Genomic DNA, 72089 nt, shown 5'->3' with positions numbered 1-72089 from the left:
TGCATGCATATCAATTAAATTTATATTCCAATATTTTTCATTGTGCAAAGGAAACCATACACAAGTATCACAAAGCTTTTTTTCATTATAAAAAATCATATTAACACACCAAGCACATACCCCAAAACTAGATTAGATTAGAAAATATTAATGTCAGACAAAATAGGAGCAAACCCAGTAAAAGTTGTATCAAGAGCACTACTGAGAAATAATACATGATATGATCAACACAGTTCAATTAAGGCTGATTATACCAAACTATTTCATCTCCAACTTTAATATGGTTTTCCACAAGCAAAATAATAAAACTCTAAAATTATATTTTTCACTTAATGAGTCCATGGTAGAGAATTTTAAAGTGGGGAATTCATTTATATCACAACTTAGTAGCTAATCCTTAATTTTCTGTTTAGCAATATTGGTATGGACTTAAGCTAATAATTGCAAGACTAACAAAAGTCTTTTAATTTGCACTACAGGAGGAAGGATACCAAGAGATTACAATATAGAATCTGTTCCTTACATAGTGAAACTGTAATTAAGTTTATTTCTGTCAGGCTTATTAATTTATGTTTAATGTTCATATACATTACATTTCCCACATTTCTTTTTAAAATTATCATCAAGAAAGAAAAAGGTAACAACTCATATATATGTATGTTTACATATACATGCACACACACACACATATATGATTTGCTGTGGTAATATGATAGGGTTTGAAGTATGTTATTGAAAAATTATGACGAGTGTATAGAAACAGTAAGAGATGTTGAAAAATAAGATCATTCCCCATTTCTCCATCCCAATACTTGTGAAAAGTCAACTCTTAATTCTAGTGTCCATGTAATGGGAAAAAGTAGAAAAATAGGGAAAACATAGATATCCATAAACTGAGAACAGGAAATATATCTCTGAGATTACTTGTGTTCTATTCTTAAGAATTTATTTACCATATATGAGATAAATACCCTACTATGAACCTCTTGTTTCCACTTGGTAATTCTACTGTTATTACTAAAAATGGTTTTATTGTTACATGTGAAATTTAGGTCCATTTTTAATTCATTTGCAAAACCCTGTTAAAGATCCAAGCTTATATCACGTAATATAGTACTAACTACAAATTATATTAGATGTTTTACAAAACAGATTTAACATGGTTTTGATACATTACAACTTAGTTTTTCTGCAAGGAAATAGGCTCATGTTACTGTGGGTCAGCAGGTATAATGAAGTAGCAACATGAACACATGAATAGCAGCACTTATGCCGTATAAAATGTATATCATCTGTTCTTGAACCTCATTCCCACACCCCACAGACAATAAATGCATTTCCTCACTAGATGGTTATCAATTTTATGTCCCATGGTCTTCTCTCAATGACAATGGGTTCCTTCCAGCAAGTTTTACTACATAAATGGAAGAAACACAGTAACAAATAAGCCTCTCTAGAAATGAAGCAAGTACATTAAGCACATATCTGAGAACACTGGGAGGGCAGGTAGGAAGCAGGAGTGTTGTGACCAGGACTGATAATTCTCCTCTAGCTATTCTACTTGTCATGAGAGTGGTTCATAGCCAGCCTCCACTACAACAGAACCAATGGTTCCTCTTTGGTAGGCAAATAACATAGATATTCATGATCAAGATAGAAAGTTGTATTGAATTATAATCTGAGAATTAAGGAAATAAACATTTTCAAAAAAACCCAATCTTTTACCACACTTATGCCTTCAACTGGGTGGATGGAATCAATCCTGTGTTTCTGAGAATATAATAATTGATCCATATACACTAAAAACCTCCTTCCCATTGTTTTTGAAGATCTTACTTAGTTTTTGGAGAGCAAAACAGTAAGCCAAATGCAGCTGTGTCCAGGTGTTCAGGATATTGGCCAAACACATCATGATTCTACTTATATATGTACATGCACACCAGTCAACCATAAATCCCTTGATATCTGCACTAATGAACTGAATATTTAAAGAAAAAATGATGTGTGCTGTATATCCCAAGGGGATATTATACAACATCAGAGACATAGGTACTGGTGTGGGGATCAACAAATTCTGTCCTAGAAGGAAAACAGGGAAACTTTACATTCTTAATGCCTTTATAATGCACAAATAAGACAATAATTTCACGTGCATGTATCTATATTGGTGTGCTTGTGTGTGAAGTAATGCATATAGGAGAATGAGAATGACACAGGCAATTTTAATGAAAATCAGAAATTTTATTATTTATTGAAGATTTTTGTTTCTTTCCCTGTAAAGGCCCTTGAAGACACGAGGTAAAAACACTTACAATGTTTCAGAAAGTTTCAATCACTCTCATAAACATTCGTGTGTTCATCTATTTGTATTTTTTCTTTCAAGTGATGTTGATGAATATTATGGCATTATAGAAATCCATAAAAAACTCATTATGTATTTTTTATGTATTATGTACATCATACATATTATGTACATCATACATGTATGCTTATTATGTATACATATTACATCAGGAATATTTTGTACCCAAATTTTGAGATAATAATCATGGTGATGGTAGCAAAAATATAAAACAATAACTTTCTACTTTTATAAGATTTTCATTAATAATAAAAATCAGTGCCTTTATGTTTTTATTGACTTGAAAAATAAAAAGGAGTTTAGAAGTAGATAAATAGAACTCATATTCTACAATATAGAGGTAATGTGATACATTTCTTAATAGTCACTTGCTACATGTGTTTTTTTTAAAAGTTCAGATAATACTATATTAAAACATAAATTCTGCCATTTTCATTTGACATTATATAATAATCACATTTAAAATAAGATTATTCAGTAATATTATCATTAAATAAAAATTATCTATGTATTTACACAATTTCTTTAACCATTTTTTGTTTTTAGACATGGATTCTCTTGTTTTACAGGAAATGGTATAATAAATACATAGTGGAGAACACTTTAGCACTGTTTTTTCCACTTTATCTTTTTTCATAGGTGAAATTAGCATACCATATAATTAACCACTTAAGCCATTTTAAAAATGTACAGTTCAGTGGCTTTTTGTACATTCACAATGCTTTCCAACCATGAGTATTATATAATCCCTGAATATTTATTTCCATTACCTCAATAGGAAACTCCACAATTGGTAGTCACTCCATATTGATGTGTTCCTCCTGCCCCTGGCAGCAACTAATTTGCTTTCTGATTCAGTAGATTTACTTATTTTGGACATTCCATATAAATAGAATCATGAAACATGTAGCTTTTGTGTCTGGCTTTTTTTGTGTAGCATGTATTTTCAAAGTTCATCTGTATAATAGTGTATATCAGCACTTCATCCTTCCTATGGATGAATAATAATCCCTTATATTAATATGCCTCAGTCTGTTTATGCATTCAACAGCTAATGAAAATTTGGTTTTTTTCCATTTTTTTGTCAAAAAATTCTACTATGAACACTTGTGTACAAGTTTTTGTTGTAACATCTGCTTCTAAGAGTTTTGGGTATATACTTAGGAGCTGAATTGCCAAGTCACTTGGAAATTTTGTTCAATGCTCTGAGTAACTGTCATTCTGTTTCCACATCTATGTATGATTTTACATTCCTACCAGCAATGCATGAGGATTCTAATGTTTCCACAAAATCTCCAAAACTAGTTACTTTAAATATATATATAGGCAGTTTGGGGAATATGGTGGTATCTTACAGCTTTGATTTGAATTTGTTGAATGACTAATGAGGTTGAGCATGTCTTTATGTACCTGTTGGCCATGCATCCCTTCTTTATAGAAATATCTATTCAAGTCCATTTAAAAGATATGAAATACATTAGAAAGCAAATAAACAAATGGCAGGAGTAAGTCCTATGTTATCATAACTACATCAATATACTTGGATTAGACTCTACGATGAAGAAGAAAAGCTTGGTAAATAAATGTTCTAGCCAGGGCAACTAGGTAAGAGAATGAAATGCATATTCTACTTGTCTTCCCTTGGGTTCCTTGAAACAATCAGTCTCATTGTGTTATGATGAAAAGTTTACTTAATAGTTAAGATTTCAAATACCATTTTCATTGCTTCTTTTTGAAGTTTCATTTTTTTGCCACAGATTTCTTTTACTAACTAAAAAGTTGCCACAGTGTTCATGTTCTTTAGTTCTTCTGCTATTTACAATGATTGGAGAATATACTGGATAAATAGGTGGGCAGTTACACAAGTGAGCCCTTTCTGCACATTATTTGCTTTTGATGTCCAGTTTAAGAACCTTATGTAAGCCCTGCCTGAGTTCCTTGTTCTTGAGAGCACACACCATGGGGTTCAGGGCAGGAGGAATGACATTGTGCAGTATTTTGAGTATAACTGGGAAGAGGGGAACTATCATTGTTGCACTATGGGTGTTGGAAATGACGATGATTATGTAGAAGAATAGGATTAGGATGAGGTACGGAGTTCAGGTATTTAGGAACTGGATGCAGCTTCTGCTGAGCTCAGCTTCAGCACAGAGTAAAGTATCAAGGAATATGATATAATAATCATGCCAAGGTCACTTCCCATGAGGGTCCAGCCCAGAATTAGCTGGTAGATGCTGTTGGTTTTCCTGTCATCACAGGATAGGCTGGTGACTCCAAGAGTAGTGCACAGACAGTGCTCAATTTGGTTCTGTGAGCAGTAGTGTCTCTGAGCAGCCAACACGGGCACTGGGACAGTAGTTAGGGTATTTCTGAGTGCCATGAACACAGTTGCTTTGACCACAAAAGATTCAGTAATTACTGATGAGGTTGACAAATGACTACATATCTATCTATAACCATGCAGACGAAGATACCTGACTCCATGCCCATACAATGTATGACATACATCTGAGCAAAGCACTCTGGGAGAGAGATAGCCTTAGCATTGAACCATAAAATGGCCAGAATCTTGGGCATAATGGTGGTGGCCAGGCCCATGTCTACCACAGCCAGGACCCCCAGGAAATAGTACATAAGCTGGTGCGGTGCTGCCTCTTGTTTGATGGTGAGCAGGATTAGGATGTTGGCACCAAGAGCTGGGATTCACCATTTATGCCTGGGAACCCCACCAGGAGGAACTGGAAGACCTGGACCTTAGATCCATTGGAATGTCTGAGATCCTGGAACACCTTCCTCTAAGAGGAAAAATATTCAATGTTAATATTCATCAAGTATTTTTCCAATTGCGAGGATTAAACAGTTTATGTGTCCATGGTTCTTGTATTATTTATGAGGAGGTGAGAACTACTGATAGATAAGCATGTAACAAATGTAAAGGAATGGGGCTGGAGAGAGAGTCATGTCAAAACAATAAAGGGTTAGAAGAGAATAATGGATATTTTACCAAAGCCAAAATAAAGTATAAAATATAATCATGGTATTGGAAAACAGAAAACAAAGAGTGCATATATCTGTAACTGCAATAATTATTATAGTGTATACTTGCCAATTGAAAAAGAGTTCTCAGATCACAATTTTTAAAACTCTGTACTATTTCTAAGACACAAAATACAAAGCTGGAAAACAAATGTATATAATGAGTCAGATATTCTTACATAAAACAATTTGACAATATCAATATTAGATATTTTTAAAGGATTACTGAAGTTAAAAACAAATTATACAGTGATATAAGGAAAAATTACCAGGAAGATATGTTTGTGACTTGCCTAAATCCAAACTTGTAAACTTAACCTGAGAGAAATTCAACTAGAAAATGACAAATTCAAGGTTATGGTAAGAAATTTCAAGATATTTTTCTTTAAATGAATATGAAACAAAAATTGGTAATGATATAGATTTGACAGCACTATTAACAATTTGTACCCAAAGGATTAAATATAAACCTACATGCAAAAAGTAGACCATTTTACACACACAGGTATGTGTATCAGCTATGTTCCAGGTCATAAGTGAGAAATAACAAAGAATTAATGTCACAGAGGCCAAAGAGACAAAAAGACAAGAGAAATGCATAGATAGCAATTGTAGGAAGCAATAAATAAAATATGAAATAATTGAAATCACAGAAAGAACAAAGAAACAATAAGAAAATTAAAACTTTAGAATATGGTTAAAATATTTAATATATCTATAACTTTGGAGGCATGTATTACAAACAAAAAAGTGTTAATGAAGTAGTAGACTAATCAATTAATATAAAGCATTATAATAACTGACTTCAGAGTAAACAAAGAAAACAGAATAAAACATAAGGAAATGAAGTAATGGAATTGGCAAAAGGTAATAAGAAATCCCCCCAAAATAAAAGACATCTTTTAAAGAAACTCATAAAATACGCACAACCTAAGAAAGTATTCAGTGGGAAACAAAAATAAAAAATTGAGACACGGCATTTGGAAACATTATTTTGAAATATTAAAGAATATGGTAAATTACTTAGGACTCAAAATTGAACATTTAGGAAACTAACAATGTTTTGAAGAGTATGTAACTTTTCATAACTAACTAAACAGGTAAATAAACTGAAACAGAAGTTGGAAATGTATTAAAAACTGAAAAATTTGCCAGAGAATTTAAGATATAAGTCTTAAATTACATCTTAAAATACAGTTTACTTCTTAAAAGATACAATTACTACCTTACATGTATTATTCAAAGATTTATAAAAAGGAAAACTTTCCAACTGCTAAATTATTTTAAAGTGGAAAATGCATTTCAAGAAGAAATGTTTAAGACTATTTTGATTATAAATTTCAACTATTAGGAAATCTAATTATGCAGCCTATAAAAATAGATTTATCATGAATGACCAAGTATAATTTAGCATTAAAAATATATTGATTGTAATTCACTGTGTTAAAATGTTAAGTAAAAATATACATGTATGGGGGCAGGAATATACAAGATATCTCTGTATCTTCTGCACATTTTTTTTTCTTGAGGCAAAACCAGTATAGCATAAAATGTATTATCTTAACCATTTTTGAGTGTGTAGCTCAGTGACATTAAATACATTCACAGTGTTGTGCAACTATCACTACTATCCATCCCCATAACTCTTTTAATCTTATAAAACTGAAACTCTGTAACTATTAAGCAATAACTCTCCATTCTCTCCTCCCCCCACCCCCAGGTAACCATCATTGCACTGTATCTCTTTATGATTTTGACTACTAGGTTTCTCATATAATATAAGATTTGTCTTTTTGTGGCTGGCCTACTTCACTTAGCATAAGATACTCAAGGTCCATCCATGCTGCTGCATATGGCAGAATTTCCTCCCTTTTTAAGGCTGAATAATATTCCACTACCCATATGCTTATATACATCTACCCCACATTTTGCTTATCCACTCATTGGTTGATGGCCACTTGGGTTACTTTCAGGTTTTATTAGTGTGAGTAATGCTGCTATAAATGTGGATGTACAAGTATGCCTTTGAGATCCTGTTTTCACTTTTGGGGATTATACACCCAGACATGGAATTGCTGGATCATATGATAATTCTGTATTTTTATTTTTTAAGGAAGCACCTTATGCTTAATTTTGTGTTGAACCTAATTGCTCTAAAAAATAACATTTATTAAAACATTTTTTAAACTAAAGGAAAATCAATATAGGTCAGATAGGTCAGAGAAATATTTGATTTTATCTATTTATGATTTTTAAAAAATTAATTTAAACCAGGCCAAAAAAAGGAACTTTTGTAATATGGTAAATTTTTATGTAACAAATTTAAAGATTGTTGATTTAGTGAAGAAGACAGGGGTGCCCATTCTCTCAATTTCTATTCAACAGTGTTCTGAGGATCCAAAGGCTAACAGATTAGGAAGGAACAATATGTGGCTCACGTTGCAGAAAATAAAACCATTTAAAGTAAGAAATTAGGAAACTTAAGACAAACCTATAAAACATGAAAGTTATTTGGAAGAAAGCTGTGTTATATGTTTTTGCAGTAGACTATATTTATTTATCCACTTATTTGTGCTAAATATAAACATATCTTGCCAGATGTTTGAAAGAAACTAAGTGTCCTTTCAATTATGGTTTTCTATTGAAAGCCACCATATGAATGTATCATTTTTATAGTTCAGCAAAAATTCAAATATTCAAATATAGCTCTATGTGGTCCTATGAACTTAAAAAATTATATATGCCTCTAGGATTCTCTATTCTAATCTATAAAATAAGACAATTTTTATTTCTAGCTCCTGTGGTTGGGTTAAGAATTAAGTTCTATTAGAATCCTTGCAGTATAGGAGAAGAATTAATATTTATGTGATCAATTTAAGTGAGGTCCTCAATGGCTGTTTCCTTACTCTGACAGTGGCCATCAAGGCCTGATACCATAAAACTGCTTACTAGGACTCAGAAAGCTAAGAAAAATGTATGAATATGTACAGAAAGTCAAAGGGGCAGGAGAACAATCACATCCAATACAGCCAGCTAAATCTTGGGCTTGGAAAATTTTGTGAAGAATTATAAAGACACAAAGTATCTAATAAAAGAAAATTGACAAAACAATGAATATGATTCTACAGAACATTGGTGTTAATTTACTTTACTAGGTTTTTTTTTTACATATTAGGGCATAGTGGTTATGGAAATTATATTCTTTTGTAATATCAAAATATTTTGTAAGATTTCCCAATGTTAGATTATTTTGACACACAGTATATTTCATGATTTCTCTGGAGTCATTGGGAGTCAAGATGGAGATGCTTCTGTCACAAATGAGTCCTTGTCTTCTATAAGGCATCCCCAAATCTCTGCAAAATATTAAAAGACTGGCTCAGGCCCCAACTATATGTTTACTGTGGGGGTGCTATACTCAACTTGTATTAGGTGATGAACTTCAGTATACCTAGAGCTGGTTTATAGCTATTGCAGGCAGACTCCAGCATTTTGTGGCCAGTGGAGAAAAACTCAGGGACCTGCTTTGTGAAAAGAAAACCAATTACCTAGAGCTGTAAATCCCAAATCAACGTGAAGTCAATCAAACCCAGAGGGTGGGTGTCAGTACTGAAATCACGTCATTTAGCTAACATCCTGATTTGGGTTTGATGGAGCTAGCTTTTATTATTTACAGGTATAAAGGTTCTTAAGTGTCTAAGTTTCAAGATAGCTTTCTTTTTAAAGAAAGCCTTTTGGAAGTTTTTAAGGAAAAGCAGAATATAAAATCTTTCCCCCCTATTTTTTTTAAGTTTTGCATATACAGAAATTGCAGGGGGATTTTTCTCTCAATTTGTGTCTCTAGGACTTGTCCAGTTGTAAGAGAGGACCCTCTGAAAATAACTGGGTTGCTGAGCTCTAGATATCAAATAATACTGACTGATAAACCACCAGAAAAATAGAGACTTGGAGTTCTTGCATTGTGTTGTATTTAGCTTAGGTAGTCTGAGCTCTATTACATCAAGGGAGGAAAAACTGTACTCTCAGCTCTCTGAGAGGTTGCAGAGTAGCTTGATTCTCTTAGGCATAGTCTTCAAGAAGATTTCAATGAACCAGCTCAGTTCTACTCTCCCTGACCTACCTCACACAGACATACACACATCAGAAAAATACATGATTTTATAATATTCCATATTGATACATATGCATATTTTAATATCACAGAGTGTACACAACATGCCTTCCAAGTTATTTCCCACAATTGAGAATTTTCCTTTATGCAAGTTGCATTCAGGACTACTTATTTCATTAAAAAAATTGAAAACAGTTATATAATACTTCTTATATACCATAAATTATTCTGTTATATATTAAAAATTAATCTTTATAATAACCTCTATGGAGTTAGGTACCATTATTTTCTATTTATAAATGAGGAAGCTGATACATATAAATGTTAAGAAACTTGTCTAACTTCACATTTAATATGTGGTGAAACTGAACTTGGAATTCATGAGCTATTTCCCATTCATCCTCTGCTTCCAGCCATCTGGTATTCATTCCTTCTATTGTAGTTATTTCAGTTAATGTATTTTTCCATTCTGAGTGGCTCTTTGTCATATGGTCTATCTCTTTGTTGAATTTCTCACTGAGGTCATCAATTCTTTTCCCAAGTTTAGTGAATATCTTTATGACTGTTACTTTGGATTTTTCATCATTAAGATTGTTGATCTCTGTTTCATTCAGCCCTTTTTCTGGTGTGTTATCTCATTCTTTTGTTTTGAACATATTCCTCTGCCTCCTCATTTTCTCTGAGTTTCTGTGTTTCTTACTTTGCATTAGATCAGCTATGCCTCCTGGTCTTGAAAGTAATGGCTTACGAATTGGACATCCTGTGGTGCCCAGAAGCTCAATGCTCTTGGGTCACCAGTGCCTAGCTCTCTTTTGCAGCTGAGCCACAGTTGTAGTTGATGGACTGTGGGCAGGGCCTGTCTTTCTGCCTGTCTGCAGGCAATTGCTTATCCCCATAGTTTATCTTTGTATGCGCACTCTGTGTGATGTGAGGCACTTTTGCTGGGATTCATTGTGGGTGGGGCTGTCTTATGCCTGCCGGTTAGTAATGGCAGATGGCTGCTGTACTGACTGGGCTTGGCAGGGCAGACACACCATGGATTACTGGGAGTGAGCCAGTGGGGCAGGCGGAGTGTTCAGAGTTAGCTCCTGCAAGCCCCTGACAAGCTGGGCTGAGGGAGGGCTGGGAAAGGGCTGACTGCCTTTCCTTTCTCCTCCAGAGAGAGCTCCCTCTGACCTCTACCCATCTGGCTGAATTCCTGCTGCTGATAAATCTTTCAAACTGCCAATTTTGTGTTTGGTCTCAGCAGGACCAACAGAACATGACTGTCCTCCACAAGCAACAGGGCTCTCAGCCCCCTCAAAGTGCTCCAATTCTACCTGGCGTTCAGCCCCATTAACCACCGAAGCCCAGTGCAATGTGGACTCATATTCCACATGCAGATTTTCAGGACCAAGTGTACTGGATTCCTGAGTGCTCATCCTCTCCCCACTTTTCTCCCTCCCCACTTGTGGGCTGGAATGGCTGAAGGGCTTGGCTCCTGACAGATCTTGGCTGTTCCCCTTCGCCCTCCTCAGTCTGCTCCTGTTTGTCACCAGCTGTGGTGATCTGTTCTGCAGGCTTCACGTCATTTACAGGATTAGGTGCCTTTGCTGTTGTTTCCTCAGTGTGTATGTGGGAGGAGGTTTTTACCTTGCTGTCCTAATCCATCATGCTTCACCACACATCCCATTTCTTTTACAAAATAAGAATGAATTTGGACTCTTACCTTATACCACATATAAAAGTTAATAATGGATCAAAACCCTAAATATAAAATAATATGCTATGTATTATACATAGTATTATTAGTATATTATATAATAATTATGCTACTATATAATATACTGATATATATATGAGTTATATATGTATATAATAATATATATTATAATTAATATAAATATACACCTAAATATATATATATAAGAGCTAAAACTATAAAACACAGAAAAACATGGGGGTAAATGTTCATGACCCTAGATTTGGCAGTGGTTTCTGAGATATTAAGCCAATTGCTTGAACACCAAAGGAACAGAGAAATAAATTAGACTTCATCAAAATATTTTTTAAAAAGACAACTATTATAGACTCCTGGGCACTTTCAAGAAAGAGAAAAGATAATTCAGAAAATAGCTGAAAACATTCACAAATCATATATCTGAAAATAGTCTATAATGCAGAATATATATAATATATGACACCCCCACCAAAAAAAAACCTTTAGAATAACTACAGAAACCATTTAAGGAGTTTGAGTATACCAGGCAAGCCCAAAGCCAAGAATAGCTGCACTGAAATGAGGTAAGGAAAGTTGTCTTATTTCACTTACATCAGCCCCCTCCCCAAGCTCGCACACCTTACTGCAACTGGGAAGAAAAGTCCAACTGGCAGCTTTTTTCTTTGGTAGCGAAAGACAACAATGAAATGTGCATCCAATGTTCCAGTTTCTCAAGGGTCTGTCAGAGAGACTGGTTTCTGCCTCCCCTGACTCAGAGACCTGACAGAACCAGCATATTTACGTCCACTGTTCTGGTTTTCTAGGGGGCTGCCCAGGGACTGTTTTTTCTTTCCTGACTTGGAACAATGACAGACCTAGTGCACTTTGGGTGTTTGGAGGCTGCTGAAAATAAAAGAATGCTTAGCGGTTTATTGTAGTGCCTGAGTACTTCTCATAAGTAGACTAACATTGGAAGGCAAGATATTAAAATCTCTTGAAAAAGAAACCAGTGAACCTCTCTAATTAGGAGAGTACCGCTGAAGCCCAAGAAGATGCATCCCCATAAAAGGTTTGAGAGATCCCCAGCATTTTTAGCCAGGCTGATATGTGAAGGTCTTTCCCTATTCAAAGACAGTTCATAAAGACTGAGAGAGGTAGTTGTTTTTTCAAGTGCACACATCACAAGAATAATAATAACTGCAGCATAAGAAAAACTAAAATAAATATTCAAACACTGACCCTAAAGAAATGGAGATCTGTGAATTACCTGACAAAGTATTCAAAATAGTCATCTTAAAGAAGTTCAAAGCACTACAAGACAATACAGATAATCAAACAAAATCAGGAAAAAGGTTCATGAACAACATGAAAATATCAACAGATAGAAACTGTTTAGAAAAAAATAAAAATTCTGGCTGAAGAATAAAAAACTCACTAGAAAGAATAAACAACAGATTTGATCAAGCAGAAGAAAGAAACAATAAACCTGAAGAAAGTTCATTTGCTATTATGGAGTCAGGTTACAACAGTATCCATACAGTATGGTACTGACATAAAGAGACATACAGAACAATGTAACTGAATAGAGACTCCATAAATAAACCTTCATGTATATTGTCAAATGATGTTTGACATATGTCGACACTATGCAACACGATTTGTTAAATATTCTCTTTAACAAATGGTGATGGGAAAACTGGACACATTATGAAAGAGAATGAAGTTGGACTCTTACATTATACTTTATACAAAAACTTACTCAAAGTGGATTAAAGATCTAAACATAAGACCTGAAAATTTTTAAATCCTAGAAAAAAACATAAGGAAAATCCTCATTAATTTCATTTGTAAATGATTTCTTGGATATAACACCAGTAACACAGGCAAAAAAGCAAAAAAAAAAAAAAAACAGACAAATGAAACTACATTAAACTTAAGAACTTCTGTGCAGCAAGGAAACAAACAGCAGAGGGAAAAGGAAATCTGTGAAATGTGACAGCAAATCATATATCTGATAAGGAACAATATCCAGAATATATAAAGAAGTCTTTCGACTCAACAGAAAAAAAATAATCTAATTACAAATAGGTAAAGGACTTGGATAGACATTTCCCCTAAGAAGTTATGTAAATAGCCAACAAGCACATGAAAAGATGGTCAAGCTTACTAGTCATCAGGAAAATGCAAATCAAAACCACAATGAATATCACCTCACACATGTTATGATGGCCACTATCAAAAAAAAAAAAAAAAAGGAAAGAAAGAAAAAAGAACCAATGTTGGTGAAGATGTGGAAAACTGGAACATTTATGCTTTCTTAGTAAGAATGTAAAATGGTACAACTTCTACACAAAAGACTATAATTTCCTCAAAAAATTAACAACAGAATTACCGTATAACTCAGCAATCACACTTCTTGGTATATGTATCCAAAAGAAAGGAAAACATATTCTGGAAGAGATATTTGCACACCCATGTTCACTGCAGCATTATTCATAATAGCCAGTAAGTAGAAGCAGCATAAATCTCCATAGACAGTTGAATGGATAAAAAATACAAGGCATATACATACAATAGAATGTTATTCAGCCTCAGAAAAGAAAGAAATCATGTCATATACTACAACATAGATGAATCTTGAGGAAATTGTGCTGTGAAATTAACCAGTAACAGTCAGTCACACTGCATGGTTCTGCTTATATGAAGTATCTAAAGTAGTTGAACTCACAGGAGTAAAAAGTGTAATGATTCAAGGTGATAAGAGGAAAGGGAAGTGACGAACTGTTGATCAGTAGGTATAGTTTCAACTTTGTAAAATGAAAATGTTCTAGAGATCTACTGCACAACAATGTGAATACATTAAGCTCTGCTGAACTGTACGCTTAAAAATCATTAATATGGTAAAGTTTACATTGTGTATTTCTACCACAATTAAAACAATTTTAAAAAGTGGTCAAACTCTTAGAAAATACAATAGTGGTTACCAGTGATGGGGAAGAGAATGGAAAGGGCAGTTGTTCAATGGATATAGAGTGCTAGTATTGCAAGATGAAAAAGTTCTAGAGATATGTTACACAACAATGTGTATATATTTAACACTAATGGACTGTACACTTAAAAATGGTTAAAGTGGTTATTATGTGTTTTTAACCATAATAATAAAATAAGAATGGGTGTTGCTTTTTGTCATAAATTGGTAGGGTAACATAATTCTTTTTCTTTAACCTGTCAGTCTGGTATTTACACTGGTTGATCATTGAGTACTGAAGCAGCCTTGCACCTTAAGAATTAACCTCACTTGACCATGGTGTGTAATTTTTAACATTTATTGTATAATTTTATTTGTCATTTTTAAAGCATTTTTATGTCTATATTCATAAATGATATTGTTTTGTAGAATTTGTTGTTCTGTCTTTCTCTAGTTTGTGTATTGGAGTAACACTAGGTTTATAAAAATGATTGTGAAATATTCCCTTGTCTTATTTCTTGTCAGATATTGCACAGAATTGGTGTCAATTCTTCTTTAAATATTTGATAGAGTTCTCTAATGAAACTGCCAGGCCCTGCAGATTACTTTTTTTTAGTAGAAATTCATTTTCCCTAATAGTTCCAAAGTTATTCAAATTACATCTTTAATATTAAGTAAGTTGTAGTCACTTATTTTCTGAGGAATTGGTTCATTTTATCTTAGTTGTTTAATTTATTTGTTTAGAGTTGTTCATAGTTTTTCCTTATTCTTTAATGTCTCCACAGTCCAACATGATATCCCATTTCACTCTTGGTATTAACTGTTTCTTCTCTTTTCCTTGTCAAAATTGCTAGAGATTTGTCAATTTTCTTTTCAAGTACCAAGCTGGATGCTTTGTTGGTTTTCTCTTTATTTTTCTGTTTTCAATTTCATGATTTCTTTTCTCATCTTTATTATTTCATTCCTTCTACCTGCTTTGGAAAATATTCTTAGTCTTTTTTATAGATTCTTGAGGTGGGAGCATAGATTATTGCTTGGAGAACTTTTCCTTTTTCCTAACTTATGTAGTTACTACTCTAACATATTCTTTCAACAATACTTTAGTGTGTTCCAGAAATTTTGATAATGAATTTACTTTTATTCAATCAATGTATTTTTTAAATTACCCTTGAGGCTTTCTCTTTGACTTATGGATTATTTGAAGTGTCTTGCTTAGTTTTCAGGTGTTTGCAGATTTTCTTGTTATCTTTTGTTATTGCTTTATTGTTTGATCCTGTGTAGTTGGAAAATACATAGTATATGCATTCAATTCTTTTTAAATGTTTTTTGGCTCAGAATAGGTCTTTCTTGGTATATATTCCCTGGGCACTTGAAAAATATGTGTTTTGATATTGGTGGGTAGATTATTCAATCATTGTCCATGAGATTCTGTTGATTGGTGATATAGTTGAATTTTTCTATATCCTTGTGATTTCCTATGCAGCTTACCTTTATTTCATTCATAGTTGACCTTAATATTTCTTCAACATAAGCTTAGAACCACAGTAGAGTTATAAATTTTTCTTCAATAGCCAAAACATATTTTATAAAACTAAAGATGAAAAAAATTTATTGTTTTTATCCATTTCTTTTTTGCTTACTCTATTCTTCTTTCCATATTCCAAGGTTTCTTCAGTTATATAATTACTATTTGGATAATTTTCTTTGGACATTCAGTTGTTTTCTAGAGGAGAGAAAAATCAGATGACTAACTTACTATCAAACTACAATCCAGAGGCTGAAATCTCATTATACTATTGACCTCATAGGGTATTTGCTAAATTTTCCATCAGCAAAATGATATTGAGAAAATAAAGAAATTTTGGTAATGATGAGAAAAATACAGCATATATTTTCCTGAAGGAACTATCAACTGTCTTTCAATTAGATATTCAAATCACCATTTGAAAAAAAGACACACTGGAATCTGGCAGCAAATTTATCTCTTTCTGATTTATTCATTTCTTTTGATAATTTACTCAACTTATCATTATCTTTTGTCCATGGAAATTTGAGTTAATGATGAGACTAATCCTCCACAGGGATGAAGATGTGAAAGCTCATAGGGTGTGAGGGGCCGTTCCAGTGATTTGGGAATTCCAAAGACATTTAATGTCCCACTCAGCTTCTTCCCTTTCCATGACCAAAATTGTACTCTTAAAATGTATCATTAGACTCTGATTAAAGAGTCAATGATTTCCTTCTTTCCTTCTTCCATCTCTTCCACTAAAATATCCCATCCGTGCTCCGTGGGATTTGGTACCCATAGAGCCTGGAAAGGATCCTTACGATGCAGTCTCATATCTGCTTAGTTTTCACCCCATAGACAACAGGGTTCATAATAGGAGGCAAGAGCAGGTAGATATTGGCTACGATGATGTGGCAAGATGGAGGAATTGTATGGCTCCCAAAGTGATTTAAAAAGAAACAAAATAAGGCAGGACTGTAGGAGAAAACAATAGCACAGATGGACAGTACAGGTGGGCAGTGCAGGTGCTGAAGGCCTTCTGCCGAGTGCCTGCTGAGGATAAGTTGACCACCGCCCGGAGTATCATGGTGTAGGAGACTGTGATGCACAGGATGTCAAAGCCCCCGATCAGGAAGACAGCCGTCAGACCATAGATAACATTGGCCTTGATATTTCCACAGGATAATTTGGCTACAGATAGCTGGTCACAGTAGGTGTGGGGAATTATATTTCCTCTGCAGTAGAGCAGGTGCTTAGTAAGGAAAATCAAGGGTATGATGAGCAACACTGCTCTCAGGAAAGTTGCAAGCCCAGCCTTTGCAATGACAGGGCGGGGGAGGATAGCTGAGTAGTGCAGAGGATAACATATGGCCATGTAGCAGTCCAGGGCCATAAGCATGAGCACCCCAGACTCCATCTCTGTGGAGGTATGAACCAGGAACATCTGGATTAGGCATTCTTCAAATTTGATTTCTTTGAGATGAAAACACAAGATGCAGAGAGATTTAGGGATTGTACTAGAGCACATGACAAGGTAAGTAAAGGAGAGCATAGCCAAAAAATAATTCATTCAACAAACATGAATAAGGCTGGTGTCACATCTGTTTGGTTCAGAATTATCATGATTAAGTATGTATGATCAATAAGAAGCTTGTAGCATTTTATTTTTATTTTTATTTTCTTTAGTTTTTTGACCCTCCTAGGTTTGGAAAAATAGAAGAAAAAAAAAAACTCAGCTGTAATTTCTTTTTTTCTCAGTCTCTTCTCCCTGTTAAATACTGTATTTTAATATCCAAATTTTAAGAACGAAAATGCTGGGAGATGTTTGTTTAAGTGTGGTTTAAACCAAATACACAGTGTTTGTTAATTTATTGGTTTATTAATCCATTCAACAAACATATATTTAGTACTCACTATGTGCCAGGTTCTCTGATAAATACTATCTACATTATTTTAAGACAAAAGGCCATAGATACAATATTCATAAATTTATAATCAGGTGTAATTATATTATGATCTTTCTGATTGATATTTATATATTTATATCTTATCTAAATGTTCATTATCATACAGGTTTCCCTTTGGGTGTTTTCTTAAAGTAAATCTCAACTGACATGATTAGGACCTCTTTATTATTGTACTTACTCTTCATAGTAGTTCATATTTATGCTTACTATGTACCAGGTACAGTTCTAAGAATTTTATAAATATTAACTCATTTAATCCTCACTACAAGCCAATAAGTATTTTTATTAGCCTGCATTTTATAAGTGAATAAATGGAGGCCATATGTAGATGAGGCTTCCTTATGTATGAATTTCAAAGGAATTGTCAATCCCCTAGCTGCAGATAGATATTAAGACCCTATTTTTTTAATCCTTCTCAGATGAACTCTTCCTTCTGCTTTTTTTCATGTATTTGTCTTTATGGCTCTGGATTTAAGAACATTTTTAAACTTCTATACTTTCAAATTTAATGGTAATGATATGATGGTAGAGGTATATGTGTACATGTATGTCTTTTATTGGATAGGCATTTATTGGGCTTTTGTGTCTGGAAATCCATGACACAATGTCATTCAATGTTGGGAATTTTCTTGTATGAACTTTTAGTAATTTCTTCCCAACTGTTATTTTACTCCAGTTACTTTTAGTCAGCTATTGGATCTCTGGGGCTTACTCTTTTCATTTTAAAAATTATATTGCATCTCTATTTTTTGATCCACTTTATAGAAAAACTCCTGAACTCTACCTCCCAAATATCATGGCTTTTTTTTGTTGTTGTCTAATATTAAAATTTCCAAGATCACATTTTTCTCTGAATCTTGTGAATCTGGCAATAATATATGTACATATGCTATACATATGTTTCTTATATTTCTATAGCATCTAAGTTTCAATTATTTATTTTTTATATCTTTCTTTTTTCTTTTACTTTGAAATAGTTTCTCAAATATCCAGTAATCCTGTACTATTATTCGCACCTAAGAAAGAGTTACAGAATCAGCTACAGAAAGCTGATTCAAAACTCTACGTGATGAATGAATCTTATCCATTGGTAGAATTTCTCAAAGTGTTCAAGTAGGGACCTCAACTTCATTGGAGACATTTTTAGTTAACAGCATTGATAAGCTTTTCTCCCTCAGGGATTTTCAGTTTTTCCAGAAAAGTACTCATTCATCTGTATACTGGCGGGTTATATATGGGCTGCCAGTGTTCTTGGAGTTAGGTAGTGGAAAAGTACAGAGGATCTTATACTTAAATAAAAATATTGGATTCAATCCTCCTGTTTTTTATGAATCTTCACCCTTGGCCTTCATCACACCTGATACATATGCATTCATATTATGAAAGTGGATTCCTGGAATACACCACCAGTCATCATAAGAGGACAGTTCACATTGTTTAGAACAGTGGTTGAATCAGAGCAAGTTGTTACTTATCCAGTTTTTCTACCTACAAGCCTGTTTCATCTTTATGTATTTGCACCAAAGGAAGACAGATTAAATTCTGCAAAAGACAACATTTTTGGAAATAGTAAAGGCAGCATAGGTTGAACATGTTCATAACAGTGGTCTTCAAAGATCTCTTCTTAACACCATTACAAAAATCTTAAAGTCATATAGAAGCAGATAGAAATGACAACTAATTAAATTTTGATCAGGAAAAGTTTCTAAAAGAAATGGACAATTGTTCTTTTTTTTGAATGGGCAATTGTTCTTTTTTTCTTTTTGAGTGGACAATTGTTCTTAAACCTGGAGCACTTAGGTTACTGACAGGCCAAAATGGGCAGGGCTGTGTTCTCTCTTGTTGCTGATTACTGTTTCCTACTTAAATCATACTGATATTATTAGGCCTCATAATTTTGCAATTTTCTTTCCTTTTTGCATCCCCACAAAATAGCCTCTAGTATAACATTTCAGGAAAATTCAGTTCTCTCTTAGACAGATTAGATAGCCAACCTCTAAAGCCTCTTAATATATTGTTAATTAGTCAAGTATCAAGCTTATAGTTAAGGAATAGATTTTTTGGTAGAATCAACTTCTTTTTCTATTTTAACATCATGGCATTATAAATTATGGTATTATTATACTCTTAACATCATCAGCAATTTAATAAAACCCTTATATTAAGACAGATTGTAAAAAACCCTTATATTGAGTGCAGGGGGGCGGAGCCAACATGGCGGCGTGAGTAGGACAGTGGGAATCTCCTCCCAAAAACATATATACTTTTGAAAATACAACAAACACAACTAGCCCTAAAAGAGAGACCAGAAGACGCAGGACAGTGGCCAGACTGCAACTACACCAGCGAGAACCCAGCGACTGGTGAAAGGGGTAAGGTAAAGGCCCCGGCCCTGCGGGAACCGAGCGCCCCTCCCCCCAGCTCCCGGCGGGAGAACAATAGGCAGAGCGGGAGGGAGACGGAGCCCAGGACTGCCGAACACCCAGCCCCAGCCATCCGGGCCAGAGCGCAGACACAGTATATGCCCAGGGGGCCCTGGATACTGGGAGAACAGGGGGTAAGACCTCAGAGCGGGTGCTGAAGCTGATGCCCCTGTGACAAAGAAAAGCGGGGGCTTTTTGAAAGTCTTAAAGGGACAGGGACTTAACAGCTTGACGGAAACAACCCAGGTCACAGTACAGCAGCTGGAAATTACAGGGAAAACCGGGTGCACTAACCCCCTGGGGAACAGCTCTGAGACCCCTCACGGAGGCAAACAGTCAAGCAGCCCCCCCATCCATCACCCCACCGGGCGCTGCGAAAGCAGAGAAGCAGCCTGATACAAATTCCGCCCACAGAAAGGGAAATTTCTCCCTCCCAGCCAGGCAAGACACAAAGACCCACTCTACACGCAATTACCCAACACAAGCCACTAGGGGTCGCAGTTGCCCCAGTAAAGAAAGGCCAGTAGTAAGTGAAAATTTTGGCCCTCCCAGCTGACAGTCAATAGCACCTGTCAACATGAAAAGGCAAAAAAATATGATCCAGACAAGACTAACCCAGACAGCTTCGGCATCTGCTACATCTTCCCCTGAGAAGGAATCTGGGGAGATAGATTTAGCCAGTCTACCTGAAAAAGAATTCAAAACAAAAGTCATAACCATGCTGATGGACTTGCAGAGAAATATGCAAGAACTAAGGAAGGAGAATTCAGAAATAAAACAAGCTCTGGAAGGACTTCAAAACAGAATGGACGAGATGCAAGAGACCATTAATGGACTAGAAAACAGAGAACAGGAACGCAGAGAAGCTGATGCAGAGAGAGATAAAAGGATCTCCAGGAATGAAAGAATTTTAAGAGAGCTGAGTGATCAATATAAAAGAAATAATATAAGAATCATAGGCATTCCAGAAGAAGTAGAGAGAGAAAAGGGGATAGAAAATGTCTTTGAAGAAATAATTGCTGAAAATTTCCCCAAACTAGGGGAAGAAATGGCCTCTCAGACCACAGAGGTACACAGAACTCCCATGACAAGGGATCCAAGGAGGGCAACACCAAGACACATAATAATTAAAATGGCAAAGATCAAAGACAAGGACAAAGTATTACAAGCAGCCAGAGAGAAAAAAAAGGTTACCTACAAAGGAAAACCCATCAGGCTATCATCAGACTTCTCAACAGAAACCCTACAGGCCAGAAGAGAATGGCATGATATACTTAATGCAATGAAACAGAAGGGCCTCGAACCAAGACTACTGTATCCAGCACGAATATCATTTAAATATGAAGGAAGGATTAAACAACTCCCAGACAAGCAAAAGTTGAGGGAATTTGCCTCCCACAAACCACCTCTACAGGGCATCCTACAGGGACTGCTCTAGATGGGAGCACTCCTAAAAAGAGCACACAACAAAACACCCAACATATGAAGAAGGGAGGAGGAGGAATAAGAAGGGAGAGAAGTAAAGAATCATCAGATTGTGTTTATAATAGCTCAACAAGCGAGTTAAGTTAGACAGTAAGACAGTAAAGAAGCTAACCCTAAACCTTTGGTAACCACAAACTTAAAGCCTGCAATGGCAATAAATTCATACCTTTCAATAATCACCCTAAATGTAAATGGACTGAATGCACCAATCAAAAGACACAGAGTAATAGAATGGATAAAAAAGCAAGATCCATCCATATGCTGCTTACAAGAGACTCACCTCAAACCCAAAGACGCGCACAGACTTAAAGTCAAGGGATGGAAAAAGATATTTCAAGCAAACAACAGAGAGAAGAAAGCAGGTGTTGCAATTCTGGTATCAGACAAAACAGACTTCAAAATAAAGAAAGTAACAAAAGACAAAGAAGGACATTACATAATGATAAAGGGCTCAGTCCATCAAGAGGATATAACCATTATAAATATATATGCACACAATACAGGAGCACCAACATACCTGAAACAAATATTAACAGAACTAAAGGAGGAAATAGAATGCAATGCATTCATTCTAGGAGACTTCAACACACCACTCACTCCAAAGGACAGATCCACCAGACAGAAAATAAGTAAGGACACAGAGGCACTGAACAACACACTAGAACAGATGGACCTAATAGACATCTACAGAACTCTACATCCAAAAGCAAAAGGATACACGTTCTTCTCAAGTGCACATGGAACATTCTCCAGAATAGACCACATACTAGGACACAAAAAGAGCCTCAGTAAATTCCAAAAGATTGGAATCCTACCAACCAACTTTTCAGACCACAAAGGCATTAAACTAGAAATAAACTGTTCAAAGAAAGCAAAAAGGCTCACAAACACATGGAGGCTAAACAACACGCTCCTAAATAATCAATGGATCAATGACCAAATCAAAATGGAGATCCAGCATTATATGGAAACAAATGACAACAACAACACTAAGCCCCAACTTCTGTGGGACGCAGCAAAAGCAGTCTTAAGAGGAAAGTATATAGCACTCCAAGCATATTTAAAAAAGGAAGAGCAATCCCAAATGAACGGTCTAATGTCACAACTATCAAAATTGGAAAAAGAAGAACAAATGAGGCCTAAGGTCAGCAGAAGGAGGGACATAATAAAGATCAGAGAAGAAATAAATAAAATTGAGAAGAATAAAACAATAGCAAAAATCAATGAAACCAAGAGCTGGTTCTTCGAGAAAATAAACAAAATAGATAAGCCTCTAGCCAGACTTATTAAGAGGAAAAGAGAGTCAACACAAATCAACAGTATCAGAAATGAGAAAGGAAAAATCACAACAGATCCCGCAGAAATACAAAGAATTATTAGAGACTACTATGAAAACCTATATGCTAACAAGCTGGGAATCCTAGGAGAAATGGACAACTTCCTAGAAAAATACAACCTTCCAAGACTGACCCAAAAAGAAACAGAAAATCTAAACAGACCAATTACCAGCAACGAAATTGAAGCGGTAATCAAAAAACTACCAAAGAACAAAACCCCCGGGACAGATGGATTTACCTCGGAATTTTATCAGACATACAGGGAAGACATAATACCCATTCTCCTTAAAGTTTTCCAAGAAATAGAAGAGGAGGGGATACTCCCAAACTCATTCTATGAAGCTAACATCACCCTAATACCAAAACCAGGCAAAGACACCACCAAAAAAGAAAACTATAGACCAATATCCCTGATGAACGTAGACGCAAAAATACTCAACAAAATTTTAGCAAACCGAATTCAAAAATACATCAAAACCATCGTACACCATGACCAAGTGGGATTCATCCCAGGGATGCAAGGATGGCACAACATTCGAAAGTCCATCAATATCATCCACCACATCAACAAAAAGAAAGACAAAAACCACATGGTCATCTCCATAGATGCTGAAAAAGCATTTGACAAAGTTCAACATCCATTCATGATAAAAACTCTCAGCAAAATGGGAATAGAGGGCAAGTACCTCAACATAATAAAGGCCATCTATGAAAAACCCACAGCCAACATTATATTGAACAGCGAGAAGCTGAAAGCATTTCCGCTGAGATCGGGAACTAGACAGGGATGCCCACTCTCCCCACTGTTATTTAACATTGTACTAGAGGTCCTAGCCACGGCAATCAGACAAAACAAAAAAATACAAGGAATCCAGATTGGCAAAGAAGAAGTCAAACTGTCACTATTTGCAGATGACATGATACTGTACATAAAAAACCCTAAAGACTCCACCCCAGAACTACTAGAACTGATATCGGAATACAGCAAAGTTGCAGGATACAAAATCAACACACAGAAATCTGTGGCTTTCCTATATACCAACAATGAACCAACAGAAAGAGAAATCAGGAAAACAACTCCATTCACAATTGCATCAAAAAAAATAAAATACCTAGGAATAAACCTAACCAAAGAAGTGAAAGACTTATATTCTGAAAACTACAAGTCACTCTTAAAAGAAATTAAAGGGGACACTAACAGATGGAAACGCATCCCATGCTCATGGCTAGGAAGAATTAATATCGTCAAAATGGCCATCCTGCCCAAAGCAATATACAGATTTGATGCAATCCCTATGAAACTACCAGCAACATTCTTCAATGAACTGGATCAAATAATTCAAAAATTCATATGGAACCACCAAAGACCCCGAATAGCCAAAGCAATCCTGAGAAAGAAGAATAAAGTAGGGGGGATCTCACTCCCCAACTTCAAGCTCTATTATAAAGCCATAGTAATCAAGACAATTTGGTACTGGCACAAGAACAGAGCCACAGACCAATGGAACAGACTAGAGAATCCAGACATTAACTCAGACATATATGGTCAATTAATATTTGATAAAGGAGCCATGGACATACAATGGCGAAATGACAGTCTCTTCAACAGATGGTGCTGGCAAAACTGGACAGCTACATGTAGGAGAATGAAACTGGACCATCGTCTAACCCCATATACAAAAGTAAACTCAAAATGGATCAAAGACCTGAATGTAAGTCATGAAACCATTAAACTCTTGGAAGAAAACATAGGCACAAACCTCTTAGACATAAACATGAGTGACCTCTTCTTGAACATATCTCCCCGGGCAAGGAAAACAACAGCAAAAATGAACAAGTGGGACTATATTAAGCTGAAAAGCTTCTGTACCGCAAAAGACACCATCAATAGAACAAAAAGAAACCCTACAGTATGGGAGAATATCTTTGAAAATGACACATCCGATAAAGGCTTGACGTCCAGAATATATAAAGAGCTCACACGCCTCAACAAACAAAAAACAAATAACCCAATTAAAAAATGGGCAAAGGAACTGAACAGACGGTTCTCCAAAAAAGAAATACAGATGGCCAACAGACACATGAAAAGATGCTCCACATCGCTAATTATCAGAGAAATGCAAATTAAAACTACAATGAGGTATCACCTCACACCAGTAAGGATGGCTGCCATCCAAAAGACAAACAACAACAAATGTTGGCGAGGCTGTGGAGAAAGGGGAACCCTCCTACACTGCTGGTGGGAATATAAACTTGTTCAACCATTGTGGAAAGCAGTATGGAGGTACATCAAAATGCTCAAAACAGACTTACCATTTGACCCAGGAATTGCACTCCTAGGAATTTACCCTAAGAATGCAGCAATCAAGTATGAGAAAGATCAGTGCACCCCTATGTTTATCGCAGCACTATTTACAATAGCCAAGAATCGGAAGCAACCTAAATGTCCATCGATAGATGAATGGATAAAGAAGATGTGGTACATATACACAATGGAATACTACTCAGCCATAAGAAAAGGGCAAATCCAACCATTTGCAGCAACATGGATGGAGCTGGAGGGTATTTTGCTCAGTGAAACAAGCCAAGCAGAGAAAGAGAAATACCAAATGATTTCACTCATCTGTGGAATATAAGAACAAAGGAAAAACTGAAGGAACAAAACAGCAGCAGAATCACAGAACTCAAGAATGGACTAACAGGTACCAAAGGGAAAGGGACTGGGGAGGATGGGTGGGTAGGGAGGGATAAGGGGGGGAGAAGTAGGGGGGTATTAAGATTAGCATCCATAGCGGGGTGGGAGAAAGGGGAGGGCTGTACAACACAGAGAAGACAAGTAGTGATTCTACAACAGGTTGCTACGCTGATGGACAGTGACTGTAAAGGAGTATATAGGGGGGACCTGGTATAGGGGAGAGCCTAGTAAACAAAGCATTCGTAAGTATTCGTCATGTAAGTGTAGATTAATGATTAAAAAAAAAAAATGCAGTTCCTATGTGGTGACCTCTAATGAGTTCTACACAATGATATAAAGGACATATAAAAGTGTAGGCAAAGGGTCTGTTTGTGTTTATACAGAGGATCAAAGCCTAATTTGGCTGCCCCGAAAATGAACTAAGAAACGATATGAAAGAGAACTTCCAACATCAGCACTCTCGGGAAGACTCATGCCAGAAGATGATCATCAAAATACCCCAACAAAGATCCACGCACTGCTACAGCTGTAGATGCACTCATCCCACCAGCTCCTGGACTTGCCATGGGAATGAAGGAGATATCTAAGCTGGCCTGTGCATACAGTAAAACAACAAATTTGACTGGATCTATACTGTTGGAACTCAACCAAGAATTAGGAGAAGTGCAAATTGTAGCGCTCCAAAATCTTACAACTACAGACTATTTACTGTTAAAATAACATATGGGATGTGAACAGTGCCCAGGAATGGGTTGTTTTAATTTGTCTGATTTTTCTCAAACTATTCAAATTCAGTTAGATAGTAACCATCATATCATTGATAAGTTTTCACAAATGCCTAGGGTGCCTAACTGGTTTTCTTGGTTTCACTGGAGATGGCTGGTAATTACAGGTATGCTTTGGTTATGTAACTATACTCCTATTATGTTAATGTGTGTGCCCAATTTAAGTAGTAGCTTAAAATATATACATGCTGAAGTTACTCTACAAGAAGATATGTCAAAGAAATAATCAATCTTCCCATGTTTTCTCCCGCCTGCTACTTCTATAGCTTTTCTTCTTCCTTCCTAATTACAACGAATTCTTAAATAGAATTCGTGCCTCATATCAAATTTACCGAGTATCATAACTCCTCCAAGTGGTAAAGATACCTCAAGACAAATGCTGGGCATAGAAGCCACAGGGCATAAATATGCAAAGAAATAAAAAGCTAACCATTTCAAACAATAAGGCTTCTCTCTCACTTACCAACTTAACATTTCCCTGTATGGCCCCGGAAGATGACTGGTTAGCCAGAGACGGGTAAGATTCCTCAAGGGAGGAACAACCTAAGACAGGCACAGTCGCAGGGGGGTCATCAGGTGAGAAATTGGGGATCAACAGAGGTGAGGCTTAGAACCTCACCCCCCCTGTTCTGAGAGAAATCTTCTGCATATGTGCATGTTTTATTGCCCTTGTCTAGCTTGGATTAACACATAGTCTACAGGCACACACCTGATCATCTACATTTGCTCTCTTACAACACTAAACTATGTTTTCTACCTTTATCTTGTATCTACCTACCACTTCAGCATCTTATTAAAAATAATAAAGAGAGGAATGTGGTATCCACATATAAATCAAGTATAAAAATCAAATGTGTATTCATATTTGAACTGTTTATAGTTCATAATGCATGAGCAAAACCAAAAGTTTCTGTGATGACTGCCCTTGTACTGTTCACCATGTAACTTATTCACTATGTAAGAATTTGTTCTCCACGTAAGAACTTGTTCGTTATGCTTCAGAAGATTGGAGACTGACGAAAATTAGGCTTGGGGTGGATTAATGATTGTGCATTGAGCATTGACTCCCCTATACGGAATTTTATTGTTGTTAACAACCATTTGATCAATAAATATGAGAGATGCCCTAACAACAACAACCAAGAAAAAGTACACACTTCCAATTGTAAAATAAATAAGCAACCGGGATGTAATGTATAGCATAAGGAATATAGTCAAAATATTGTAACAACTTGGTATGGTGATAGCTGGTACTTAGAATTATCATGTATATAAATGTTGAATCACTGTGTTGTACACCTGAAACTAATGTAATGTAATACTGTGTGTCAACTACCCTTCAATAAAAAATAATTATCTAAAAAAAAAAAAAAAAAACCCTTATATTAAGACAGATTGTATTTTTACCTACAGCGTATAGCAAGGTATCAATAAATATTTTTGAATGGAGAACCGATTAAATGAAATAGTAAAGCATAGTTTTTACTTGACTTTAAGCATTATTAAATTAAATGCTGTAGTCTAAATATTATTACTTGGAAAGCACAGGGGAACAACCAGAAGAAAAAAACATAACATCTACATAAATCACCGGAATTCACAAATTTCATAAAGAAATTATAAAATAGAGAAAACAAAGGAAATCCCAAGAAAGCAGAAAAAATAATGTACTAAGCAAAATAAATATATTGGTTTGAAAAATAAGGATCAGTTACTCAAACTACACAACAAATTGGTCTTAATTCAGAATGACTTTTTAAAAGCATCCATATTTTTAAAAAGAGGTATGTCTGAAGAAAAAAGACCACACTCGAAGTATGCACACAATTTTTTTATAAACAGAAAACATACTAAAAATTTGTGAGAAAATATTAATTTCAGACAACATAGAAACAAAACAAAGAAAATGTTGGATCACCATCACTTTTGGGAAAAATAAAAGGAAGACTTGACACAGTGTAATTAATGTTGATAAACCAAACTGTTTCATCTGTAGGTTCAGCAACATTTCTCCACAACCAAAACTTTAGAGAATAGTGAGATAATACTTTTGGACTGCATTAGTGCAGAGTAGAAGTTTTAAAAATGGGGCAATCACTCAAATTATATCTCCGCTTATTAGCAGATACTCAATTTCTTATTTTAGCGTCATTGGTGGGGCCTTCAACTAATAATGGAAAGCTAACAAAAGCCTTACAAATTGCGTTTTGGTAAAAAAGAACATTATGGGTTTACAGTATAAGAATTTTGTTTGCATGAATACCAAAATTTCCATCAGGTTTCTATTGGTCAGGTTTATAAATATGTACTTTATCTTTGAATACACATAATATTTTTTTAGATTTCTTTCACAGATATCATTATAAGAAAGAAAAAAGTTATACAATCATATATATGTATATATGTGCATGTATGTTTATCCATATATATGATTACCATTAAAATAAAATAGACATTGAAGTTTATTTTTGATAAATATTTGGCTAGTGTATAACAAATTGTCATAAAGTGTTGAATAAAATTAATCACTACTCATTTCTCCTTCTTAATACATTCAAATAGCCAACTCTTAACTCTGTATCCATGTAACAGAAGCAAGTAGATCAATTAGGGAAGTATAGGTATCCATGTTTTGAAATACGCAATACATTTCTGGTATACTTGTGCTATATTCTGAAGACTGTTTTCCTATACATGAGATAAAGAACTTGTTTATATCCTTTGAGTTTTCTTTTATAGTTATATCTTTAGTTTTAATACAGACTTTCTTGTTACAAAATAATCTTAGGTCCCATTTTCAGTACATCTGCAAAATATTCAGTGATCCATACTTCTAAGAAGGTAATACAGTATTAAGCACAAAATAAATACGAATTTTCCAGAACAAATTTAAAATTATTCTAATACATTATAATTTAATTTTTCTCACAAAGAAAGTTAACTAATACTATGTTGTGGGTGTGGGCAGTTGTCTTGGAATAGTAACATTAGCAAATGAATGTGAACATTTATAAAGTGCAATTTTGATATCATATGTTATCTATTGTCATTCCAAAACCCCATAGACAGTAAGTGTTTTGTTTTCTCACTAGACTGTCCTCAGTTTTTAAAACCCATGGTCTTCTCTTCATATGACAATGTGTCCCTCCAGGCAAGCATTATCTAAAATGAATGAAATACAGTCTTGACTAAGTCTCCCTAGAAATGATCCAAGTACATTAGACTCATTCAGAGGAAAAATGTGAGGGCAGGTAAGAAGCTAGAGTATTCGACCAAGACCAGGAGCCCTGCTCTAGCTGTTCCAGTTCTTCTCGTTGTGAGGCTGATTCCTAGCCGACCTCCACTACAACAGAACCAAGCATTCCTACTCAGTAGAAAAACAACATAGATGTTCATTATCATAATGGAAAGTTGCACTGAATTGTACTCTGAGAATTGGAGAATTAAACAGTTTCTAACCTCCCACAACACTTTTGCCTTCAAACATGGTAAATAGAATCTGATCTCTGTTTTTGAGAATATTGTAATTCCTATGCATTTAAAACAGCTCTCTACTTTATCATTCTGCTTTAAGAAAAATCCTGCCAGTAGTCTCACATTGGTGTGTCCTTTAATAACTTAGTTACTGGATAGCAAAACAGCGAGCTCAATGCAACATGATGCAGGTGTTCAGGATCTTGGTCGAAAAACATCACAATTCTACAATATATGTACATGCACAGCCCTCAATTTCTAAATCCTGAGATATCTGGACTATTGAACTGGGTGTTTAAGAAAAATGTATATATCCCAAGGGGATGCTTTGAAACATTAGAGACTACAAGCACTTGGGTAGAATTAAGTTAAACCAGTGAGAGATGGAAAAAATGGAAGCTTTCCATTCTCACTGCTGTATGATGATACTTAGTGAATTATTTCATATGCATGTATCTATATGTGTGTGATTGTGTGTGAGCATGTATTAATGGAGAAGAGTTAAAATGACCACAAATTAATTTTAATGAAAGGAAGTGATTTTTATATTTATTGCAGAGTATTGTTTCTTTCTAGGTAAGGCTTGTAGGACACATGGTGAAAGCACTTAAGTACAGAGTATTTTAGACATTCACACATTCATCCATTTCTTCTATTATTCGTTTCTTTTTCATTAAATACTTCTAATTAAATACTGTATTAAGTACTTACTACTCCCAAAGTCAAAGTAGGAACTATGAGAATAGGATCAAATTAGATGAAACTGAAAACTTTATGCTAGGTCAAAGGATCCAGAGACAAATAGACATGTGATGTATTATTCCATTTGTATAAAATATTAAAAATAAGCAGATCCATAGAACAGAAAGCTAGAAGGAGTTAGAGGAAGGAGCTGCTTAAAATGTATAAGCTTTTGATCTCCTTAAAAGATGGCGGTGTGAGAGGAGAGACAGAGGCTTCCTCTTAAAACTGGATACAATTGGAAAATACAGTTGGTGAAACTAGTCCTGAGAGAGCAACAGGAAAGAGGATGGCGCCAGACTGAACACACCTGGAGAAAAGAGCAGACCTCAGCGAACGGGGTAACGTACCAGAGCTGTGGCTCCACGGGACCCGAGCCCCTCCCCCACCCCAGCTCACTGCGAGAGGAAGAGAAACTGAGCAGGGAGGGAGTGGAAGGCTTGGGACTGCTGAATACCTAGCTCCGGAGATCTGCACTGGGAGCACAAACCTACATTTATTTCATGGTGCTTTCATCATACTCTTCTGATTACAGGGTTGGAAAGCTGGGACAGGTGGAGTTCCTGGAGAGACTGGGATTCTGGCCATTTGTGGAAAGCAGGGATCCATATCCAGCTACTCTGGGACAAAAGTTTATACCTGTGTGCTCGGCCCACTGGCTCAGGCAGTGGAGACAGGCACAGCAGCAGGGAGATGGGGAACAGCTCTTTTCTCCCCCCAGGCACGAATACTACTCCCTGCGACCCCCAACATTGCTTCAGGGGCTGAGCAGCTCCAGAATACAGCTTCTGGACACTAGAGGGCGCCATACACAAATATAAAACGCCAAAGGAACCTGGTCCAGAGTAAAATTAATATAACCCCAGAGAGAGATTTAAATAACATGGACCTTACGACTCTTCCTGAAAGGGAGTTCAAAATAAATAAAAATCATCAACATGCTAATGGAGGTACAGAAAGATATCCAAGAACTCAGGAATGAACACAGGTCGGAGATCCAATCATTGAAGAGCACGATGGAGGGTATTAAAAGCAGGTTGGATACGGTGGAGGAGAAGATAAATGAAATAGAAACTAGAGAAGAAGAATACAAAGAAGCTGAGGCACAGGGAGAAAAAAGCATCTCCAAGAATGAAAGGATATTGAGAGAACTGTGTGACCAATCCAAATGGAACAATGTTCACATTATAGGGATACCAGAAGAAGAGAGAGAGAGAGGGATAGAAAGTGTCTTGGAGGAGGTAGTTGCTGAAAACTTCCCCAATCTGGGGAAGGAGAAAGTCTCTCAGGCCATGGGGATCCACAGATCTCCCAACACAAGGGACCCAAGGAAGACAACACCAAGACACATAGTAATTAAAATGGGAAAGATGAAGGATAAGGACAGACTGTTAAAAGCAGCCAGAGATACAAATAAGGTCACATACAAAGGAAAGCCCATCAGGCTAACATCAGACTTCTCAACAGAAACCTTACAGGCCAGAAAGGAGTGGCATGATGTATTAAATACCATGAAGCAGATGGGCCTGGAACCAAGATTACTTTATCCAGCAAGATTATCATTTAAATTTGAAGGAGGGCTTAAACAATTTCCAGATAAGTAAAAGCTGAGAGAATTTACCTCCCACAAACCATCTCTACAGTCTATTTTGGAGGAAATGCTATAGATGGAAGTGTTCCTAAGATTAAATAGCTGTCACCAGAGGTAATAAAACCACAGTAAAGAAAGTAGAACAGCTAATTACCAAGCAAATGTAAAATTAAATAAACTATCCCCAAAATCAATCAAGGGATAGACAAAAAGTACAGAATATGATACCTAATATATGAAGAATGGAGGAGGAAGAAAAAGGAGGAGAAACAGAAAAGAAGCTTTAGATTGTGTTTGTAACAGCATACTAAGTGAGTTAAGTTAGACTCCCAGATAGTAAGGAAATTAACCTTGAACCCTTGGTAACCAAGAATCTACAGCCTGCAATGGCAATAAGAACATACCTATTGATAATCACCCTAAATGTAAATGCACTGAATGCACCAATCAAAAGACATACAGTCACTGAATGGATAAAAAAACAAGAGCCATCTATATGCTGCTTACAAGAGATTCACCTCAAACCCAAAGACATGCACAGAATAAAACTCAAGGGATGGAAAAAGATATTTCATGCAAACAACAGGGAGAGAAAAGCAGGTGTTGCAGTACTAGTATCAGACAAAAGAGACTTCAAAACAAAGAAAGTAACAAGAGATAAAGAAGGACATTACATAATGATAATGGGCTTGGTCCAACAAGAGGATATAACCATTATAAAATATATATGCACCCAACACAGGAGCACCAGCATATGTGAAACAAATATTAACAGAACTAAAGGAGGAAATAGAATGCAATATATTCATTTTAGGAGACTTCAACACACCATTCACTCCAAAGGACAGATCCACCAGACAGAAAATAAGTAAGGACACAGAGGCACTGAATAACACAATAGAACAGATGGACCTAATAGAAATCTATAGAACTCTACATTCAAAAGCAACAGCATACACATTCTTCTCAAGTGCACATGGAACATTCTCCAGAATAGACCACATACTAGGCCACAAAAAGAGCCTCAGTAAATTCAAAAAGATTTAAATTCTACCAACCAACTTTTCAGACCACAAAGGTATAAAACTAGAAATAAATTGTACAAAGAAAACAAAAAGGCCCACAAACACATGGAGGCTTAACAACACGCTCCTAAATAATCAATGGATCAATGACCAAATTAAAATAGAGATCAAGCACTGTATGGAAACAAATGACAACAAAACAAAACAAAGCCCCAACTTCTGTGGGACGCAGTGAAAGCAGTCTTAAGAGGAAAGTAAAAAGCAAACCAGGCGTATTTAAAGAAGGAAAAACAAACCCAAATGAATAGTCTAACATCACAATTATAGAAATTGGAAAAAGAAGAACAAATGAGGCCTAAAGTCAGCAGAAGGAGGGACATAATAAAGATCAGAGAAGAAATAAATAAAATTGAGAAGAATAAAACAATAGCAAAAATCAATGAAACCAAGAGCTGGTTCTTTGAGAAAATAAACAAAATAGATAAGCCTCTAGCCAGACTTATTAAGAGAAAAAGAGAATCAACACACATCAACCGAATCAGAAACGAGGAAGGAAACAATCACGATGGACCTCATAGAAATACAAAGAATTATTAGAGACTACTATGAAAACCTATATGCTAACAAGCTGGAAAACCTTGAAGAAATGGACAACTTCCTAGAAAAATACAACCTTCTAAGACTGATCAAGGAACAAACACAAAATCTAAACAAACCAATGACCAGCAGAGAAATTGAAGCAGTAATCAAAAAACTACCCAAGAACAAAACCCTGGGCCAGATGGATTTACCTCAGAATTTTATCAGACATACAGAGAAGACATAATACCCACTCTCCTTAAAGTTTTCCAAAAAATAGAAGAGGAGGGAATACTCCCAAACTCATTCTATGAAGCCAACATCACCCTAATACCAAAACCAAGCAAGGACCTCACCAAAAAATAAAATTACAGACCAATATCACTGATGAACATAGATGCAAAAACACTCAACAAAATATTAGCAAACCAAACTCAAAAATACGTCACAAGGATCATACACCATGACCAAGTGGGATTCATCCCAGGGATGCAAGGATGGTACAACATTCGAAAATCCATCAACATCATCCACCACATAAACAAAAAGAAGGACAAAAACCACATGATAATCTCCATAGATGCTGAAAAAGCATTTGACAAAATTCAACATCCATTCATGATAAAAACTCTCAGCAAAATGGGAATAGAGGGCAAGTACCTCAACATAATAAAGGCCACATATCATAAACCCACAGCCAACATCATACTGAACAGTGAGGAGCTGAAAGGTTTTCCTCTGAGATGGGGAACAAGACAGGGATGCCCACTCTCCCCACTGTTTTTCAACATAGTACTGGAGGTCCTAGCCATGGCAATCACACAAAACAAAGAAATACAAGGACTCCAAATTAGTTAAAAAGAGGTTAAGCTGTCACTATTTGCAAATGACATGATACTGTACATAAAAAACCCTAAAGACTCCACTCCAAAACTACTAGAACTAATATCGGAATACAGCAAAGTTGCAGGATACAAAATTCATATACAGAAATCTGTGGCTTTCATATACACTAACAATGAGCTAGCAGAGAGAGAAATCAGGAAAACAATTCCATTCACAATAGCATCAAAAAGAATAAAATACCTAGGAATAAACCTAACCAAAGAAGTGAAAGACCTATACCCTGAAAACTATAAGACACTCTTAAGAGAAATTAAAGAGAACACTAACAAATGGAAACTCATCCTATGCTCTTGGCTAGGAAGAATTAATATCGTCAAAATGGCCATCCTGCCCAAAGCAATATACAGATTTGATGCAATCCCTATCAAATTAACAACAGCATTCTTCAATGAACTGGAACAAACAGTTCAAAAATTCATATGGAAACACCAAAGACCCTGAAGAGCCAAAGCAATCCTGAGAAGGAGAAATAAAGTGGGGGGATGTCACTCCCCAACTTCGAGCTCTACTACAAAGCCACAGTAATCAAGACAGTTTGGTACTGACACAAGAACAGAGCCACAGACCAGTGGAACAGAACAGAGACTCCAGACATTAACCCAAACATATATGGTCAATTAATATATGATAAAGGAGCCATGGACATACAATGGGGAAATGACAGTCTCTTCAACAGATGGTGCTGGCAAAACTGGACAGCTACATGTAAGAGAATGAAACTGGATCACAGTCTAACCCCCTATACAAAGTAAATTCAAAATGGATCAAAGATCTGAATGTAAGTCATGAAACCATAAAACTCTTAGAAAAAAACATAGGTGAAAATCTCTTGGACATAAACATAAGCAACTTCTTCATGAACATATCTCCCCAGGCAAGGGAAACAAAAGCAAAAATGAACAAGTGGGACTATATCAAGCTGAAAAGCTTCTGTACAGCAAAGGACACCATCAATAGAACAAATAGGTACCCTACAGTATGGGAGAATATATTCGTAAATGACAGATCCGATAAAGTGGTGACATCCAAAATATATAAAGAGCTCACACTCCTCAACAAACAAAAAGCAAATAATCCAATTAAAAAATGAGCAGAGAAGCTGAACAGTTCTCCAAAGAAGAAATTTAGTTGGTCAACAGACACATGAAAAGATGCTCCACATTGCTGGTCATCAGAGAAATGCAAATTAAAACCACAATGAGATATCACCTCACACCAGTAAGGATGGCCACCATCCAAAAGACAAACAACAACAAATATTGGCAAGGTTGTTGAGAAAAGGGAACCCTCCTACACTGCTGGTGGGAATGTAAATTAGTTCAGCCATTGTGGAAACAGTATGGAGGGTCCTCAGAAAGCTCAAAATAGAAATACCATTTGACCCAGGAATTACACTTCTAGGAATTTACCCTAAGAATGCAGCACTCCAGTTTGAAAAAGACAGATGCACCCCTATGTTTATCACAGCACTATTTACAATAGCCAAGAAATGGAAGCAACCAAAGCGTCCATCAGTAAATGAATGGATAAAGAAGATGTGGTACATATACACAATGGAATATTACTCAGCCATAAGAAGAAAATGAATCCTACCATTTGCAACAACATGGATGGAGCTAGAGGGTATTATCCTCAGTGAAATAAGCCAAGTGGAGAAAGACAAATACCAAATGATTTCACTCATCTGTGGAGTATGAGAACAAAGAAAAACTGAAGGAACAAAACAGCAGCAGAATCACAGAACCCAAGAATGGACTAACAGTTACCAAAGGGAAAGAGACTGGGGAGAATGGGAGGGTAGGGAGGGATAAGGGCAGGGAAGAAGAAAGGGGGTATTATGATTAGCATGTATAATGTGGGCAGTGGGGGAAATGGGAGGGCTGTGCAACACAGAGAAGACAAGTAGTGATTCTACAACATCTTACTATGCTGATGGACAGTGACTGTAATGGGGTTTGTTGGGGGGACTCGGTGAAGGGGGGAGTCTAGTAACCATAATGTTCTTCATGTAATTGTAGATTAATGATAACAAAATTTTTAAAAATAAAATTAAATAAATAAATAAAAAACTGAAGGAACAAAACAGCAGCAGACTCACAGAACCTAAGAATGGACTAACAGTTACCAAAGGAAAGGGACTGGGGAGGATGGGTGGGAAGGGAGGGATAAGAGCGGGGAAAAAGAAAGGGGACATAGGGAGGGATGTGCAACACAGAGAAGACAAGTAATGATTCTACAGCATCTTACTACACTGATGGACAGTGACTGTAATGGGGTTTGTGGGGGGGACTTGGTGAAGGGGGAGTCTAGTAACCATAATGTTCTTCATGTAATTGTAGATTAATGATAACAAAATGAATTTAAAAATGTATAAGCTTTTGGGGGAATGATTAAGATGTTCTGAAATTCGATAGTGGTGATAGTGGCACACCATTGTAAATGTACTAAAAGCCACTGAAATATAGATAAAATGATCAAAGTCGTAAATTATGTTATTTGACTTATCAATGTTTTACAAAATGCCATAAAGCTTTCTTACTGAGAATAAGCTATTTTTTTCTTGGTTAAGGATCCCACTAATAGCTGCAAGGTTTTGATTAGAACCAGGAGTTAGAAGAAAGTTGATTCTGAGTTTTTTTTTCCAGCTTATCCATTTCTTTTAGTATGGACAAACTTTTTAATATCTTCACTTCTCCATTTTCATTCATGTCACTCACTGGTTTTTGTGGAACACAAATATTCATTATTCTGGGACGAATGCCCAGGAGTGTAACTGCTAAGCTGTATGATAGGTCTGTGTTTTTAAGAAACTGCCAAAATATTTACCAGAGTAGCTGTGCAATTTTACATTCACACCAACTGTTTACTAATGATTCAGTTTCTCCATATCCTTATCAGAATTTCATGTCACTGGGTTTTCTTTTATCCATTGTCATGACTGTATGGTAATATTCTATTCTGATTTTAATTTGTTTTTTCATATGGCTGATGTTGTTGAACATTTTTAATGTATCAGCCATTTGTATGTCTTTATCAGTGAGATTTTTGTATAAGGTACAATCAGGAGATTTAAGTCAAGAGATTGTTTTGTTTTTGTTTGCTTATGGATGCTCACCTATTCCAGCAGACATTTTGAAAGTCTGTTTCCCTAAATAAATTGCTTTAACATATTTGCAAAAATTATCTGGACATATTTGTGGGGTCTATTTCTGGATTCCCTATTCTGTTCTATTGATCTGTGTGCCTATTTTCTGCCAATACCTGTAGTTATAAGTATTGAAATCATGAAGACTCTCTCTTCATTGTATGATCTTGTCAATTGTTTTGGCTATTCTAGTTCCTTTGATGTTCTCAAAAATTTCAGAATAATCTTGTTTATATCAACATAAAGTCTTGCTGAAATTTTGTATAAGATTTGCATTATACTTGTGTATCAGTTTGGGGAGAACGGATATCTTCACAATCATTAGCATTTTATGTCTGTCCATTTAATTGGAGTAATTTTTTTCATCAGCAATGCATAGTTTTATAATATATAATAGTATACATATTATTGCATTATATTATGATAATATATAAAGGTAACTGTCATTCTACTTTCTGCTTCTATTAGACTACAGTAAGCCCCTCATATAGGTGAAATCATACAGCATTTGTCCTTCTGTGACCAGTTTATTTATCTTCAGGTTAAACAGCATATGATCTTCAGGGTCCATCCATGCTGTGCCATATGACAATGTCTTTATGCACATGCCTGAATAATATCCCATTATATGTATATACCACATTTCTTTACCCATTCATCCATCCATTGTCATTTATGCTGCATCTGCATCTTAGATATTATGAATAATGCTGCAATAAACATGGGAGTATCTGTACCTATTAAGATCCTCTTTTCAGTTCTTTTGGGTAAAATCTCAGAAATGGGATTGTTGGATCATATAGTATTTCTATTTTTAATTTTTTGAGGAATCTCCATACTGTTTTCCATAGTAGCCACACAATTTTACCATTGATATGCACATGGGTCTCATTTCTCCACATCCTCACCAATAACTGTTTGATTTTATAATTGTTTTCCCAATGGGATGTGAAGTGATATCTCATTGTGGTTTTGATTTGCATTCCTCTGATTCTTAGGGATGAGGAGCATCTGTTAGGTCACTGGTGAAATTGTCTTATTTCAGGTTATGAATAAGATCACAGAAAGACAAAAGTGATTTCAAGTTGAGACAGTAAAGACAAAGAACGTTGACAAGTTATTGCTGGAGGAAGTCAATTGAGAGCACGTGACCACTGGTTGACCCTGAGCTGGACCCAGGCAACTGCAGTCTCCTCACCCCTTTCCCTGTCCTTGGAATATGTTCCAAAAGCCTCCCCCACACTGCAAGCTGCCTCAAGGACACAACTTTGAGATAGTAATGCATTGTTGAGACCTTCTGGACAAGTATGTGGGACTGAACCCAGTTAAGGCCTCTATAACAACTTTTAAGATCCTGACAGGTGGGTACAGAAAACTCCTTGAAATGCAGCCACCCAAGACAAGGCTCATATATAAGTTCCCTGCTTATTAAACCTGCTACCTACCCACTTGACTGGCCTGCCTCTTTCCTCAGTCTCTCCCTGCCTACTGTAGATAGAAGCCAGTTTACAGACCAACACTTCTAGAAGTTTTGAGGTGGGACAGAGAAATAATACATGGAATATAATTATATCTTAGGGGGTAGAGATGTTTTGTAGGATTTTAAAACATGAAGTAGTGAAGAAGGACTAATTAAATGTGATTCGATGGGTATTATGAACTGCACTGGGGAGAGATAGTATGTGTTCTTTTAAGTTGGACAGAGAGAAGGATAATTCAGTTTATTCTATGTTCTTTATATAGTTGGCTTAGATAATGCCTTAACATAAAAGTAGTATTTCCTTGAATCTCTCAGTTGTTTGACTTAGAAGAATCTAAAGTATTAGAAAAAGATATTTAATTTTATTTGATTCACATAAAAGGAAACAAGTTGATTTTGACCCCTTTTCATGCTGTTCTTAAACAGAGTTTTACTGTTTCTTACATTCGGCTAAGAGATTTATCTACCTCACTCTCTTGATTGTCTGCTTCCAAAGGCCCACTGTCAAAGGCCCGGCTGTAACTTGCAGTGAAATGTTTGTGGCCTGACTGGGAGAGACCTTTCAGCCTAATAATATTTTCTAAGATGCCCAGAGACTTAAAATTCACTTCATTAACAACTTCATATGATACTTCCTAGCTTCTTTTTCAGGAAGAAGTCAAACTGAAAAAAGATATTTCAGTAGTGGTTAAAAAATATAGCACATACTTTCCGGGGTGTAGTAACAACTGGCTCTCAGTCTGAAAATTATAATCACTATTTGGAAATAAAATCACCTCCTTTCACTTAATTCATTTTTTACTGAAAAATGGACTAATTAGGTTTTCTTCTAGGAAATGTGGACTGTTAGACTAATCCTTCCGAGGAATGAGAAGGAAAAAAAATCATAGAAAGGTTGGTTAGCAGGTCAATTGAGGTTCTCAAGACATGGATTTAGAAATGCACCATTCAGCAAGGTCATTTCAGTGGCCAGAATAGTGCTTCCCAAAAGACTTTATCAGCTCATGTGTAAGCACAGCTCTTCTCTCTCATTAGAAATGTCCTCTCATGTTCCATGGGATTTGGTACCCTTAGAGCCTGAAAAGATCCTTATGACACAGTCTCGTATCTGCTTGGTTTTCACCCCATAGACAACAGGGTTCATAGTGGGAGGCAAGAGCAGATAAATATTGGCCACAATGATATGGCAAGATGGAGAGATCGTGTGGCCCCCAAAGCGGTGGGAAAAGAAGGAGAAGAAAGCTGGGCTGTAGGAGAAAACAATGGCACAGATGTGGGCAGTGCAGGTGCTGAAGGCCTTCTGCCGAGCGTCTGCTGAGGACAGGCTGACCACCACCCGGAGGATCATGGTGTAGGAGACTGTGATGCACAGGATGTCAAAGCCCCCGATGAGGAGGGCAACCATCAGGCCATACACAACATTGGCCTTGATATTTCCACAGGATAACTTAGCTACAGACATGTGGTCACAGTAGGTGTGGGGAATTATATGCCCTCTGCAAAAGGGAAGGCACTTGGTGAGGAAAGTAAATGGAATGATGAGCAACATCCCTCTGAGAAAGGTGGAGAGCCCAGCCTTTGCAATGACAGGATTGGTGAGGATAGTTGAGTAGCGCAGAGGGTAGCAGATGGCCATGTAGCGGTCCAGGGCCATAAGCATGAGCACCCCAGACTCCATCCCTGTGAAGGTATGGACCAGGAACATCTGGACCAGACAGCCATCAAAGCTGATTTCCTTGAGATGAAACCAGAAGATGCAGAGGGTCTTAGGTATTGTACTAGAGCACATGACAAGGTCAGTAAAGGAAAGCATGGCCAAGAAGTAGTACATTGGCCTGTGCAGGGCGTCCTCATAGTGGATGAGGTAGAGGAGTCCACAATTCCCTACCATGGCCACAACATACATGGAGCAGAACGGGAAGGATATCCAGATGTGCATGTCTTCCAGTCCTGGGACCCCATTAAGAATAAATGAGGCTGGGGTCAGGTCTGATTTATTGAGCATTACCAGTTAGGCTTAACATTTATGTGGGAAAAATTTATGTCAAGTTTCCTAGAGTAAGAAAAAGAAAAAGAAAAGACTATGGTTATTATCTCCCTCTCCCTCTCACATTTAAACATTTTAAGTAGTGCATTTTAATGATCAAGCAACCAAATTTTCTGAATGCCAGGGAGTAGGTTTATTTTTTTTGTATTGATTGATTTGTTCATTTGTTCTTTCAACAAATTCTTATTGAGCAGTCCAAGTTCTCATGACAGACACTGATTCTACACTGATTTTTTAAAAAGACAGATACCCATCCTCACAGATTTATAGTCAAGTGACTTCTCTAAAGGGATTTTTGTTAGGACACCTTACTTACTTATTAATAACTATATACATTTCCCTATTGATGTGATCTTAGAGTTCTTTGATCACCTCATTAATGACCCAACATATATGATTCTTTTTATTATTATTATTATTAGTTAATGGCTGATTATTACCTTTGATGGCTAAACATTTGGAAATATTAGATCATTTGTTATTCAATGGAACCTGGGATCTCACAATTCAGTAAAATTTTTGATTCACTCTTCTCACTTTTAGTACACCTCATTTTTGTCCTACACCTGGTATATATGCATTTATTGGAATGCTTTTAAACTTCTACTCAAAATAAACTTTCAGTAATAACTGGTGAGCAACTCATGTTGCTTAGGATGGTGAAGCTATCAATAATAATAAGTCATTTCTTTCATTCTGTCTTTCTATCAGTGTCCCTGTTTTACCTTCAGGTATTACCCTCTGAGCTTATCTGGTACTAGTTTATCTTATAAAGGCAGTGACATATTTTTCCTCAATTATGCTAGTTTCTCCAGTAATATTTATCATCTAATAATATGTTGGCATCTCCAATTTTTATTGTTTTTTCACCTATTCTTTCTGAACTTTTGGGTTTACATTTTTAATAACTTTAACAATGGAATTCATTTTAGTTGGGTTCTAGTGGATACAAAAACAATGCAATTTTATTTTTAATAGTTCTAACCACACATCAAATTTATTTCTTATCCAAGAGCTAAATGAACTAACCTCAAATTCTGTACTTATATGTAAACATCATTTTCAAGTTAAGTATTTGGGGTGGAAAAATGGCATCTCATTTTTTCTGTAATCTCTTTATTTCTCATAAATATTTATTGAACATGTACAATGTGATAGATAGGAATCAAGACACAAGTGCATCCTTTAAGGAACTCAGAGTTCAATGGAGAGACCAAGATCCACACAAATAATCACAGTAAATGTAACAAGAACTAAAGTAGAAGTATGTGGAAGATGCTAAATGAGCACTGGACTCCTAATGTGGGTGTGCGTTGGTGGTGAGGGGTGTTTGGAGGAGAGGTTGATGATTGTCAAGAAGGACTATGTTGAAGAGAAGGTGTTTGAGATGTATTCTGCAATAAGATAGTTGTAAGGGAGACACATTTGTAAAAAGAATTCCAGAGAGAGGCATCAACATGTAAAAGTATAGAAATTCAAACAATCTAGTCTGCAAGAATTCCCTGGTGTGAAGGGGACAAGTGATAAGCTAGCTAATTTGACCAGGAGCTAGATCATAACAGATTTTGTAATTATCAAGTAATAGGGAATTCTTTGATAATGGGGAATAAATAATAAAAAATTCATAAGAATACAGAGGGTCATGAATTAATTCATGCTTGGAAAACATTAGGCAGTAAAGAAGTCCCAATAGTCTTCCTAGCCCTCCTTCAAGGGATACTTTCCTCTACCTACTCTTATGAAGGGAGGGCAAAAGAAGGAAGGGATTACCTTTGAGATATTATAGTTTCTGTTTCACAGGTAAGCAAAATAAGAATTAATGGGGAATTCAGGCTGGTTAGAACAACAGATAATCATTTAGCTTACAGACTCCAAAGCAAAAAGAAATTGATGTAAGCTTTCTACATACTAGAATCAAAGGAACTCTGTGACAGAGTTTCCCAAACAATCAAACTGGCTTCCATTAACCACCTTCTCAAGAACCCTATTAGTACCAAATATAGGAAATGGTATATCTGATCATTCATAGAAACACTGTCAACTTATGTGGTAGAAATTCCACCAGTTTGTTAGAACACCTGGATTCTAGAACTGATTTTTGTAATTCATGTTCTCTATTTGAGGTTTTTTTGGCCTTTCAATTCCTCTGAGATCAGGTCAATACAACAAAAATCTTAACAAAATATATCATTAAGATCTTAACCCCACCTTTCCAAATCCTGAAGGTATCCACGTGGGCAATTTACACAACTTCTTTAAAAAGCAAATTACCCCTCCTTTTCAATATGGATAAAAATACTATTATAAGAAATACAGAGTCCAGAAATCAAATGCTGAAACACACATTAAGCCACTTAATTTCAGATAAAGGAAACACTGCAGATTGTGAAGAAGAATGGTATTTTCAATAAATATTACTGGGTCAGTGGAAATATGTGGGGAAAATAGAAACACACTTTGTTCCCTAAAACACATCATACACAAAAACAATTTTAGAAAATATTATAGCTAAATGTGAAATGAAAAATACACATTCTCTTTGATATTTAGAGTAGGGAAATATTTGAAAACAGGACACAAAAAATGCTGCCCATAAAAAAAAGGGCAGCTTGTGTTAAGTTAAAATTAAAATTTTTAATTGAAAACACTACTAAAAGTATGAGAAAATAAGCCACAGACTAAGCTATTTGCAAGGCACATATCCAACAGAAAAGTTCATATCTAAAATATATTGAAGTACTCCTACAATATTAATAAGAAAAACAGGTAGGAAAGGACAGATTACCTATAAATTTGACAAAGGGGAGCAAAAAAGTACCAATAAACATGTAAGTAGCCATTATAGCCATTAGGAAAATAAATGCAAATTGAACCTCTCGTGACATAGCAATACCTACTAGATAGCTACAATAGAAAAGGCTAAATACACCCAAGTATTGGTGAGGATATGGAACAACTGGAATTCTCATACACTCCTGGTAGGAGTGTAGATTGGAACTTCTTTTTGGCATATCTTGTAATGATGAACATATGACCAACAATTCCCAAGAAAAATTTGTACATATTTATAGCAGAAACTCAACATTAGCAGTATATTAGCAATCTAAGACTGGAAAATACCTAAATGTCCATTAATATCAGAATGGATAAATAAATTTTGGTACCTTACCACAGTGAAATTCTAGATAACCACAAGAATAAACATTCAACTACATGCATAATATGGATAAATCTCACAGTGTTAATTTTAAAAACTAGACACAAAATAGTATGCAATGTCTGATGCCATTTATATAAAATACAACTAATCTTTGCTACTAGAAACAGGATCATGTTTTCCCTCCATGAGAGAGAATGAAAACTGGAAGGTAGCATGAGGTAGGAGTCTTGTGAAGTGCGGGGAACATTCTCTTCCTTGACGGTAAGTCATAAGGTATATGGCTTTCAGGTTGTAAGAATTAGCCAAGATATAGTTGTGAATATTGCATATGTATATTTTAATTTATTAAAAACAAATTTAATAATTTTATTAAATGAATTGATGTTAAACCTTACTACCACATTTTAAGAGCACAATTAGGATCATTATTCTGTTCTTCCTCTATCCCACTTTAACATATTGAACCATCTCTTAACTATGATGTTTAGTATCTGCTCTGACCTCTGTATGCACTGTAAATAGCAGGGTGCCATGCGATATCCCAGCTTTTGGAGTGAAAAGAACCTCCTAACAAAAGTGGACAGTATTAGTTAGTGTCTTAACGATGTCTGAAGGCAAAGAATTACCTGAGTTGGAGAAAAAGACACTATGTTTTTAATCCAAGTGTGTTTCCTTAGCTCTATTACATTTTAACTATGTATCTGTAAGAAGCAGGTAGAGAAATTAGGAAAAGCATAAGTATTGCTAAATGGAAAACTGAAAATATGCTTTCTGAAATATGTACTTTTTAAATACTTAGAAAAACATTTTATTTATATTCATCAATATTCATCAATAGGTATAGCTTTAGTCACTAAAACTGCCTTTATGCTTACACAATAATTTTATTTATACTCATCAATTTTCTTTTTATGGTTGTATCTTTACTAAAATCGATTTGATGTTAATAATTTAGGTCTCATCTTAAATGCATTTACAAAGCTCTGCAAGATCTAAGTTAAAGATTGAAGTATTAACTACAAATTTAAGCAATTTTCTTTTTTAAAACCAATTTAAAATAATTTGATACATCAGAACTTAATTTCTTCTGCAAGGATATTTAACTTATACTATGCTAGTGTATAGACAGGGTTACTAAACAGTAATATCAATTCATGACTATCATCACTTATGAAATGTAACTTTATTATCATCTGCTGTCTAGCCTCATTCTTAAACCCTGTATGTTAAAAAAAAAAAGTTTTTTATTTGACCATCTTCAATCCTTTAGACTCTTGTTCTTCTTTTCATATGAGGATTGTTTGTTCCATGCAGTTTTTGCTACCCAAAATCAATGGAACAATGTCATTACCCAATCTCTCCAAATACAATCCAGGAGACTTAGACTATAATTTTAAGGAATAAGAGGACAGATAAGAAGCACAAGTAATCTGACCGTTGGTCTAATGATCGACCACTATCTTTTAACTAGTCTCCCAGTTCTCTTTGTCATGGGAGTAATTCACCAGACTTCCACCACTGCTAAAGTAAGGATTCCTATTTGGAAAGAGAAATAACACAGATATTCACAATCATAATGATATTATACTGAATTGTAATGCTGTATTTGGGAAACACATTTTCTAGGAACGTCCTATCCCACACACTTCTGGCTTCAAATTGTGTGGATGAAATCAAAGATTTATGTCTGGAAAAATAATAAGCAATTCATATACACCCAAAACCCTTCCCCACTTTATCTTACAGCTTACAAATAAATAAATAAATCCTGTCACTATCCCCTCTTTGTATGTCTAAAATACCTTAGTTTCTGGAAAGCAAAACAGTGAAGTGAATGCAACTGGTCCAGCTGTTCAGGGTCTTGGAAAAAAAATACAATTCTAGAATAAATGTGCATGTGCTGCCAATAACCTCTAATTTCTTGATATCTGTACTATTGAACTGAGCCTTTAAAGGAAAATATATGTGATGTGCCCAGGGGAATGTTTCAGAGACACAGGTGCTGGTATGGGGATCAAGCTAACCTCTGTGGGAGGAGGAAAAAGAGCAAGAACTTGTGCCCAAATAATGATAGATAGATAGATGATAGATAGATAGATAGATAGATAGATAGATAGATAGATAGATAGATAGATAGATAGATAGATAGATATAGATATACATATATATGTGACTAATCTCATATGTGTGTGTGTTAGCATGTATAAATGGGAAGGTAGAGAATGAAACTGAATATGAGTTATTTTTAATGTAAACTAAGATTTAGTATCTATCACAGACTTCTATTTCCTTTTTTCCCACTGCCCTGTGGAAAAATAGAAGCATTTAAGTAGAGAATTTCATTCACACACTGCTTCATTTTTTAATTTCTTCTTTTATTTATGTATTGTTTTATCTCTCCACTTAATTCCTGTTTATTAACATCTTTCTACTCTCCAAGCTAGGCTAGGAAATATGTAAACATGGCCTCTGGTCTAAAAAACTTGCTGTCAAGCAGGAAAATAATATTATGGATAAGGCAAGAAAGGAATATGATGATGGGATAAAATAAAATATCATCAAAAGTTTAGACTTATTACACTTACATATTAAGCTAGGGAAAATTAGATCAGCTATAAACCTGAAATGATGATCATGATGATACCAATAGTTTTTTAAAAACATAACTGATGGAGCTACCCATGTTAGTTTCTCCTGAAGGGTTATGTGAGAGGTGCACATCCTGATTAAGGCCAACTTACTGATTATGGGGAAATACCAGATGATCCCAAATTGAAGGACATTTTGTAAAATACCTGCCCTGAACTCTTAAAAAATACAAAGATCAAAGAAGAATGAGTAAATGTGCCATATTAAAATGAAAACATTTGGCAATCAAATGAAGTGTTTGATCTTGGACTGGATCCCAAACCTGGAAAGAATTGCTATAAAGGACATTCCAAAGACCCTTGACAAAATTTAAATATGGACTGTGCATTAGATTATAATAAAGTATCAATGCCATTTTCCTGATTTTGTTGTCTATTTTGTGCTTATATAAATCAGTGTCTTTATTCTTAGAAAATATGCACTGAAATATTTCAGAGTAAACAACCAACTTGCTTTCAAATTGCTCAGAAAAAAAAGCAGTTTATAAATATACATAAGTACAAATGGAAAGAGAAAAATGATGAAGTAAGTGGGCAAAATGTAAACTATTGGTGAATCTGTGTAAAAAGTATACAGAATTTCTTGTTCTAGATTTACAACTATTATATAAGCTTGAAATTATATCAGAACAAAAACTTCTGTTTAAATTCTGTTATAGATATTTACCAGGCAGTAAATTAGTTAAGATGTTATTTTTTTCAGGATTTTGTGACCTATGTCCGCTTTCAAAATTGCATTAACTCTTTACTCATTCAACCTTAATGTTTATTTGTATTTTTGTTATTTTTAAAAAGTGAAATTTATATGGGCTTCAGACTCCAGGAAATCTGAATGCACAGCTGGCCACATTAATAGATGGGTAGAGAAATCTGAACTACATGAAGAGAAAAAATTATATCAGTTTTCTCTCTCTACCCATCTCCGTCTTTCTCTCTCTCTCTCTCTCTCTTTCACACACACACACACACACAAAGGAGATAAAGACCATGTAGCTCAAAGGAATAAGAAATAGTTGGTTCCCATGGAATCATGGAATTCAAATTTCTGAATTAGGAAACCACTCTCACTTTCCCCCTTTCTTCTATGGTAAGCCTCTCTGTCCTTGTACTAAATCACATACTTTTGGCTGGTGTTGGTCTAAGGTACAGTATGCTTGCACAGATTCCTGACTTTTCAGTTCTGTTAGATCATAACAGGTAAGTTATCTTTGCTGGAATAGCATGTCATTTCTCTTTTGTTACATTGAATTTCTCCCTTATCATGGTCATTCTTATTTTAAAAAATACCATCCTCTTGTATCTTTATAGAAAATATCAAACAGTTATTTTATTAAATTATCTTATCCTGAAGTGTATCATTAAGGAAAGTAATTTTATGAGTCCATAGGACATTATATCCTTTCTCTTCTTTAACCTTTAAATGGACATAAATAAGTTCCAGTTTGTGTAGAAAGCCAGGTTAATAAGGAATATCTTTCACATCATTTTCATTATACCTGCAAACAGATAGAATATACCTTTTATATCTAAGGAAGGTGATATCTCTGGAAGATGAGTGACAGTATACAATGTGTAATAGAGTTACTAGCATCTGGTGGTTCTACAACCCAAAGTAATCCTCATTTCTCAGGAGATAATACATAAAATATTCCAGCTAGTTAATGAAACACTCTCGGCATGGGCTCAGTGAGAACAAGCCCAGATCATAATGACATACATGACACTAATAGGCTAAGACTTATTTCTGCTATGCTTTGGTTTTAAGATCATGAAAAAGAGAAGACAATTTTCTCTGGGTGAGATTTTTCTTGCTGGGATAAAAATCTTGCATCTGCTTTCTAGATTTCTTTATTTCTGTTCATGTGGAGATCTCCTCATCCACTGCAGCTGCCTGTGTCCCTGTGTGGCTGTGGTCACAGCCGCCGATGAGCAGTTGTAGTAGAGGTGGTACCTGTGTGGGGAATGCTGGTTTGTAATTCAGAGTCCTGGCAAGAAACACAGATGGGAGTCTGAAGAGAATTTAATGAAGTTGCTCTGAACTGAGTTGTAGGTGGGATTAAGAGAACAAAAATTACTGTCAAAAAAAAATAATGGACATTAGGGACCCGGACACCAATATCGTAAAGACTTGATCACTTTCTTGCCCTGAAGAGGAAAGAAAAGAAAAAATTGTTCCTGGGTAGAATTGTCAGAGCTGTTGCTGCAGCACACAGCACATACATAGGCTTCCTGCAAGTACTTAAGGGACACATCCGGTCAGAACGCTCATGTCAAAGCAGGCTGGAAGTAGAATAAATCTCCCAGAGCTCTCTCCTTTTGCCTGCTGATCTCCTGCCAATGACTCCCATTGGCTCAACCCAACAGAATGCTGGAAGGCAAAGGAGCCTGGGTTGTACAGCATGAGCTTCAGACCTCCAGGGTGCACAACAGTGCAGGCAGTGAACAGACTTGCAGAGGCAAATGGAGCAAGCAATGGGTCCTTTGGTATTTCTTTATTTCTCTCTCTCTCTCTCTCATCTATCTATCAACCTATTTATATCTTTTGGGTTCTGTTTGTCCAAGTCTGGTCATCTTGCTGTATTCACTCTAGAGCCCCGTCACAGTCCAGTCGAGCTTTGCTCATCTGAAGTGTTTTCAACTGTCTCTGCATTCATATTACTGGAATGACACTCGTTCAGGCAAGATGCACGTGGCTTCCACGTCACAGCTATCAGTGAAGAAGCATGATCTGTAATCATGTACCAAGCACTTATTTCATTGATTATACATGTGTATGTGTGTGTTTATGTTTGTTCTTATATTCATTTTTATTTCAGGGGTGAGAAAGAAGTCATTAATTCTGGTTTTGTAACCTATCTGATTGTCCTACCTTTTCTCACATATATTTAGCTCTTGCCAATATTTTGGAGCTACTGTGAAGTCATTTTTCAGATGGTTTCACAATTGTTTATATTAAAATGTGAAAAAGACATCTCAAAGACATTCACTTTCCCCATCAACTCTGAAATTCTGCTACTCACTCTCAAAGAAACTGAGTTCATGTATGTCATGGAGAATGTCTCCAGTGCCTGCCTTATTTCTTTCCTAAATTCAAAGAAAACACCTTTTGGAAGCCTGCCCTAAGTTCTTTAGTCCTAAGTGCATAGACTATTGGGTTGAGGGCAGGCGGGATGATATTGTGCAGCACGTTGAGCAGAACTGGAATCAAAGCAGCCTGAGTGTCTGCCAGATGAGTTACTGAAATCACTACGATGACTGTGTAGAAGAAGAGGATCAGGATGAGATGGGAGCTGCAAGTGCTAAGAGCCTTGGATGCAGCTTCTGGTGAATTCAGCTGAAGTACAGAGCGCAGAATCAAAGTATAGGACAACAAGATAAGACCTAGGTCACTCCCCATCCCAAGCCATGCCAGAACCAGCTGGCAAATGCTGTTTGGCCTCCTGTCATCACAGGCCAGACTCGTGACCCCAAGGTTAGAGCACAGGCAGTGGTCAATCTCATTCCTGGAGCAGTAGTGTCGCTGGGCAGCCAGCACAGGCACTGGGATGACAAACAAGCCATTTCTAAGCACCATGAACAGGGTAACTTTTAAGATTAAGGCATTGGTGACAATCGATGGATAGCGAAGAGGGTGACAAATAGCTACATATCTATCAAAAGCCATGCAGAGGAAGATACCAGACTCCATGCCCACGAAGCAGTGAATGGCGTAAATTTGAGCGAAACACTGGGGGAGGCTAATGATCTTGGCATCAAACCAGAAGATGGCCAGGATCTTGGGCATAATGGTGGTGGCCAGGCCCATGTCCACAACAGAGAGGACGCCTAGGAAATGGAACATAGGCTGCTGAAGAGCACGGTCCTGGCATATGAGGATGAGGATGAGGATATTAGCACCAAGAGTGGACATGTAGAGCAGAGCCAGGGGCAGGGAGAGCCAGTGCTGCCAGCTGTGAATGCTTGGGAATCCCATCAGGATAAACTCGGAGACCTGGAATTTGGAGCTATTCGAGCCTTTCAGAGATGCAGACATATTTTCCTAAGAGAAAGAGAAATGTTTTTCAAAGTTGTTTTCTGTGAGCATAATCATCATTAAACGTTGTTTTAAAAATATTTCCACATAGTGTAGTTTGGTGCTACAACAAAATGAATTCTGTAGCCCATGTCTTATAGTAAATTAAGGTAAGTTACAATGAAGTTCCAGGGCTTCAGCTGTACAAGGGAAATTTAAAAGTAGCAACTACCCCTGTTGATTACTCAGGGAAAATTCTGCATGAGTCTCAAATCTCTATATGTATTGTCCTCAGTTCCTACAGGTTGGAACCACTACATAAATGGAATTCTAGTTTTTTGGGTTTTTTTTTTTAACCTTTCTTTGTCTCTACAGAAATTCTGCAGAATCAGGTGAATTTTTCTTCAGGTTTGTTTTCTTCATATCTGTCACAGTCATGCTTGATTCAGGGTTTTAATAAACTAACAATAAGTAGATTTTTTTAAATGCAGAACTATGAGAGATTAAACTTTGTAGCTGCACAATTTCATGTGGTTATAGATGCCCATTCATGTTTGATATAGCATTCCAAAAATCTGGTATCTTGGACTGTAAAGATTTGTAAACATAAAGCATGTTACAGATTGGAAGGGGAACAGCTTTTCTCTGGTACCCTACTTTGTGGGTACTTCTGAGGCAGTCGCAAAAAAATAGCCTGAAAGCTAGTTAAGTGATTATGACTGAATTTGTCAATTTAAAAAGTCATATAATGAGACAAAGCATGGAAAATTATTATTTCTTTCTGGTTGAATCTTTGAGAACATAAAGAGACAATAAATACAGGATTTAGCTAAAGATAACACGATGCTTTTGATTTTACTTAATGAACAAGAATTACTGTCTATCATATTGGAGAACTAGCCATCAAGTAATCAGAACCATGTTCAAAACTGGACCCACTATTTGCCCTCAGATCCTGTTGTTTTTCTTATACTTTTTAATCCTGTTCAGGGACCCAACCAGCCAAAGCCGAAACTCACAAACCAGCCTCCCCTTTCCACAAACAATCGCTTCCTTATCCTGCTGATTTCTATTTGTATTGTCCTCATGAAACCCTTTTCTTCACTAGCACTGCCTCCATAAGCTTACCTGGTCATACTTGCCTCTCCCCGTGCTTCATTCTTTTTGTGAGCAATCTGATAATTCTAATATAAGTATTCCCTAGCCTAATTCATACCCTCACACTTTCTTTCAAATGACTTCTAATTCTTTTATAGTGCATAAGGCATCTCCGACGTGAATAATCCATTAAGTGTCATCCCAGTTTCCTCAGTTTATATCCTGACCTTCAGAAACACAGAATATTTGCCATTTACTAAAATTGTTGATTTTACAAGACACTTTTTTACCAGTATTTTGTCGTGGTGGAAGCTTTTGTAGGCTTATCAGCAAAAGAAAACAAGGAGAGAGAGACTGGAAAATTGTGTACTGAAATTTTCAAATGAAATGTTTAGAATTATCAGCAATTTAATTTTATTAGTTATGGGTTTATTCTTGATATTACTACTTCTAAATGCAGAAAAAAAATCTGAAATAAATGAACATTCTCTACTGTTGTCACTAACAAGAGAAGATACATATGAATGCCAGATACATTTTGTTCCCAGATATTTCTTGCTGGCTCTGTTTGCTTAAAACAGTAATGCCAAATCATGAGTAAATTATCCTTTTTTAAGGATATAATTTGATAAACACTAACATCATCCAAAGTATTCTTAGAAAATTTTAACAAATAACTGGCTTGGAGGTGAAGCTAGTTTGGCATTGGACTTTCAGATGAGAGTTATGAAGGATTTCAGCCCAATGGAAACATGTAATCTTGAAAGCTTGGAAACATTTAATCCATTTGACTGTACAAGGCCTGGTATTTTTGCCAAATTTCCATTTATTATTATACATCCTTGTATCAAACCCACATCCTGTATTTTTTACGTTGTCCCATTATCTTTTGAATATTTTACCTGATACTTGTGCGATACAGTTAAGAGAAAGAGCATGTTGGAGCTCACAGAAAAGAAGTAATTGTTTTTAATATATTTTAAACAATTAGAAGTCAGCAGGACGTGGAATGTGATTCTACTATGCAAAACAGTTCATATATTAGCCCCAAAGATAACCTGGTAGTTGTTTTACAGACTAGATAACTTCTGGAGCACCATACAAACTTCATATTTTCTAATGCTATCTGTTAACCCCTAAGAAAGGCTTTCCAAGCCTCTATATCCTGCCAGGGCAGAGGAAGGGCTCAATGGTGCCAAAACAACACAGGAAACGGTTAAGGCTGAGCTGCCGGAAGCTCTGGGATTCTGCAGAACGTGACGATGCCAAGGTTTAGTACTCACTGTGGTCATGAGCAGAGATCCACGGTCTGACTTCCTGCCTATGGCAGGGGTTTCCTACTTGGCAAAGACACACAATTCTGACGAAAGAGCTTTCACAGGAGATGAGGATGTGTTCTCAGCTGACACAAGGCACATATGAATGAGCTCTGTAATTTATGGGGAGTAGCAGGCACTCAGTGATGTAAGGATAATAGACCTCCTTTGGAGACAGGAGAGAACAGCCCTTAATAAGGAAAGCTGAATTCTTAGGATGTGAAATCCCAAAAGGGCAGGAAGGAGATTAACTTAGAGAAATGCTTCTTATTAATGTAACTTGAGAAATTACATAAACAGAAAAATACCTTAATTTATGAAACCAAAGAGAGTCTAAAAATGGTGTATGATTTTGCTAGTATTTAAATTGATCTTGAGCACAAAATTTAAGGGGATTCTAAATATGTAGTTAGGAGATTGTGCTTTAAAAAAAATATCATTAAAGGAGAAGGTATTCATAAATCTCAAAATATATATATTTGTTGGGAGAGGTCATCAAGAGAACCAGACCACTGGTTCACAGGTTGGCCCATGGGCTGGATCCTGGCAATGGGAAGCTCATCAGTCCTTCCGCTGTCCTTGCGAAGCGGGTTCTACTTCCATTCCCTGCTCCCAGAAGCTGCCCCAAGGACAGAGCCATGTTGTTTTGACCATCTGGACAGTACTGACAACTGAACTCAGTTAGGGCCTCTGTGTAAACTTAAGATTCTGCAAGTGGGTACTGAGATCTACTTATCTTGCAGCCACCCAAGATAAGCCTCATATGTAAGTTCTCTGCTTCTTAAACCTGTCACCTATCCACATGGAGTGGCCTGCCTCTTTCTTGGGTCTCTCCCTCACTCCACATACAGAGGCCTGTTGCAGATTTTATCTGGGAAGCTCCAAGGAGGTTGCAAGGCAACAACTGTTGAGCCACCAGGAGCTCAGAGAAGTGGGCCTTGGGAAAGAGGCATCCACAGGGAATCCTGAGGTGGCCTCTCTGGGGAGAGGGTGGCTCATATGTCACAGGCTTGTGGACTGCCATGTGAGCACAGGGGTGCCCCCAAAACACAGGCTGCTTTCATGGACTTGTCTGAAAAACTGTGCACAGTGCACCACAGCAAAGAAAATCCCTAGAAAGGGAGGAGAATGCGGGCAGGGTTGGGGGTATGTTGTGGTGATTGACAGTTTGTTCATTCCAACCTCTAATGCAAAGGAAAGCGTAAGCACAGCAATAGTAATAGCGACCGCAGCCTGCCTGCCAGCCCTTAGTTCAGGAAACGTTCACGAGAGAATACACCCCAGCTGAGCGTGTTGACAGAGCTGCCAAAGCCCAGCCAGGGAAGCAACCAGTCATGGATGGTGCAGCTATGCGGTATGGCGGTAGAGAAGTTCTCTGGGCAGAAACAGAGAAAATGCGCATCACCCAGCACACCCCCTGCAGCTGTGCCATCACAGGGCTCAGGGCCTTAAGAAGCTCACTCCCTAATAAACCGGCCTATTCTAGCCAGCAGGGAAGTCTGGCCCAGTGAGGGGGATCTCCCTGGGAAGGTGGGACCTTAGAAATCCATAGAGGAAGTGCAACAAATTCTTAAGGAATTGGGATAACCACACTCCTTTGGAAATTTGGGCTAACCAACTTTGAAAATCTTGATCAAGCCACATTCACTGTAGGAATAAAAGTCAAGTTAGACCAGTCCACCCCAGAACCTGGTATGGGATGCTGATACCCATGTGGACCCCAATTGTGGGACAATATATTAATGTTGGGCAATCCATTGCTGATCTGTGGAAACTGACAAATCTGGGGAGAGGGTGTGGACTCTGGGAAACACCCAAGACTAATAGGAAGCTTGGACAGCCAAATGGCTATCCCAGTGGAGTGTAAGGGATCTGGTAAAAAATGACCTGAAGCAAATACGGTTTGGCCACATTTATTTTTCTTAATGTATGCATTTATTGCTATACACTTCCCTCTAAGAACTGCTTTTGTAACATTCCCAATTTTTTGGTGTGTTGTGTTTCCATTTTCATTTGTTTCTAGTCTTTCCATTATTAATGTCTTTTTTCCTCCTTTTCTTATTTTATTCTTCTCTTTGGACCTCTAGTACAATGTTGAATAGAAATGGGAAGAATTGACATCCTTGTCTTATAGTTCTCAGTGAGATTTTAATATTTCACTGTTAATTAGGACATTAGCTCTAGAGGTTTTGGTCCATACCTTTTATCAAGTTAAGGAAATTACTTCTAAATTTAGCCAAGTGTTTTTGTCGTGAATGGATGTTCATTTAAAACAGAATTTTTTCTTAATCTATCAAAATAATTACTTTCCTTTTCAAATCTTTTTGTGGCATTTTAATTTGATAATCTTTTGTGTATTCAATCAACTTTGAATTCCAACAATAAGTCTCACTTGGTTATAACGTATTATTATATAATCCCAAACACACACACACACACACACACATGCACATGCTCATGGAGATTTTTAGGTAACTTTCAATTTCTTTTTAGATTTATGACTACTATGACCTTCAATTTCTTCCTAGATCACTTGTAGTGTTTTCAATGTACATTTCATCTACATTTTCAAATGTATTGGGATAAGGTTGTTCTTAATATCCTATTATTGCTTATGTTGGTATATATTTTATGTTCTTTTGAGAAATCAAAACTGTCCTTCAAAGCTGTTGTTTATTGTTTTCTGTATAGACCAAATAGGTCAATTTGCTTATCTTGTTCAAATCTTCTATAACCAGTTTGCTTTTTCTAACTCCTTGCTCTCCAATTACTGACCAGATGTGTTAAAATATCCAACTATTTCATTGTGGCTTTATTGATTTCCTCTTCTAGTCCTATCAGTTTCTTCTGTGTATATGTATATATGTGTATATATCTATAAGGATATTAAGCCCATTCAAAATTAAGGATTTTATATTTTCCCATAAATTGTTACTGCAATCACTATGAAATGTTATATTTTATCACTCCTAAAACTTATTGTGTTAAAATCAGTTTGGTCTACTATAGCCACACAAGATTTTTCTTGTATAGTATACAATATATATCTTCAAAAATCATATAGTTGGTTTTTTTTAATTGAGGATATTTTCTTATCTTCACTCATTGTCTCCCAATTTTATTGCTTAGTCAGCTTATGCTAACGTAATTACTGGCATAATTTTTTTCAAGTTTACTATGTTCCCATTGTTTTAATTTAGTCCCATCTGTTCTTTTTTTCTTTGTTCCACTTGCCATTTCTGGACTAAATAGTTAATATTATTCTGGTATCTTCAATGTTAGTTTTGCTACTCATTCCTTTATTTTATTGCAGAGGTTAACATATATATTATAATATACATTATTTACTTATTAATGTCTATTAAAATAGTGTATGTTACTTTTTTTTTAGGGTGTTAGAAACATACTCCCAAATCTTTATTGAGCTTTGTAAATCAGATTTTTTCACTATTCAAGATACAGATATAAATTGCATGGGGAGGTTAATATGAACCAGTTATAGTATCCATTCTCCCATTTCAAGTCTTTGTCATTAATAGTTTTCTTGTTCATACTGACTTTTTTTTTTGAGAGGGCATCTCTCATATTTATTGATCAAATGGTTGTTAACAACAATAAAATTCTGTATAGGGGACTCAATGCACAATCATTAATTAACCCCAAGCCTAATTCTCAACAGTCTCCAATCTTCTGAAGCATAACAAACAAGTTCTTACATGGTAAACAAGTTCTTACATAGTGAATAAGTTCTTACGTGGTGAACAGTGCAAGGGCAGTCATCACAGAAACTTTCGGTTTTGATCACGCATCATGAACTATAAACAATCAAGTCAGATATGATTATTCATTTGATTTTTATACTTGATTTATATGTGAATCCCACATTTCTCCCCTATTTTTTTTTAAATAAAATGCTGAAGTGGTAGGTAGATGCAAGATAAAGGTAGAAAACATAATTTAGTGCTGTAAGAGGGCAAATGTAGATGATCAGGTCTGTGCCTGTAGACTAAGTATTAATCCAAGCTAGACAAGGGCAAGACAACATCCACGGATGCAGAAGATTTCTCTCAAAACAGGGGGGGTGAGGTTCTAAGCCTCCCCTCTGTTGATCCCCAATTTCTCACCTGATGGCCCCCCAGCGACTGTGCCTGCCTTAGGTTGTTCCTCCCTTGAGGAATCTTACCCGTCTCTGGCTAACCAGCCATCTTCTGGGGCCATACAGGGAAATATAAAGTTGGTAAGTGAGAGAGAAGCAATATTGTTTGAAAAGGTTAGCTTTTTACTTCTTTGCAGATTTATGCTCTGTGGCTTCTATGCCCAGCATTTGTCTTGAGGCATCTTTACCACTTGGAAGAATTATGATACTCGGTAATTTTCGATATGAGGCACGAATTCTACTAAAGGGCTGTAATTAGGAAGGAAGAAGAAAAGCTATAGAAGTAGCAGACGGAAGAAAACATGGGAAGATTGATTATTTCTTTGACATAACTTCTTGTAGAGTAACATAAGCATGTATAGGTTTTAACAAACTACTAATTAAATTGCATACACACATTAACAGAATAGGAATACAGATACATAACAAAACCAGACCTACAATTACCAGCCATATCCAGTGAAACCAAGAAAACCAGTTAGGTACCCTAGGCATTTGTGAAAACTTATCAATAATGATGGATATTGTCTAACTGAATTTAAATAGTTTGAGAAAAATCAGACAAATTAAAACAACACATTCCTGGGAACTGTTCACATCCCATATGTTCTCTTAACAGTAGATAGTCTATAGTCGCATGATTTTGGAGCACTGCAACTTGCACTTCTCCTAATTCTTGGTGGAGTTCTGACAATATAGATCCAGTCAAATTTGTTGTTTTACTGTATGCACATGCCAGCTTAGATATCTCCTTCTGCACTCCAATGGCAAGTCCAGGAACTGACGAGATGAATACAGCTACAACTGCAACAGCGCCAGAATCTTTGTTGAAGTTTTTTTGATGGTCATCTTCTGGAATGACTCTTCCAGAGGATGTTGATGTTGGAAGTTCTTCTTCATATCGTATCTTTATTCATTTTATGGGTAGCCAAATAAGGCTTTGATCCTCTGTATAAACATAAACCATTTGCCCACACTTTGATACGACCTTTATACCATTGTGAAGAACCTACTGGAGACCACCACACAGGAACTGCTTTTTTTTTAAGAGAAAGAAATATTATCAGAAAAATGTACTTCCATAGCTGATCATCCGACACCCTTAAAAAGATCAAAATTAAGGATATGTAAAGCATGCATTAATCGTTGATTTGAAGTTAATTTTATCCTATCAGGGAGTAATCCCCCCTTTTTTGTTATCATTAATCTACAATTACATGAAGAATATTATGTTTATTAGGCTCTCCCCTACACCAAGTCTCCTCCCCACAAACCCCATTACAGTCACTGTCCATCAGCATAGCAAAATGTTGTAGAATCACCACTTGTCTTCTCTGTTTTGCACAGCCCTCCCATTTCCCCCACCGCCCACATTATACATGCTCAGCATAATACCCCCTTTCTTTTTCCCCACCCTTATCCCTCCCTACCCTCCCATTCTCCCCAGTCTCTTTCCCTTTGGTAACTGTTAGTCCATTCTTGGGTTCTGTGATTCTGCTGCTGTTTTGTTCCTTCAGTTTTTCTTTGTTCTCATACTCCACAGATGAGTGAAATCATTTGGTATTTGTCTTTCTCCACTTGGCTTATTTCACTGAGCATAATACCCTCTAGCTCCATCCATGTTGTTGCAAATGGTAGTATTTGTTTTCTTCTTATGGCTGAATAATATTCCATTGTGTATATGTACCACATCTTCTTTATCCATTCATCTACTGATGGACACTTAGGTTGCTTCCATTTCTTGGCTATTGTAAATAGTGCTGCGATAAACATAGGGGTGCATCTGTCTTTTTCAAACTGGAGTGCTGCATTTTTAGGGTAAATTCCTAGAAGTGGAATTCCTAGGTCAAATGGTAAGTCTATTTTGAGCATTTTGAGGAACCTCCATACTGCTTTCCACAATGGCTGAACGAATTTACATTCCCACCAGCAGTGTAGGAGGGTTCCCCTTTCTCCACAACCTTGTCAACATTTGTTGTCGTTTGTCCTTTGAATGGTAGCCATTCTTACTGGTGTGAGGTGATATCTCATTGTGGTTTTAATTTGCATTTCTCTGATAACTAGCAATGTGGAGCATCTTTTCATGTGTCTGTTGGCCATCTGAATTTCTTTTTTGGAAAACTGTCTGTTCAGTTCCTCTGCCCATTTTTTAATTAGATTATTTACTTTTTGTTTGTTGAGGAGTGTGAGCTCTTTATATCTTTTGGATGTCAAGCCTTTATCGGATCTGTCATTTACAAATATATTCTCCCACACTGTAGGGTACCTATTTGTTCTATTGATGGTGTCCTTTGCTGCACAGAATATTTTCAGCTTGATATAGTCCCACTTGTTCATTTTTGCTTTTGTTTTCTTTGCTCAGGGAGATATGTTCATGAAGAAGTAGCTAATGTTTATGTCCAAGACATTTTTGCCTATGTTTTTTTCTAAGAGTTTTATGGTTTCATGACTTACATTCAGGTCTTTGATCCATTTTGAATTTACTTTTGTGCATGGGGTTAGACATTGGTCCAGGTTCATTCTCTTACATGTAGCTTTCCAGTTTTGCCAGCACCATCTGTTGAAGAGACTGTCATTTCCCCTTTGTATGTCCATGGCTCTTTTATGGTGTATTGATTGACCACATATGTCTGGGTTAATGTCTGGATTCTCTAGTCTGTTCCACTGGTCTGTGGCTCTGTTCTTGTGCCAGTATCAAATTGTCTTGATTACTATGGCTTTGTAGTAGAGCTTGAAGTTGGGGAGTGAGATACCCCCTACTTTATTCTTCTTTCTCAGGATTGCTTTGGCTATTCGGGGTCTTTGGTGTTTCCATATGAATTTTTGAACTATTTGTTCCAGTTCGTTGAAGAATGCTGTTGGTAATTTGATAGGGATTGCATCAAATCTGGATATTGCTTTGGGCAGGATGGCCATTTTGACGATATTAATTCTTCCTAGCCAAGAGCATGGGATGAGTTTCCGTTTGTTACTGTCCTCTTTAATTTCTCTTAAGAGTGTCTTACAGTTTTCAGGGTATAGGTCTTTCACTTCTTTGGTTAGGTTTATTCCTAAGTATTTTAATCTTTTTGATGCAATTGTGAATGGAATTGTCTTTCTGATTTCTCTTTCTATTAGTTCATTGTTAGTGTATAGGAAAGTCACAGATTTCTGTGTGTTAATTTTGTATCCTGCAACTTTGCTGTATTCCAATATCAGTTCTAGTAGTTTTGGAGTGGAGTCTTTAGGGTTTTTTATGTACAATATCATGTCATCTGCAAATAGTGACAGTTTAACTTCTTCTTTACCAATCTGGATACCTTGTATTTCTTTGCTTTGTCTAATTGCTGTGGCTAGGACCTCCAGTACTATGGAAAATAACAGTGGGGAGAGTGGGCATCCTTGTCTTGTTCCAGATCTCAGAGGAAAAGCTTTCAGCTTCTCACTGTTCAGTATGATGTTAGCTGTGGGTTTTATCATATATGGCCTTTATATGTTGAGGTACTTGCCCTCTATACCCATTTTGCTGAGAGTTTTTATCATGAATGGATGTTGAATTTTGTCAAATGCTTTTTCAGCATTTATGGAGATGATCATGTGGTTTTTGACCTTCTTTTTGTTTATGTGGTTGATGATGTTGATGGATTTTTGAATGTTGTACCATCCTTGCATCCCTTGGATGAATCCCACTTGGTCATGGTGTATGATCCTTCTGATATATTTTTGAATTCGGTTTGCTAATATTTTATTGACTATTTTTGCATCTACTTTCATCAGGGATATTGGTCTGTAATTTTCTTTTTTGGTGGGGTCTTTACCTGGTTTTGGTATTAGGGTGATGTTGGCTTCATAGAACGAGTTTGGGAGTATTCCCTCCTCTTCTATTTTTTGGAAAACTTTAAGGAGAATGGGTATTATGTCTTCTCTGTATGTCTGATAAAATTCCCAGGTAAATCCGTCTGGCCCGGGGATTTTGTTCTTGGGTAGTTTTTTGATTATCATTTTAATTTCTTTGCTCATAATTGGTTTGTTTAACTTTCGTTTCTTCCTTGGTCAGTCTTGGAAGGTTGCATTTTTCTTGGAAGTTGTCCATTTCTTCTAAGTTTTCCAGCTTGTTAGTGTATAGGTTTTCATAGTAGTCTTTAATAATTCTTTTTATTTCTGTGGAGTCTGTCATGATTTTTCCATTCTCGTTTCTGATTCGGTTGATGTGTGTTGATTCTCTTTTTCTGTTAATTAAGTCTGGATAGAGGCTTATCTATTTTGTTTATATTCTCAAAGAACCAGTTCTTGATTTCATTGTATGTTACTTTTATTAATGTAAATACAAGATTTTGACTCTATTCACTCTCTTCCCACCTGTTGTGTTTTACTGCTGTGTATTTTACCTTTACATAAGTTTCTTTTTTTTCCATTATGTTATTCTCCCTATTTTAAAGAGTAAATGTTTTTTCATAATTACCTCCAACTAACTTTTCTTCTTCCTGATGGTTTCATTTATATCTGCAGTTCTGTGCTTCATTGAGTAATCATTATTCTATATTCTGAATAACATACTTTATAGCATTTCCTCTCAGCCTTTATGTAAGTAAATACTTATTTTGTCATTTTTCTCCAAGAATTTTCTATTCAATTATATTTCCAAGTTGGAAGTATTTTTCCAGCACTTCAAAAATATCATTTCATTGTCTTCTGGCTCTCCCTGTCTCTATTGGAAAGTTCATCACCAGTCAGTCTAAAGACTGCTTCATTAAAGGTAAGGTTCAGAGACTATGACTCCACTAACCCACTCCTTTGTATTCTGAATAAAGTCCCCAGTTTCATAAGGGCACACATGCATGTGTATATGTGTGTATGTGAGCAAAGCTGTTCATTGTAGTATTATTTGTGATGACAGAGAGACACTGAAAAAAAGATATCCATAATCAGGGAATGATTAAGAAAATAGTGTTGCTTGCATGCTCGGGAAGTCTATAAAATAATCATGAGCAAGAAGTGAAGTATACATGAAAACATAAATACATTTAAAAATAATAAGAGTTGAAAGTAAGCAACATAATAAAATTTTAGCAAAATAAACAGGTGTAAGTTTCTAAAATAAACATTTAATAAATGACTTCATATTCACATATTTAAAAATATATTCTGTATGAACAGAATGCCAAAGGACGACAGGCCTGAGGATTGGGAGTGAGGTAAGGAAATGAAAATAAAAACAAACAGCCAAACAAGAAAGGGAGCTAGAAATGACAGAGTTAGCATGCCATTAATAAAAAGGTACCATGAAGTTCCATCTTGAACTTGCACCTGAGTGTCCATGAATCCATTAATGAGTTAATCAGTTTGGGAGTCATTAGCATACAAAGGCATTTGGGTTCAATGAGAGCTGAACTCAGGGATAGGCTAGCCTAAAGAAATGCAGAGGAAAAGGAAAAACAAATGGGACTATATAGGAAGTATTCTCTGTGTGATGTATTCCAGAAGTCAAGGAGACTGAGGGTTTCTAGACAAAGGGATTAATCAACTGTAGTCAATATTGTTGACAGGTAGGACAAGATGGGCATAGAGAAAGATCTACTAGATTTAGTGACATGAAAGTAATTTTAAAATTGACAAAAGCTACTTCAGTGAAGTGATGAGATGGAAGATATTCTGGAAGCCATAAGGGGGCAAGAATTATTTCAGGATGAGTAAGTGAAGAGAATGAACACTGGCAATCTTTAGAGAATTTTGCTATCCAGATAAATAGAGAAACAAAACAGGATGACTTTGTAAAGGGAGTTTATTTGTTTTGTGCCTTTATGAAATGAAAAACACTAGAGGATGAATCAAAAATAAAAGTAATGAGCATAAACTAACAGCATCTGAGAAAAGTAATGTGGATTTTTAGAAGTTGTTCAGGAAGAACCAACTGCAGTCTCCTTTAAGGGATCTATGGCAATGATATAAAACTATTATTCATAGTCTCTCACCTTCATATTAATTTACAAATGTTTTAATATTATAAAGAAATATTAATCAATTCTCCTTTTATTCTTAGCTCAAAATAAAAAAAGAAACCATTGTTTCCCATAACCCTATAATTATAGAAATATACTTATTATAAAATTTCATAAATGTCATCAAGAGTTCTGCTTCTATCTCCAAACTGTGCCTTCTTTGAAAGTTATCTTGAGTCAAACAGACAACCCACTGGTTGGGAAGGAGACAATTATGTGAATGGCTCATGTTAGGAGAAACCTGACCAGATACTTTCTCATTAGATACCCAAAGGCTTATACCTCATTATACTAATGACCTCGTGGTACACTTTCTAGTTTCATCTTTAAGAAGTTATTGAGAAAAGACAAGTTTTATAAATAATAAGAATATACAGTGCATTTTTTCCAGAGTTAAATTGCAGTTACCAAACTGGAAATAACATTCACAGTTTAAAAACAGAGCAATTTGGGTCATCTGACCCCAGATCATTAATTTCACCTGGCTCTGTTTTCTGGCTAATTATCCCTGCTTCACATTAGTTTTTATCCTTCCTTGAATCTGATTATTATTGAGACCTGAGTTTTACTGGGAAACTGGAGGCAAAAAACCCATGTGGAGGGTGATGTGGCATGAAATTTATTTTGCTATACTGCAGTAATTTTACTGGGGATAGACTGCCCATCATGATTTCCTGGCAAGGCCAGATACCTATTCTTGGCAAGTCTCCTCACTAAACAGACAGAAATAAGTATTCTTTGCTTGCTCATCCCACCCTAAACAAATGTTCCTTTTATATGTTATGAGATTTGGTACCCTTAGAACCTGGAAAGATTCTGATAACACAGTCTCGTATCTGCTTGGTTTTCACCCCATAGACAACAGGGTTCATAGTGGGAGGCAAGAGCAGATAAATATTGGCCACAATGATATGGCAAGATGGAGAGATCGTGTGGCCCCCAAAGCGGTGGGAAAAGAAGGAGAAGAAAGCTGGGCTGTAGGAGAAAACAATGGCACAGATGTGGGCAGTGCAGGTGCTGAAGGCCTTCTGCCGAGCGTCTGCTGAGGACAGGCTGACCACCGCCCGGAGGATCATGGTGTAGGAGACTGTGATGCACAGGATGTCAAAGCCCCCGATGAGGAGGGCAACCATCAGGCCATACACAACATTGGCCTTGATATTTCCACAGGATAACTTAGCTATAGACATGTGGTCACAGTAGGTGTGGGGAATTATATGCCCTCTGCAAAAGGGAAGGCGCTTGGTGAGGAAAGTAAATGGAATGATGAGCAACATCCCTCTGAGAAAGGTGGAGAGCCCAGCCTTTGCAATGACAGGATTGGTGAGGATAGTTGAGTAGCGCAGAGGGTAGCAGATGGCCATGTAGCGGTCCAGGGCCATAAGCATGAGCACCCCAGACTCCATCCCTGTGAAGGTATGGACCAGGAACATCTGGACCAGACAGCCATCAAAGCTGATTTCCTTGAAATGGAACCAGAAGATGCAGAGGGCTTTAGGGATTGTACTAGAGCACATGACAAGGTCAGTAAAGGAAAGCATGGCCAAGAAGTAGTACATTGGCCTGTGCAGGGCATCCTCATAGTGGATGAGGTAGAGGAGTCCACAATTTCCTACCATGGCCACAACATACATGGAGCAGAACGGGAAGGAAATCCACAGGTGCATGTCCTCCAGTCCTGGAATCCCATTAAGGATGAATGAGGCTGGGGTCAGGTCTGTCTGGTTCAGCATTAGCGTGACCAGGCTGTTACAATCTTTAATCATCTTATAATGTTTGTGGATCCTCCTAGAGATAAGAGAAAAATACATCTTGGTCATAGTCACTGTCTTTATTTCTTTTGTCTTTTCTCCCCAAAGTACATTTTAATGGCTAAACAAGCAGTGTTTTTTTTCCTGATCTCCAGGGAATATGAGCATAAACTCTGTTTAAGCCAAATAATAATTTCTCATTCATTCATTTACTCATTCATCAATGTAGACAACAAATAAGTTTTAGTGACTAATACTTGCCTTGTTCCCTACAGACAAATAATATCAACTTATAAAAGGTAAAGTTTTGGTTATTATTTTCTGAACCTACTTTTGTTAAGATATTTTAAATATTAATAATTGTGCATATTCTAGGCAGAAAAATCTAGGTGAAAATTCATGAAACTTTAGATTCTATTTTTGAGAAGAAAAGATATAGTGATGTTTCTTGAGTGTGGGCATAGAAGGCTCATTTTCAGGCTAGATATTGGTGAGGGCAAGATCATAAAATACCTTATCAATCTCTGATTAGCAGGATTCTAAGAAAATGGTCAGCCTGAGGGTCCCAGTGTAGCTACCTGTTTCTCAGATACCATTGAAAAGAGCAGGTGTCAAAATGTTTTAAGAAATACTGAAATATAGTTTCATGAAATATAGTACTGAAATATAGTAACTATGATTTGGAAAACACAAAAGGAACCTCTAAAAATAAAACCAGAACATAAATGCATAAATCACTGTAAAAAAAAAATTAACCAAGCAAAACATCCCCATCATAAAATAGAGAAAACAAAGGATTCCTAAAGAACTCCATAAAATATTAAGGTGACAAAATCAGATTAAATGTATTGGTTTGGACTATTAAGGTAAATTACTTAAACTCCCCTATTCCCCTATACAAGTGAACATAAATCTGTCAACTGTATGAAAATGTATGTAGGTAGTACAAACAGCCACATGATAAAGAAAACCAACAAAGTAAAATAATGTACAATTGTCAGAGAAAATCCACAAAATTTGGAGCAGCTATATTAATATCAGATGAAGTAGAAATTAAAGAAAGCTGGGGCAAGATTTTTTTCTTTTTTTGAAATTCTAGGTTAAAATTACAGGATGTGATTATAGTTGATTGTTAACTATGATGATTCTACTCTATTTTTTTAAATTTCACAATCCAAATCATGGGAAGCAGGGAAAACTTCTTACATAAATTATTAACATGCAGTAGGTATTAATATGAGGACTTTCCAAATTAATACTTAAATTTTACAAGAGTTCTAATTTTCAATTTAATTTCACTGTTTGGCTTTAAGCTAACATTTCTGATTTGTTATTAATCTTCATTTAGAAAAAATAGTCAATTACAGTAGTTAGTCTCAATTCTATGCACAATGTTTCCTCTAGGACCAAAATGGCAATCCTGAATTCATTAGTGTTTTAAATACAATTACAAATGTGTTTACAAATAGGTTTACAACATTTCAAAGAATTGTCATATATCATTTACCAATGTAGATTTAAATATACAAAGCACAATTGTTTGCAATATTGGGAAGATAAACCTTACAGGTAATGTTTTAAAGCAATTTCTGACAATTTTGTATTCACGATTATTCTCTTTAAAAAAAAATTTATTCCATAAACTTTTACCCATTATGATCACCTATAAGCCCCAGTCTCTATCTCTGTGTCTCTAGTTACCCACTTTTGCAGCCTTGTTTTTAATTTAAGCCAATCGTGGCAATTACAGACAATGCTTAATTCTACATCTTAATTTTTTCCCTGTAATACCTACTAAACAATAATGTCAATATGCTCTTTTTTCATAAGGATAACTTTATTAATTCATAAATGGCTTTATTCTTACAATAAGTTCTAGTTCCTATACAGCTTCAATACATTTGTCAAATGCCCAGTCAGTGATACAAGTTTAAACCTAAAATTACAGTATACATAAGAAATTTAATCCGTTGTTTTTTCCCAATAATCTAAATCAATATCTCTTACCAGAAAAATTCTTGATATTCTGCCATGGTGTATAGGCAGGGTTTCTGGACATTACTACACTTCTCTTACCATTTATAAAGTACAACTTTATATACCAACCACTGTTGATCTTCATTTCCAAAATGTATAGGCAACAGTGTGTTCTCCTGCTGTGTACCAGTCTGAGCCTATCATAACCAATATTGCACCTGCACCAGCTCTTGTGATTCTTAGTATAATTGCAAGCTGCCCTCAGCAATAACCATAGAAAACTTTGAAAGAGACAAGGTTGATTACTTACAAGTCCTGAAAATTACTTGGCAAACCTGGAGCCACACAGTGAGGCTGGCAGGGTGGTACAGATATGATGTTCTGCTTTTACTGGGGGCCAGGATGGGGGCCTAGGGTTTTGGCCCCTCCATCAGGGATCACTCTTTATTGATGAATTTAAAGCGTAAGAGTGGGAATTTAAAGTGCAGGAAGAGATTAAATAAGCCCAAATCGTTATCAAAATCAACAGAGACCTCTAAACAACGTTGGGGAGGGAGGTGGGTCTGGAAGTAGCTGACAATTTCTTTATTTGACAGAGCCATTTTGAAGTGGACGCCTCCTTGAAGCAAGTGGATGGCTATTTGAAATCAAATCTTAAACCAAGCACTATTACAAAATAGAAGGAAATTTGTTAGGGCTTATACTACATCCACCCACTAGATGATTCTTAATTTGTATGACTTGAAAATAGGTCTCTCTGGATATGTATCGCTACAAGATATATAGTGGCCTAAAATATATTTTGGCACAAGAAAGCATTTCCAGAGAGACCCTAACTCAAGTGCAGTCAGGCACCCGAAGGGAAAAGGGGAAGGCAGGTGGGCTGAAAGAGAAATTTGGACATGATTCGCATGACCTAGAATTGTTCTGTGTTTCCCTTTATTTCCTGACATGGCAGTGGCCCAATCCTGACTCCCACCACTCCCAAAGCATGCACCCTTTATGTTTAGAAGAGGGGTTTATATAGGGGCATGGTCATTATGATCATCTGAATTGATTTTAATGTCATATTAGGGAAATAATATTTCCAGCAGCCCCCACATCATCACCTTGCATCGTCTTGTGAACTGAACCTGCATCATGGAAGAAAACATTAATATCTGTGGGGCAGGGGTGGCATGGTAAAAGCAGCTAGTATCTACCTTAAATCCTTTTTCCTCTTTACCTCTATGGCCAAAATGGAAATTATCCGGTCACAGACCCCTATGTTGTCATACCGAAATACCTTAGTGTTTGGAGACCAAAACAATGATATGAAATACATCTGGCCCAGTTTAGCAGGAACTTGGTTGTCTAAACATCACAATCTCTGGACAAGTTCTTAATTCTGGATTCCCTTGATTCTGACTGTTGACCTAAGCCTGAAGGAAAGTGAGTGTTATATAATCCAAATATCCCAAGGGAGCATTTAAAATCAGCAGTGACACAATGCTGGTATTGAAATCAGACTAATTTCCAGAGTGACTGGCGAATATCTAAACAAGTATGTAGGTATGCATGTGTGTATGAATGCATGTGCACATGTATATATTGATATGAATGTGTGTGTGTGCATGTGGATAAATAGCTGGATATGAATCAGAAATGAGATATTTTAATAGAAACTAATGATTCACTACTTCAGGGCTTGGTTCCTTTCCCTATGAAATTTTGCAAAAGCCTTGGGAGAACCAAGTTGAATACATTTAAATTATGTGATTTATTCACAGAGTTGTTTATTCAATTACTCTCTTAAGATTACCTTTTAAAATATATTTATTTGTCTTTCCATTGAAGAAACTTTGAACATTTATATTTTGAAATATATTAATATGAGTGTATGCCCAGATAGAAGCTTTAATAGAAATGGGATAATGTATCGTTAGAGTACACAAACAGTACTTTAAATGTTTCTCTAAAACAGAATTTTTAAGACTGTACAAATGTCTGCAAATAGATGAGTAAAATTCATTTAAATATTTTTCTCTTATGCTTTGGTTTTTATTTAATAAAAATGCTGCAATAAATATACTTGTTCATGAATCATATGTGACACTCTAGACTGAATCTTTATTGAAAATATATTCCTAGTAGTGTATAAGATTTTTCATTCTATCATGCCAAGAACAAATTTCTCTTTAGAAAGTCTATACCAATTTTATTGGAGAAACATATATCAACATTTAAATTTAATTTTGCTTAATAACTAAACATACTGACTTTTTAATTCTAATCTTATTACACTCAGTTTTGAGATTTTTAAAATTACTTTTTACTTATGAATCTCACTAAAGGTTCTTTTCAATCTAATATAACTTCTTTGAGAGTGAAAAGACATAGGAGAGGAGGTAAGATTGTGTGTTTCACAGAAGTCACAGCAGATAGCTTTTGGAGAAGTAGATATGGCCAATAATACAACATGTTATGAAATAGTCCAATTAGAAAAGAATACTGTTGGCTTTGATGACAGATGTTTCACTGGAAAGTTTAACTTTTGGTTGAAGCCAGATGACAATACAGGGACGGAATAGGGGTCAAGAAAGCAGAAATACGTAGTTTCAAAAATAACTTCCAATAAAGGCTTGACATCCAAAATATATAAAGAGCTCACATACCTCAACAAACAAAAAGCAAATAATCCAATTAAAAAATGAGCAGAGGAGCTGAACAGACAGTTCTCTAAAGAAGATATTCAGATGGTCAACAGACACATGAAAAGATGCTCCACATCGCTTGTCATCAGAGAAATGCAAATTAAAACCACAATGAGATATCATCTCACACCAGTAAGGATGGCTACCATCCAAAAGACAAACAACAAATGTTGGCCAGGCTGTGGAGAAAGGGGAACCCTCCTACACTGCTGATGGGAATGTAAATTAGTTCAACCACTATGGAAAGCAGTATGAAGGTTCCTCAAAAAGCTCAAAATAGAAATTTGACCCAGGAATTCCACTTCTAGGAATTTGCCCTAAGAATGCAGCACTCCAGTTTGAAAAAGACAGATGCAGCACCCCTATGTTTATCACAGCACTATTTACAATAGCCAAGAAATGGAAGCAACCTAAGTGTCCATCAGTAGATGAATGGATAAAGAAGATGTGGTACATATACACAATGGAATATTATTCAGCCATAAGAAGAAAACACATCCAACCATTTGCAACAACATGGATGGAGCTAGAGGGTATTATGCTCAGTGAAATAAGCCAAGTGGAGAAAGACAAATACCAAATGATTTCCCTCATATGTGGAGTATATGAACAAAGAAAAACTGAAGGAATAAAACAGCAGCACAATCACAGAACCCAAGAATGGACTAACAGTTACCAAAGGGAAAGGGACTGGGGAGAATGGGAGGGTAGGGAGGGATAAGGGCGGGGAAAAAGAAAGGGGGTATTACGATTAGCATGTATAATGTAGAGGGGGCATGGGGAGGGATGTGCAACACAGAGAAGACAAGTAGTGATTCTGCAACATCTTACTATGCTAATGGACAGTGACTGATGGGGTTTGTGGGGGGACTTGGTGAAGGGGGGACCCTAGTAAACATAATGTTCTTTATGTAATTATAGATTAATGATAACAAAATAATAAACAAACAAACAAATAAATAAATAAATAAAATATTTTCCAGAAACTTACATAAAAAGGAAGGTTACTAAGGTCAAGGGAAATTTTGCTTTTAGGTAAAAGTGCCATCAATTCAAACAGGTTGTGAACACAAGAACTGAGCCATAATCTAAGCTCCCAAAAGCATATTTTGAGACACTTGTTTGATTAGGAAAAGGATTTAATAATAAATGAATATAGTAATAAAGGAAGAAATAATGGCTTTGATGACAAAAGTTCTTGTGAGGATTACAATTTTAGTTTGCTTCAGTTTCATTTTTATTTCTGGAATAGAAATTAATAGAATATAGAACCATGAGGGGCAGGAGGTGTATAAGAAGGCTGAGTATGTTAAAAGCTTATTATTGCAAACTATGCAGCAGATAAAAGTATAGCCATGTGGTAATGGGATCACAGTTAAAATCTGAAACTGTGAGCAAACAGTGCTCATAATCTGTATTTCTATACTTTCTTTGAAAGTGCTCCACACTGACTATAGGAACATGTGACACAGAGTACAGAATTGTTCCATCATTATGGTTACAGGGTTGTATGCTAGGAAGATGGTCAATTTGAAGCATAAAATAGAAATTTAGCTGGTGAACCATGGTGTTTAGAATTATATAAAATTATTTAAAATCTGTTAGGAATATCACAATTTGAAGATTAGAATGAAAGTAATTAAGACCAGTGCCACCCCATGCACTGGCAATCATCCTATAGAACAAGGTAAAGATTGTCTTTCCCTTGGAAAAGAGTGTTTTAGCATATTTATTAAATTCAGATGTTTGCAAACTGTTTATCGCCACCTATGTGAAGTATCACAATCAAAATATTCATACCCCTGAGAACAGAAACTTTAAAAAGCTGGTCCTTAGTTTTCTGCCCTCAGGACTGATACTCCCCAAGGGTGGGAGGTTTAGTCAATTTCCAGCAGGGGGTTGGTGTCTTCTCACCCTAACAATGTAGGATGGCATAC

General features: G+C 36.1%; 3 protein-coding genes and 2 pseudogenes across 3 annotated transcripts; all 5 read right to left on the bottom strand.

The window, feature by feature from the left end:
• Positions 1-4245: 4245 nt before the first annotated feature.
• On the bottom strand, positions 4246-10930 carry LOC118933042 (putative olfactory receptor 56B2; annotated as a pseudogene).
• A 5583-nt stretch (positions 10931-16513) lies between these two features.
• On the bottom strand, positions 16514-17253 carry LOC118933043 (olfactory receptor 52N4-like; annotated as a pseudogene).
• Positions 17254-40361: 23108 nt separating this feature from the next.
• Positions 40362-41321, bottom strand: LOC118933127 (olfactory receptor 52N4; the record flags this gene model as incomplete). Its single annotated transcript, XM_036927102.2, has 1 exon — positions 40362-41321. A coding segment is annotated over one exon (960 nt), but the record flags the coding sequence as incomplete, so codon positions are not given.
• Positions 41322-50244: 8923 nt separating this feature from the next.
• Positions 50245-53381, bottom strand: LOC118933134 (olfactory receptor 56B1). Its single transcript, XM_036927109.2, has 2 exons — positions 53360-53381; positions 50245-51185 (listed from the first exon to the last, which is right to left on the bottom strand). The coding sequence occupies exons 1-2, from the start codon at positions 53379-53381 to the stop codon at positions 50245-50247; spliced, it is 963 nt and encodes a 320-aa protein (XP_036783004.2).
• An 11123-nt stretch (positions 53382-64504) lies between these two features.
• LOC118933044 (olfactory receptor 52N4-like) lies at positions 64505-65570 on the bottom strand. The gene has a single exon (XM_036927013.2). It carries the CDS (start codon positions 65549-65551, stop codon positions 64505-64507), a length of 1047 nt encoding a protein of 348 aa, XP_036782908.2. The 5' UTR covers positions 65552-65570.
• Between the last annotated feature and the right edge of the window lie 6519 nt (positions 65571-72089).

The sequence above is a fragment of the Manis pentadactyla genome, chromosome 9 (assembly GCF_030020395.1).
Source record: "Manis pentadactyla isolate mManPen7 chromosome 9, mManPen7.hap1, whole genome shotgun sequence".
Classification (NCBI taxonomy): Eukaryota; Metazoa; Chordata; class Mammalia; order Pholidota; family Manidae; genus Manis; species Manis pentadactyla.
The sequence above is the reverse complement of the archived record's forward strand: the minus strand, read 5'-3'. Positions and strand labels throughout refer to the sequence as shown.

Coding starts and splice junctions, on each gene's coding strand:
- LOC118933134 (XM_036927109.2), bottom strand. CDS start 53,381: ATGGTGCTCCAGAAGTTATCTA. Junction 51,186..53,359: donor GGTGCTCCAGAAGTTATCTA/GTCTGTAAAACA, acceptor CATCTCTGAAAG/GCTCGAATAGCTCCAAATTC.
- LOC118933044 (XM_036927013.2), bottom strand. CDS start 65,551: ATGACCAAGATGTATTTTTCTCTTATCTCTAGGAGGATCCACAAACAT.